Source organism: Strigops habroptila, chromosome Z, assembly GCF_004027225.2.
Source record: "Strigops habroptila isolate Jane chromosome Z, bStrHab1.2.pri, whole genome shotgun sequence".
NCBI lineage: Eukaryota > Metazoa > Chordata > Aves > Psittaciformes > Psittacidae > Strigops > Strigops habroptila.
Window position 1 is genome coordinate 101469683 of NC_044302.2, and position 67831 is coordinate 101537513.

Here is a 67831-nt window from a genome sequence, read left to right on the forward strand (position 1 = left end):
CAACCCCCTGGTGAAAAGCCCTTTTCCAGCCTTCTTTAGCCCCACTTTTCCTACCTCCATCTGGGAAGCAGGAAGCTCCAGGCCTTGTGGTGCACCACATTGAGCTCAGCAGCCTCGTTCCCTAAGGAAGAGGAAGGATGATCCCGCTTCCTTCCTAAAAAGGGAGGGAAAAAGAGGGAAAAGGTGCTTTCAAACACAAGCAAATGACAGGAAGCCCAGGAATGAGCAGCAGCATTGGAATAACAGGCTCCACCAAGGAGCCTTTTCCCCTCATTTCCTTGGGAAGCAGGGATTGGACTCCATTCACCCAGTCCCACCTGCAGGAAGCCCTGAGGCAGGGCTGTGCGCTGAGCTTGGAATTCTGCTCCCATCCAGGAGTTCCCTATGGGGCCCTAATGCAACCAAGAGCTGCAGCTGGAGCAGAGAGGCCAAAGGCTCGCTACAGCCCATAATAGTCCTCCCTCTTCTGCTTCAACGGCTGCCCTTACAGCTGGAGTAGCCATTGAGTAAGTTTACTCCATGGCCCCGTGAGCAGCGGTCTGGGTTTGCCCTGCCTGGAGGTGGCAGCTTGGAGGAGCTGTATGGCCCTTCATCAGTGCCCATGGAGCACCTCTTCCCAAAATCCCATTAGGGATTGCCTGGATCCTGCTTTTCCTGGAATTCCCTGGCTTGGAAAGGAGCTTTGAGCCCATCCAGTTCCACCTGGCCTTGACCACTGCCAGCGCTGGGGCAGCCCCAGCTTCTCCAGTCAGCCCTTCTTCTCCTCCTGGATTTCTCTGCCCTGCTGCTGAGGCTGGAGCTCTCTAACTGGGAATGCTGTTGGGATGGGAGCCTGGGAATTCCAGGCTGGAACATGAAGGGAAGAGAATTCCCCACGGATGAGGTTTGGCTTTCGTCAGCACGAGGAGAAGGCCTCCAGGATCAGCAGGAGGAAGCAAAGCCACCAATATGCCTCTTCAAATAGAGCTCAGCTCAGCAAGGAGGAAATATCCTCTTTATCCATAACATCCCTAGCGAAATCCAAGTGGGAATAACACCACTTCCAGGCGAAGTTTGAATCCCTTTTCCTACAGCACTTTTAAGGGCAGGGTTGGTCCTTCAGCTCCAAGAGACCCAAATAGAGTCCAATGGGATGGGGTTAGTTTCTGGTTTGTTGCATGGCAGGAGGTGGAATTAGGGAATGATCCTGGAAAATCATCCTATGGGTCTATGTTATTCCTAACACCGTGTTATGGGGAATATGGAATACTGGGATAATTTTGCTCCAAGCTCCATCCAAGCTGGCCTTGAACATTCCAAGGATGGGGCAGCCACAGCTCCTCTGGGCACATCCCAGCTGCAGGTGGTCACACTTCCAAAGGCATGGATTTTATCCCATCTCCCTATTAATTCATCCTTATTCCCTATTATTTGGTGAAGAGGAGGGAATAAAGCTCTGGACAGCTTTGGGAGGCCGCTTATTTCAGCTATTCCTGGTATGCAATTCCCAGGAGGTTCCACACATCTGCCAAAGCAGGCTCCCTCCTGCTTGTATTCCTAGAAGAGCTCTCTTCCCTCTTGGAAGCTGGAGGGAAACCGAATCGGGAATTACACAACACGAGGAGAGAGTGGCCTTTCCAAACGGCTCTTGGCATTCCAAAACCGTTCATCTTCTTAGGTCAGGAGGTGCTGATGTAACTCACCAAGGGGGAACAAGGAGCTCCAGCGGAGTCAGACTTGGGCTCTTCTCCTGTTTATCCCGTGCTCCAGCAGCATTCCCAAGGAGTTCTGACAACACACCCCTGGAAACAGCCTTTTCCGGCCTGGAAAGAGAGAAGTGACTCAGAGAAGGGATTGTCCTTCCCAGTTTGACACTTCATTCCGGAGGGAAAAGGAGGGAGAAGAGAAGGAGGGAGAAGAGAAGGAGCGTTCCAAGGCAAAGCATTCCATGTGGTTTGGGATGTTTTGGGAATCCGAGGGGATGAAGCATGCCTAATGCAATTGCACATCCACTTCTCGTGCTCTGGGAGCCCGTGAAGCATCACTAATCCCGAAGCAGATACCTGCAGGGAGCATGAGGAACAGCTGCTTGGACAACAAGGAGCGAAGGACACGACCTCCTGGTGCCGCAGGCAACACGCTCCAGAGCTGGAGCTCATCCTGGAAGTCCAGGATTTGCAGGGAATTAGCAGTATTCCAGAAGAAAGTGCACTAATTCCTTACACAAAGCACACTGTCAGCCCATTCAGCAGGGGAATAACCTGCAGCATTCCCACAGGGAACTTGCTGCCAGCGCTGGTTTGGCATTCCCAGTTTGGATGGCATGGAAGAAGACATGCCCAAAGAGTGCTGCCGCTGTGGTGGGTGAGTTGCATGGATATTTGGGAGTTAAGGAATAAGAGGGATAATAATTCCCATGCTTCCCTCTTGGCCTCCTCAGGATCTACTTGGAGGGGAGCCCATCTCATGCAGAGAACCTTTAAGGCCCTTCCCATTTGAAGACCCTCCCGTTGCTTCCCTCCTTGGGCCCAAGCTTAGCACATCCCAGAAGGAATTCTCTTGAGGCTATTGGCCAAGGTACATGTTGCCATGTGTGTCCTGCTTTCAGGAATTCAGGTCTTTGACTCCTAAAGCTGTTCATTAATGACATTCTGGTCACGTCTCCTGAGGGCAAGAGCTGGCTCCATGGCATGGAATGGGTTGGAAAGGACCTGAAGCCCAGTTCCAAGCCCCTGTCCCACATTCGGGAATGGCGAACATTCCATATGGCTTAGCCAGTTGAGCAATTGCTCTTCCTTACCCTTCCCAGCGCAGGGAATGCAGGGAGGTCACTTGTGCCTGCACCACAAGCGCCACCAGCACCTGAGGTAGGTTTAATGGATGCTCCTGACCAAGTTGCTCCAAGCGCCATCCAACCTGGCCTGGAACATCCCAGTGATCCCAAAGTGGGCTCCCATGATCCCAAATTATTCCTTCTGCTTAGTACCTTCCCTGGCATCAACCCCCCTCCTCCTACTTCACCCTTTGGAGAAGACTTCTGGTCTCCCAACTTCTCCTTCCCAGTAGCTTCCGTATGTTTCATTCCAAGGGTTTGTTTCTTGGAGCAGCTTCAAGCTGGGATGGGGGAAACAAGGAAAAAATTCCTTCTGGGATTTTCCTTGGCAGCACTCACACCTGGAATGATGGTCACTGAAGGTCCTAATGGCACCCATTCCCTCCTTCCCTGGTCTCCCAAGGATTACACTGGCACCCAAAGAGGGAAAAGGGGCTTTTCCCTCCTTACATGGCGGGAGGCGCCACATGGGAAGAGCAGAATCCAGGATGGATTTCAGCAGCTCCTGCTGCTTCCCTATGCCGGGAAGCAGGGAATGGGTGGCTGGAGGGTGCTCTGGAGCGCAGGCAGCACCCATGGGCTGCGCGTACGCAGGTGGAAGTGCTGGTGTCACCCCACACAAGGGTCCCACTGCTCCTCAGAGGTGGCTCCAAGGAGATGCTGGGAAGGATTTAAGGATCCTGGAATGGCTTGGAAGGGACCTTAAAGCTCATCCAGCTCCAACAGGGATACCTTCCACTAGAGCAGGTTGCTCCAACCTGCCAGGGATGGGGCAGCCCCAGCTCCTCCATTCAACCCATCCCCACGTCCCACCACCCTCATAGGGAAGAACTTCCCTGTATCCCACCTGAACCTGAAGCTTGAACCCATCCCTATTGTCCTATCCCTCCAGTCCCTGATGAAGAGGGATGCTTGGAATATGAGCTTAGGGAAATGAAGCATTTGGAGCTTTAGAGTAGAAAAAAGCATTCCTAAAAATGGGAAGGTGCAAAGTGCTTTCACTCCAAGTTGAATAAAGCACAATATTCCCAGTTTCATCCAAAGTAGGTTTTTCCAAGGAATAATCCCATTCAAATGCTTCCTTTCCTGCCAGTTTTAAGCTGGGAATTTTGTGGGAATCATGGTTTGAACCATCCAGCTTCAGCCATATCACAAGGTCTTTACGGAGAGGAGGATCTCTGCTCACAGGGTTGGAATTGGATGAGCTTTAAGGTCCTTTCCAATCCAAACCATTCCATGATTCATTGCTTTCTAGAAGCACCTCAACCTCCATTCCTGAATGCTGGAAGCAGAGTTTTCCTGCTTGGCCACAGCAAGGAACACCATCCCTTCTCCTATGCAGTCCCAGCAGCATCCCTTCACAGTCTCGGACACACCGGGAATCACTGCTGGAGCTGGGAAGCTGCTGGGATCAGCCAGAGCTTCTTCCCCACCCATCCCTGGCACCAGTGGGGCAAGATCCATACCTCCTGCTGCCATGGAGTGGGTGCTGAGCTGGGAATGGATGGAGGAGCACACAGGAGGGGGCTCAGGCTTGCAGGGCTCTAGGCAGACCCAAGATGCAGTGAAACAAAGGATAACAGCATCCATATGGAGATTCCCTCCGGCACCTATGGAGCTGAATGAGGAGGAAACACACAATGAGACGTGGATTAGAGCCACGCTGAGGGTGGGCTTTGGGCTGAAGGAGCCTTAAAGCTCATCCAGGTACCAGCACATGGGGGGGGCTGGGCTCAAGCACCCCCTGAAGCGGGCTCATGGGGGGCTCCCAACAGGCAATACCCCAAATCCCGCTCCTTGGGGCTCATAGATGTAAAGTACAGATGTAAATACAGCTGAAAATCAGGTGGATTAAGTGGAAACAACATGGGAAAACCATCCAAGAACCTTTAAACTGGGTATAGATTTCCCATCTCTGCATGGAGAGGGAATATCCAGGTCCAAATGTAGCTGGAATGTCACACAACAGAGCCAGAGCTGTCTGACATCCACCCCTGACACCAATTCTGGCTCTCGCTATGCTGTGTCATTGAGGACATCCATGGATTTACATCTCTCCCACTGTTTTCCCCCTCCACAAAGCACCTCAGCCACATCCCTCTCTTAAAGCAGGTCCTTTTGCTGTCAGAACAGGGATGTCAGCCCTGAAAGCCGGCAGATCCAAGCAAATCCTGGCTATCCATGTGTGCCATCCATGCTTACCACGCTCTGGAGCCAGGCTGCTTCAGGGACACCTTAGAGCCTGAAGGGGCTCCAAGGAAGCTGGAGGGGGGCTTTGGACAAGGGATGTAGGGACAGGACAAGGGGAATGGCTTCAGCGTGCCAGAGGGGAGATGGAGCTGGGGTACAGGGAGGCAGCTCCTCCCTGTGAGGGTGGCGGGACTCCGGCACAGAGGAGCTGGCGCTGCCCCAGCCCCGGCAGGGCCCGAGGCCGGGCCGGGCACCGTGACCCGGCGGGAGGTGTCGCTCCCACATCCCGATCCCGCGATCCCGCCGCATTCCCAGGGCTCCCCTCAGCACCCCCCCGCGCCCTTCCCGCCGCCGGGCCGGCAGCGCCACCTAGCGGCGGCGGGCGGGCCCGGCGCGGGGGGAGCGGAGCCCGCGGGGCGCGGCGGGGGCCGCCGCTGCCGGGGGCCGCCGCTGCTGGGGGCCGAGGCTCCGGGGCCTGCTCCGGCTCCTCCAGCTCCAGCCGCTGCCGGGGGTGGCGCCGCCCTGCACTGGCGCAGGGTGCCCCCAGCTGGCCCCGGGCACCGCCGGCGGTGGATGAGGCTGCCCCTTGGCACCGGGTTAACCCTTGCTGGAACAGCAGCAGCGGGAAGGGGATGAGGCGGCCAAGCTGTGCCAGGCCTTCCTTGTGCGCCAGCACACTGCACAAACGTCACTTACCCTAACAAGCAGTGCTTCCTAAGGCTCCTGAATGCTCCAGCAGCTTGTTTCGTCCCAGAGCAACGCCAGCCTTCAGGGATAGCAGCTCCACGTTGAGCAGGGAACGGGTTTAACCTAAGGACAGAGACTGGCCGTGAACAGGAGCCCAAACCAGCACCAAAGCGCACCCATCACAGCCTGGGGCTTACGGGACATCAGCTTGCTACTGAGCAAGATGTCCTTGACCAATGATTCCCATCCAAACTCAAGCCCCAGCCAGTGCAAGCATTCACCCTGCGGGATCCAGCTGTGGATCATGCCGCACCATCATCTTCACCTTCAGCTTTGTCTTTTAGCTCTTTGGGCACGGTTTTACCTCCATTGCCAGTGAGCAAACAGTGACCATTACCTCCATGTATCTCCATAACCTCCATCAGAGCTCTTCATAGCATCCTCCATCACATATGAGAGTCTCCAGATCACGTACCACCACCACAAAGCATTCAGGAAGCATAAGAGCAACCAACCCACCACCACCAGAGTGAAAAGTGCTTCCCAAAGTCCATTTCTCCATGTAATTCCTCAGTTTTGGAGCTGTTTGGAGACAGTATCAATGCTACCAACATGTTTTTACCAACCAAGGCAAGAGAGAACCACCTCAAGGATAGGACTGGGCTTTAAGCTTTAGTGGGATTAATGGGGATTAGGAATGGAAGCAGCCGAACGTCAAGAAATTGATGATGCCAATGAAAACATTCCCAAGTTTTCCTGGGAATTGCTGCAGTATTAAGATGTATATCAATGTTAACATTACTCAAGGCAACCTTCCAAGTAGAATCATTCCAGTTAAGATACAGAATTCCTACTTGCAATGAATATTTCCTTATCAAGCTCCAAAGAGAGGGAAAACACCCCCAGAATTCCATGTTTTACTTAGAGTTGGCATTTTAAACTCTCTGAATAATCATGGAATGGGTTGGAAGACCATCCAGTTGCAACACAGGGATACCTTCCGCTAGCCCCAGGTTGCTCCAAGTCATGGAATGGGGTGGAAGGGCCTTTGAAGACCATCTAGTTCCATGCAGGGATACCTTCCACTAGCCCAGGCTGCTCCAAGCTGGCCTCGGACACTATTCCAAGCATGGAGCATCCCAAAAAAAAAGCCCTGTTGAAACAGGATACAAGAGGAAGCAGAGTTCCAAGAGTAACAAACTTCACCTTGGCAAAAGTCATGGATTTTATTTACAAGTACACGGAAGGAAGGATTACACCAGGAACACGCTACAGGAATTCCAGCTGAACAAAAAAAGCAAGGATTTATTTGGGAATGGCAGTAACTGAACCCCAGTGACAGTCTCTGGTTCTGGTCAAGCAGTTCTCCAGGAGGTGGAGAGGAAAGTGAAGATCTCTTGGACTGCTGTAAGGCCTTTCCAGTGGCTTTGTGCAGCTTAGTGGCTCTCTCCTTTTTTGCCCACTACCTGAGGAGAGAGAAGAAGAAGGAGAAACCATGTTTAAAGGCAGCTCCTACCAAGGGCTTCCTCGAGTAAGTCTCCAAAGCAGCGAGTGAGTTACAACCACTTGAAGCATGCGGTGGTGCAGCACACGCCGAAGCTGAGATCCCTCTGGAAGGGCTCAAGATCCAGAAGGAACCTTCTTTTTAGTACTCGTGTGACAGCAAAGCATCGTCTCACTTGGAGGAGAGTTAGAAGACACTAAATGCACCAGACCAGACCACACTGGAAGATGTACGTGTTAGACACCAAGCATTCCACCTTCGTACACTGGGAAGCGGGAAGAGAACCACGGGGTGCTCATGTAGAAGCTTCAAACAATGGTTTGGGTTGGAAAGGACTTGAAGATCATCTAGATCCAACTTAGGACACCTTCTACCAGCCCAGGTTGCTCCAAGCCCTGTCCAACCAGGATGGGGCAGCCACAGCTTCTCTGGGCAACCCATGCCAGTGTCCCACCACCCTCACAGGGAAGAGCTTCTGCCTAAGGTCTCAGCTCGAGCTCCCCTGTTCAAGGTTGAATCCGTCCCTCCTTGTCCATCTACCACCCAAAATCCATAGTTAACAGTGAGATATGGAAGTAGGTGGAAAACCAAAGCACCATCCAGCTGCTTTTGGTCAGCTGAGTTATCACCATCACGGAGGAACTGAGATCTCCTGATGGAAAGGACCTGAAAAGCCCATTTTCGCCTCCAAGGAAGCCTTGAGCAGGATTTCACCTAGTTGTAAATCCAACCTACTGCTTAAAAAGCAAAGTAATGCCATTAAAATCCAAGTTAAGAAGAAGAAACTCAAAGCCCAAACCCAAGAAGAAGTAGTTAAACTCATCCCAAAGCACCATCTACTCGCTGTGTGTTTCCAAAGCACCAAACTGTGTTCACACCCGGATTAGGGAATAAAACCAGTTCAAAGCTTAAGGATTAGGTGTTAGGAAAGTGGGAATATCAAGGAAAAGCCGTGCTGTACCAGTCTGAGGCAGAGAGTGCCAACTCCCCCATGTGTATGATCTGTGGAAATCGATCACACCGAGACAGGAATTCGATCAACACACACAGAAATCCATGTCCTGAGCATCCCAGTCCACCTTCCCAAAGGAATTGGGCTGTTTCCAACTTCAACCAAGCAATTGGCATCACTTTCTCTCCCAACTAGATCCATTTGCCTTCCTTTTCCACACACAACTAGACTCTAAAGTGGAAGATCCAGCCTGTAACCCTCACCCACGCTGGGTTTGGAGATGCTTCTCCTCCAAGCACCAATCCAGAGCTTGACAGTGACCAACACCCATCCAGCTCCATGGCTCCTGGCCAAGGGAACCCTCCTGAGGCCACGTATGTGCAAAACACCAGCTCCTCACTGTGTATTCCCTGAGGAGATGCCTTACTAGAGGGTAAGGAGCAGTGCTCTGAAGCTCATTCTGGCTTGCCTACTACTTACTGCAGGGCCATAGCAAAATGGGATCATGGAATGGGCTGGAAGGGATCCACCTAGTTCCAACATAGGGACATCTTCCACCAGACCAGGTTGCTCCAAGCCCTGTCCAACCCGGCCTTGAACACAGCCCCAGCTTCTCCTTTCAACGCATTCCTTGTCCCACCACCCTCATGGTGAAGAGCTTCTTCCCAAAATCCCATCTAACTCTTCCCTTTTCCAGCTGGAAGCCCAAACTCCTCACCCCATCCCTCCATCCCTTGCCCAAAGCCCCTCTCCAGGTTTCTCAGAGCCCCTTTAGGCACTGGAAGCTGCTCTGAAGTGTCCCTGGAGCCTTCTCCAGCATCTCCATGGCCTCCTCTGCACTAAGCTCTACTCAGATACTAACTAAAGTCAAACCTTAGTAGAGCCTTTCCCACCCTGCATCTCCAACAGCTTTGCAAGAGTCAATAGAAGCTGCAAAATGAGTTGCACCAAGTCCTTTGGAGAAGGAGGAGCTGCAAATGTCAAGTTGAGGGGAAGAACTTGGGCAAGACAGAGCTCAGGAGAGCGCTGGAGGTGAGATCTGGAGCAGGGAGCGGGGGGGAAGGACGAGCTGAGGAGTCAGAAGGTGGAGAAGCTTCTCCTCCTGGCAGTAGGTGGCTCTGGCAGTAGCAGAAGGGGTGAAAGAGCTGCAGGGTGAGGAGGGGAAGGAGCAGAACAAGAGCACTTCAATGGCAGTATTACTTTGTAAGGGTCTTCTGCCTTTTTAGTTCTTTAGCAATGGTGAGTTAAGCTGAAAAACAAACAGATCGAGGGTTACCACACAGGAGCAGCACTTGTGGAGCAAAGAGGAGCAGAAAGAGGGCACCACGGGGACAACCTGGCACCAGCCATCTCTGTCCCGACCTCAACTGCATCTACTACCACTTGTATGCAGCCTCCTGTAGCAGTTGGCATCACGTAACGCCTTAAATCAGCAGGAATGGTTGTAGTGATGGGGGGGTTCCAAACAAATCAAGCTTTTCCCTATGGAATACGTGGAGGAGGGAATCCTCATCCCAGTCCTCTGCTGCTGAGGGCAAAGCCTGCCAACAGGGTCTGTCCACGCTACTCTGTGCTTAACTCACAGCGCCGGATGAGGAGGAATTCTGCCCTTGGTTTCCCCCTTTTTCCATCATTCCAAAGCCTTCCCACCTTCCCAAGGGGAAAAATCAAGTTGGGCAAAGAGGATACACCCAACATTACAACAAGTTGGAAAGCAGCTTTAAGAAGCTTACTCCATCCAGTAACTACACCCAAGGCAGTGAGGCCAAAGCATGGCTGGAACAACCTCTGTTGTGATCCACGACTGGAATCACATCCACGTCCCACTTCATTCCAGCCCTTAGGTAAGTTGTAAAACAGATTCCTACAAACACTTCCCAACTTGTAGTAAAAATAAGCACTTCCCATCTTGTAGTACTATTTCTATCCTCGTGAGAAGAGGAAGAGGAGGAGTAGAGGCAGACTGAGATGAAGGAGTGAGGTGTAAGCACTGAGGAGCAGTGTGGGAGCTCCTCAGGGAGCTGAGAAGCAAACTAAGGCTTCCCACTACATCCACTAACTCCACGTGTTAATACCCAACGTGAGATTAAGGTTTCCCACGTGATAAGAGCCCTGGAAGAGAGGAAATTAAGTGACTGTTCCTCAGGGAATGCTGCCACTCTGCCAGACTACACATGGCCTTTGTGAGGATGAAGTGCTTTAACAGCCTTAGAGTAAGACTACATGTTCAGGAAGCAAAGCAGGAGTACTACATGGAGTAGCTTCCTAACCCTGTAACACCCCCTCTTCTATCTAAGGCCACTCTGACCAGTTCCTTCCCATGCTGAGCTCACCAGCACAACACTAAATCCATGGATTTAGTGGCTCCAACAGCTTCCAAGCACCCCCACTGCACCAAATGCACCCTAACGAGAGCAGAGGGGTCATGGAATGGGATTCTGAATCCAAAGAGACATTAAATCACTACTTTAACACTGAGTAAGTCAAGGGGAAAGAGCAAAGCAGCTGGAAGTAAGCTCTGAGTACTTCTGAAAGCAAAACTTGAGAGAGCTCAAGTGCCAGGGCAGAGTCCCCCCCTCGTACCACCACCACAAAGTGGTGACGTACAACTCCTTGCAGAGGATGCTCTACCACCAAAGCACCACCCAAAAGCTCTATAAAACTCCATGTAAGGAGATTTTAAATCTATTAACATACTGTAGTACGGGGAGAGTTGGAAGTGATGTATTAGGAGGGTGTAAAATTGAGATCCAGCTCGTTTTAGTCCATTAGAACAACTTCACGTTTCCTCAAGAGGCACCAAAACGCGTTAAACTGACTTTTACAACAGGTATTAAGTGCTGAAGCAGTTTCTGTTAAGCCTTACTCCATTTCGAAGCAGTTGTAAGTGGCTTTCAGGTTTCCAACTCGTTGCACATCCTCCAAAGTCAAGACTTAAAGGGCTTTATGCACGTGTGCCCAGTGTCCCACCACCCTCATGGTGAAGAGCCTCCTAAGACCCCATCTCAGTGTCCCCTCTGGCAAGTTAAAGCCATTCCCCCTTGTCCTGGCCCCAGAGATCTCTAAAGCAAAGCTCCACATGGTCCTGAGGATGCCAAAACCACCTCACTGTAGTAACAACCGAGTGTGTTTGTCCCATCAGGCCATGTGTGAGTAGGTACAACCAGCCCAAAGTGCTTGAAGAAAGGGGACTCACTCGTTTGAAGTCGTTCATGTTTGTGGCTTGGACTGGAGTTCCAATGAACGTGAAGTAGGTGATTCTTGTTGTCTCCTCATCTCCATGATTGGATTGGACAAACAACTGCAGGAGAACACAAGATCATTAATACATCAAACTTGATGTGATCGACATTCCACACTGCCCAAACTTCAGGGAATCGTGGAATGGTTTGGATTGGAAGGCACCTTCAATCCAGTTCCAGCAGGGCCACCTTCCACTGCAGCAGGTCGCTCCAAGCTGGCCTTGACCACAGCCATTCAAGCTGCTCCATTCAACCCATCCCAGTGTCCCACCAGCCTCCTGGTGAGGAACTTCTTCCCAACAGCCCATCCCAATCTTTGTCAGGTTAAAGCCATTCCCCCATGTCCTATCCCTAAATCCCTTGTCCAAAGCCCTTCTCCAGGTTTCCTGGAGCCCCTTTAGGCACTGGAGCTGCTCTAAGGTCTCCTTGGAGCTTCTCTTCTCCAGGTTGAACCAGCCTGGCTGCAGAGCAGAGCTGCTCCAGCCTTCTTACAGCAGTAGAGGGCTTGGTGAGAGACAAAGGTGCTTTGATGGAGAACCACCACAGTTGAAAGCCATTGTGAGTACTTCACACTCAGAGATGTCCTTACTACAAGTAGATAAGTAAGAAACTGGCTTCCTTGCCTCCTTAAAGGCAGAGAAGATGCCTTCAAGAGCAGCAACTCAAGCTGCCTTAAGCAACACACCCATCAAGAGGCGAAAGGGAATGTTATGTCTGCTGCGAGGCCCAACGAGACACCGCAAACAGGTGGCTTTGGCTCACCACCAGCCCCAAGCGGCAGAAACCGACAAGCTCCAGCCTCAACCCAAACACTCTCGGTGCTTTCCAGCTGCGAGCCCCCAAAGCAGGAGCTTCACTTACAGTGACACTGTTGACATTCTGAAACTTGACATAGCGAAGCTGGATAATCCCATCTTCCTTGATGTCATCCGGGGTCAGCTCCAGGGCTTGGGTGGGTTCGCTTCGTTCCGCCTCCTCAAAATCCATGGAGCGAGGGAGGTTGATGAAGATTTTGATGTATTTTGGACCTTGCCCTGGGGTAAAAGAGAGGAATGGCAGTGGAAAAGCTGCTCTGAGGTCTGTGTCAATGATGAAGTGAAGCTCCTGGGGGGGTTCTCCCAAGGGAAAAGGTGCCAGGCAGGTCTGACATGGGCCTTTACTCACCGTTATCTGGCCCCTGCAGTTTCATAGAGTAGAGTTTGACAGGTTGACTAAAAGCTACAGTAATAAGCAGCTGGGGAGAGAAGAGAAGTTGCTGTTAAACACAGTTTCCCTCCTTCTTAAGCGCAAACACTGGAATCATGGAATGCTTTGGCTTGGAAGGGACCTTAAAGCTCATATGGTTCCACCGGAGCAGGTTGCTCCAAGCCCTTGAACACTGCCAGGGACGGGGCAGCCCCAACTTGAACCCATCCCAGTGTCCCACCAGCCTCAGAGGGAAGAACTTCCTCATATCCCACCTAACCCCCCCCCACAGGCAGCCGAAAGCAGCAGCAGCTCCTCCCGCGCGGGGAGCGCGCCGCAGCTCCCGCCGTACCTGCTCGTCGCAGTCCGACTCCAGGTAGGACGAGTCCTTGCGCAAGCAGCTCTCAAAGCCGTGCTCGTCGCTCTCGTTGAGACACTCGCAGCCGGCTTTGTTGATGAACGGCATCAAATCCATCTGGAAGGAGGGCAGGGAATGCTCAGGGTGGGGTGGGGACGCACCGCGACGAGGGCAATGGGGCACTCCACAGACACAGAACAAGACACGAAGGGAACCCCGCGGGGGTCTATCAGGAGGCATCGCAAAGCACCAGTGCTTTACTACTCGATGTATCCTGCTCGTAAGTGAAGGGGATTATCCCTCCAGCCAATACCCTGTGGAAGGAATCTGGATGTTGGGAGACATCATTTCTCTGATGACACCCTCCCAAAGGCAGCGCTAGAGGAGGAAGATGGAGGTGAACTGTTAGGAAGCCGACATACATATCCTTTGGGAATATCCGTGTCCTCGCTGTTCCCGGGATCGTTCTCCAGGTGCTGTTTAATCTTCTCTTCTAACCCAACAGCGTCTGCTCCTTGATACTGGTCAATCCTCACTTTGTTCCGGAAGAACAGGAACGTGGGGGTTGCAGAGATGTTGTTGGTAGCAGCTGTTCCCTGGAATCAGTCACAAGGGTTACATAAGGGAGTAGTAGCTACTACAGGGAAACAGTAGCTTGCTTCACCTGCGTAAAGGCAGCGCACACCAAGCTACAGCACCTCAAACGCTGTTTGTTACTTTATACAGTTCGATCCTTCAGATCCTCCTAATCCTTTCCTTATGGAATGGGATCAGGACCTTCCCGTTTCCCCTTCGCTACTGTTCCTCTTACAACTAAGAGTATGTTTATGGGAATACCCACCTGGCATTGGTGCACATCCACCTCCAGGAACGTTGCCTGGGGGTATTTGTTACTCAGAGCGTTGAAAGCTGGAGCTATCCTCAAGCAAGGGCCACATCTGGGAAGACAACAGAGTAACTTCAGTCCATGCTGATGGTGACAAACAGCTGCCCCAAAGCAGCAGCAGCACATTCCTGTTCCTACTGATAGCCTTCCTACCCGGCTGACATTCCCAAACACATCCTCAAGGGTTAATTCCCTGGATCTACAGCTAAAGCCGCACAGGACTTGAAGGATTTAACAGCAATAACGGAGCAAAGCTTTAGTAGGAATCAATTCTTGCTACAATTCGTTTCACCTACAGCTGTAACCAGGTCCTACTGCACTTAAGTGAGCCCGACAGGACGAGCCTAACTTGGACCAACTGAACTACACCACCTCAGCTGAGGTATTTGATTCATTCTTACACCTTTGTTAGCACATACAATGTGTAAGATACAACTACTCCTTCAAGGGACCATCCTCACAACCCAGCTTGTGGTGGAAGAAGCAATTAAAAAGCAAAACTAATAGAAGCAGGAACTCCATCTATTGGCTGTACCTAAAGCAGAGAGGTCGTCCTGCTTCGGCTCCCCTGTTCCCTCCTGCAGGAAGGGTGTGGATCCAGTGGAGCAAGGCAAACATACGTGTACTTCTACACCAAGACATAGAACTACCTGGAACCTAATGCACTGGGTTAACTGGGAGCTAATGTGTTCGGTTAAATGGAACTAAACCTTTAGACATAGACAGGAGGAGACCCCAACACCTCTTCAGGTCGGTGTAAAGCTCACCTACCTCAAACAAGAAGCCCCAAGCCTCTAAGTAAGACACCAAAATGCTTTTCTATCACCCCTCAGCACACAGCCACTGATTCTTGCTCCTTGTACCACGTATAACACCTCTCGCACCATTAAACCTGGAGCTTTGAGGCTCCAAAGAGCCACTGGTTAAACCAGACACGTAAATAAGGGGTTAAAACATGAAGCAAGAGGCTGTAGGCACTAACAGGTATGACTTTAACAGCGACAAAGTGCACTTTGAAACTTAAAACACTCGATATTGCTTTTGTTCTCCCTATTTCCCTACTTTACTGTGATTAATATACTTCATTTAGCGGCCAATTCAGCAGGATTATGCCACAGTTACACTCCAGATCGCTACTGAGCCGAGGGGGAAGGACATCTGTTTGCTCTGGGCAAACACACGAGGACCCAAAGGCGGCGGAAAACGCTTTTTAACCCGAACCAAGCACGTTTACAAGCTGGTTTGAACAGACATTAAGCAAAGCGCAGCTGCCTGCCCCCTTCCAGCTGCAGCCCTGCCCCGCTGAAGCGGACTAGAGCCCCCCCGAGCCCCCCCAGCAGGTTCAAAGGGCAAAGGCGGCGGCTAAAGGGTGCATTTAGCGCTCCAGGGGGGAAGCCCCACTCTCCAGCTCCCACCGCACCCACACGCTGCCGGCTGGAAGCGCCCCCAACGGCAGCCACGACCCGCGACAGCCCCTCAGGGCCGCCGCAGCGCCGGGACGCGCCGCGCCCCCCGCTCACCCGCGCATGGTGAACTTGACCACGGCCAGGCGGGAGCCGGCGGCGCTGAGCTCGGGCTGGAACTCGCCGTCGTTGGCGATCACCTTCACGCCCACCATGGCGGCGGCGCCGCGCTGCCGGGGCCGGGGCCGCACTGCCGGGGCCGGGGCCGGGCGGATCTGCAGCGTCACGGCGGGAAGCGGCGCCCGGCGTGCACCGCGCGGCGCAGGCGCGGCCGGCCGCGCCGCCGCCATCTTGGGGGAGGGCAGAGACGGGCGGCGGCCATTTTAGGTGAGGGCAGGCGAGGGGTGGGGTGCGCGCGGCCGCCATCTTGGGAGAGGGCAGAGACGGGCGGCGGCCATTTTAGGTGAGGGCAAGCGGGGGGCGTTGCGGCCGCCATCTTAGGGGAGGGCAGAGGCGGGCGGCGGCCATTTTAGGTGAGGGCAGGCGGGGGGGGTTGCGGCCGCCATCTTAGGGGAGGGCAGAGGCAGGCGGCGGGGCGGGGCGGCCGCCATCTTAGGGGAGGGCAGAGGCGGGCGGCGGCCATTTTAGGTGAGGGCAGGCGGGGGGCGTTGCGGCCGCCATCTTAGGGGAGGGCAGAGGCAGGCGGCCGGGCGGGGCGGCCGCCATCTTAGGGGAGGGCAGGGGCGGGCGGCGGCCATTTTAGGTGAGGGCAGTTGGCGGGGCGGGGCGGCCGCCATCTTGGGCTGAGGCGGGCCGGGGGCAGGGCCGCTCCTGAGGGAGCGGGAGCGGGAGCGGGAGGGGAACATTCCCGCTGTAGGGATCGCACCGGCGTTTTGGCCTGGATTAGCTCCATAAACGGGGGGTTAATCAGCCCCGAGTCGTGTGTGAAGGCGGAAGCGGAGGAGAGCCGGTGTCGCCCCGCTGCGGTTGCGAGGAGCCGCCGCCTGAGGCAGCGTTTGGGGCCGCCGGTGTTTAAAGCGAGCAGAGACTCGCTCCGCTGTTCCCGCCCCCCCGGCGGGAGGTGTTATTGTTGTGTCTGGAGCTCACCGGCGGCTTCACCCCCGCGGAGCCGCTGCAGCAGAAGGCACCCAGCCCGAGGATGGAGCCCGGCGCCAGCCCCTGAGCTCCCGCAAGGTAACGCTGGTCCCTTTCGCTTCCCGGTGGGGAAAGCCCGGCTTCTTCCTGAGGTGATGAGCTGCTGGGAAGGGGCAGAGCTGGGCGCTCCGGCCCGCGCGGAGCCGCGAGGCCGCCCTGAGCGGAGCCGCCGCTGCCGCTGCTCCCGCCGCGGCCCGCTGAGGGGCCGGGGCCCCTCCCGCCCTGTCGCCAAGGCGACGGCGCCTGCCGTCAGTGAGCCCGGCCGGCGCTTTACGACAGCGGCGGCAGCATCACGGCGGCGGCGGGTGAGGCGGGGCGTCCCGGGGCGGGTGAGCGGCGGCACCGGGGGGGGGGGGCGCTCCGGGGACCCTCACACGGTGCTACCGGACACCCCCCCGTGCGGTGGGACTGGGGGGGCCGGTCAGCCCCGGTGCCCGCGGCCGGGCTCGGCTGTGTGCCCGGTAACGGGAGGCGGTGAGAAGCGAGGGGCTGTGGGCCCGTCGGTCACGGGCTGGCAGCCGGGGAGGGCGCTGGTCCGCCGCAGGGAGCGGGATCGGCTCCGTGCCGAGGGGTTGGTGCCTCCTCACAGCCAGGGGAGCGGGGAGGAGCGGGGGCATGGCGGGGTTGGAGCTGCAGATGGCTGCATGTGACCGTGACAGCTCGAAACGGGAAGGAAGAGCTCGGTTTAACCCCTGAAGGTTGGGGGAGAGCTCGGTTTAACCCCTGAAGGTTGGGGGAGAGCTCGGTTTAACCCCTGAAGGTTGGGGGGGAGCTCGGTTTAACCCCTGAAGGTTGGGGGAGAGCTTGGTTTAACCCCTGAAGGTTGGGGGAGAGCTTGGTTTAACTCCTGAAGGCTAAGGAAGAGCTTGTTACTGCCTAAAGGTTAAGAGAGAGCTTGGCTTTACTCCCTAAAGGCTAAGGAAGAGCTTGGTTTTAGTCTCAAAAGGTTGAGGAAGATCTTGGTTTAATCCCTAAAGGTTAAGGGAGAGCTTGGCTTTAGTCTGTAAAGGTTAAGGAAGAGCTTATTAACCCGTAACATTAAGAAAGAGCTTGTTTTACCCCCTAATATTAAGGAAGAGCTTGTTGTTATCCCCTAAAGCTTAAGGAAGAGCTTGGTTTAACCCCTAAAGGCTAAGGAAGAGCTTGGTTTTAATCTCTAAAGGCTAAGGAAGAGCTTGTTGTTGTCTCCTAAATGTTAAAGAAGAGCTTGGTTTAACCCCTGAAGCTTAAGGAAGAGCTTGGTTTACCCCTACAGGGGTTAAAGGAAGGCCTCTGGGACCTTGCTCTGCATTTGGAGGTGAGGGAAAACATGGATAATCCTCATTTTCCTGGTGTTTAAAGGCTAAGGAAGAGCTGCTTGTTACCCCCTAAAGCTTAAGGAAGAGCTTATGTCTTAACCAGTTGCTTTTCCATTCCCGTTTGGAGCACAGCGGGAGCTGAGCTTGGATCTTGGCTGTGTTGGGAAGGGTTTGTAGCAACCCAATCTCTTTAGATTTCCGTCACTGTTGTATTTCGTGGCCAATTCCAGCCAGAAAACCCTCTGGCGAGCGCTTCAGGCTGTTGGAATTCCATGCTCTGATGTGGCGTGGCAGCCTGGAGGCAGCTAAATCCACCTGGGAATGCAGAGGCACAGTGGGATGGAGAAGCTCCTGGGGTAGGGAGGAAGCAAAGAAGCTTGAGGTGAGGAGCAGGGTTAAATGTGAGCCTGGAAAAGTGGGATCCTGTGGAGAGGCTGGAGGAAAACACCAATCCCAATGGAGACGGAGGGGTGCTGAGCAGGGAAATGAAGCCTTTCTGTATCCCTGTTCCCCTTCCCTGGGCTGCAACAGGAGGGGAATGTGGGATTGATCCGTGACGCGTCCCTGCCTGCGTTGGGCGTGAGCCCAGGGCTCGCGCTGCTGCAGTTCAGCAGCAGTGGGTAAAGCCAGGCCCCTGTTGACTGCTGCCGGGGCACATAGTGCTCCGCAGGGAGACAGCAGCATCATTCCTTGGGGCCGGAATTCTGCAGCTGCTCCCATGAGCTTCAGAATGAAGCTTTAGCTGAAGGCTTGCAGGTACCAAGCTAGGAGGCTAGAAGGCAAAAGGTACGTGGTCCTTTTGCTTTCCAGAGGCTTCACAGGAAACCTCCTTTGGGATATTTAACCTTTAAATAAGGTTCCTCTTGGATTAAAGCTTTGGAATGGGAGTATCTGTGTGCTTGTAGGAAGCCTTTTGCTGTTTCACTGCTTGCTTCCTATGGGAATAATGAGCTTAGAGGTGCTAATACGTGGAACAGCTTCTACTTGGGAAGGTTTCCAGCGGGCGGCGCTGGGTGAATCTGTATTTACAGCGCTGCTTTCAGGAGCAGCTTGGATCGTTATCCCATGGGATGCGAGCAGCGAGGCCGGCACCTCCTGGGAGCGTTGTGCTGCCTGCGCTGGGCGCGGTGGGAGGCCGGGCTCGAAGCCCCGCTCAGGGCATGGCTCTGCCCTTGCTGCCGTCCCTCCCCTTGCTCCGTGCCCCTGCGATTTCCCGGCGGCGGCATGGGCAGCGTTCCTGCAGGGAATGCGGCAGGAATGAAGGGATCAAAGCCGTGCCGTCGCTTTCTGCCCGGCTGGGAGAGGGAGGACGCCCGTTTGGGGTGAGCTCCACGGGGTAAATCCCCCTGTTTGGAAGGAGGAGGTGGTTTTAGGGTGGCCTGGCAGTGTTAATGGAAGAGCCACAGGTCGAGTGTGTGGTGCAAAGGGTTTGTAGTTGCTTTTCCTTATAGTCATATTCATGGAATCAGGGAATGGGCTGGGTTGGAAGGCACCTTCAGGCTCATCTAGATCCAATAGGGACATCCCTGCCTTGACCATTCCAGGGATGGGCAGCCCCTTTCGACCCATCCCAGTGTCCCACCACCCTCATGGGCGGAACTTCCCAATATCCCATGTCCCCTGGGGCAGGCTCAAGCCATTCCCAGTTGTCCCATCCCTCCATGTCCTTGCCCACACTGGCCCTGGGGGCTCTGTTCTCCTGCAGGAGCTCTGCTGTGGTGAATCCAGCCCATAACCCCCCAAAACGGGCCATGGGGAGCCTTTAACCCAAGCTTTTCGCTCACTCCTTTACCCCTAAATGCCCCAAGCACCAACTTTCCAGCAGCTTTGACCTCAGGAATGTGGGATAATCCTCTTGGAATCCCAAATAAGAGAGTGGGAAGAGCATATCCACCATTGTGGCTCTGTTTCCTCTACTTGGTAGCTTGTTCCGCTTGGTTCTCGGAGTAGTAGTAACCCAAGTGATCTTCCGTGTGTCTGGTGTAAGTGAACCATTGCTCTAATCACAGTAGCCCTTAAATCCCAGCGTTTGTAGCTGTTCTATCCCAAAAGGAGCTCAGGCTCAGCTCCGGGGATGCTGCTATAGAAGCACTGAAGTGCTCGGCAAGCTCCCGGTGTTGTTAACACAAGCAGCACCTTGTTGTGGGCTTTACAACTCGGAGTAATCCTCCCGACTGCCTTTGATTGCTACAACCCGTTGTTGCGAGATGGTTTCTTTCTCTCTGGAGTCCTCTTCAAACACAGCCTGTTTGTTACTGCACGTTGTTGCAGCTACAAACGGCGAGGAGTTGCACTATCAGGTGTAACCCTACAACTTCAAGCGGTAGTTACTTCCCAATTGGTGTAATCCATGTGGGAAGATGTGTTGGAACGGGCTGAGCAGGAATTGTTCCCTCCCGGGAAAGGTGAGCACGGGAGCGAGGAACCAAGCGCTCCCGCTTGGAGCTAGCGGTGAGCAGAAGGTATTCCTAGGAGCAGGAACGCCGCGGCCGCTCCCGCTCCCTGCGCTCTCTCTGCTCCCACAGGCGAGAGGGCAGGATGGCCGGGAACAGCCTGGTGCTGCCCATCGTGCTGTGGGGGCGCCGGGCCCCCACGCACTGCGTCTCCGCCCTGCTGCTCATGGAGGACGTGCCCATGGTGGTCACCGGCTGCCACGACGGGCAGATCTGCCTCTGGGACCTGGCGCCGGCCTTGCAGGTGAGGGCACCCCGGGGCGATCCCGCTTCTCCTGCGCTGCCCGGGCTTCCGTGCCGTTCGCTCCTGGATGCTCCACATCCCTTGGGGGCCTCGCTGCGTGTCGCTTCCTCCTCCTCCTGAGGCCTTGTGGACGCTCCATCCATCCCCGAGTGAACATTCCAGCTTAGAAAGAGGCTGGTTTACCCCTCAGCTTCAGTGCTGCTCCCCCAGTCCCTCTTTCCTGGAGCTACTTGCAGGTTTAGCTGCTTCCTCTGGTGTTGTGAAGAGATTGCAGCGATCCAAGACTGGATCCAGCTGGGGGTTGTGTTCTCCAAGCACTTCTTCCCAGCAAACCGAAAGGGAATGTTGGATTAAGGTTGATAACCTGCAAGTAGCTGCTTGGGAAACAGCCTCTTGCTACAACCTGCTGGGATGCGTGAGCAAAACAACCCATGTTTATGGAAAACTCGGTCCTCACTGAAGGAATTCTTTAGCCTGGACACCCAAAAAGCTCAATGTCAGTGAGTTACCCCCCAAATTACGGGTGGTGGCTTATCCAAAGCAACTGGGTCTTTGTCTAAAGGGCAGGTTTGGGTTGTAACCTTAAGCTAATGTCTAGGTTTAGCTATGAATACATATAGATGATGGTACATCTGTGTTATAGACACATATATACGGTTGTACAGCCCATAATAGCATTGTGGACAAGCTCTGTTAAGGGGATATACCCTCTTTGCTAATGAAATGGGTACATACCTGTATAAATACATATAAAGAGATCCAGAGGGGATCTGGAATCTGTCTCTCTGGCTCAGCACTAGCGCCTCTGTCGTATTTACTCCTCGTGGGGCTCCTCCTGTTGCAGATCAACCCCAGAGCCCTGCTCTTCGGCCACACGGCCTCCATCACCTGCTTGGCAAAGGCCTCTGCTTCCGGTGACAAGCAGCACATCGTGAGTGCGTCGGAGAGCGGGTGAGTTCCCGAGGGATTCGCTCAGATCCGTGTCTGCTAAATCCTGGATAGCAAGGGAGGGCTCCAGCTGCTCCCAGCACGGTGCTGGTCTTCCTCAGCGTCTCCTGCCCGCAGCACAGGCTCTTGAGTCACCAGCTCTCCTCTGCCACGAGAGCACTTGCTCTTCTCATAGAGGCATTCCAGAAGGCAGGAGTTCTGTCCCCAGCGTATGAGCCTGGCTTTGGTGCAGGGAGTTAGAGTACGTCCTCCAAGAGCCTGGAGTAGCTTCTAAGTAGAGGGACAAGCATTGGAAAGGACCTTAAAGGGCCTGCTCTGGTGGGAGGGGTTGGAACTGGATGACCTTAAGCTCCTTCCCAACCCAAACCACTCTTATCCCATGATTACAAAGTGAGGAACACCGGGATTTAGACCCCAAACACGGTTTCTGTCCTGCTTTTCCTCCTCCTCCATGTTTTATCCTGCCTTTTCTCTTGCAGGGAGATGTGCCTGTGGGATGTGAACGATGGGAGGTGCATTGAGTTTACTAAGTTAGCCTGTACCCATACGGGCATCCAGGTTAGTGCTTGGAGGTGCCAGAGGTGCTCCTCTGCGTTGGAAAGCTCCAGTTATCCAAACCAGGCTGGTTTGGGCCTTCTGATGGGGAGTTAGGACACATTCCTGCTGAAGCATCACAGAAAGAGCATGTTCTGTGTTGGGTGGCGCCCAAAGGGAATGGAAAGCTATGGAATGGTTAAAGGTGGAGTAACCAGTGTCTCACCTGTAGTGTAATCCCTGTGTTTTGTTGTTGTCCTGTAGTTCTATCAGTTCACGGTTGGATCCCAACGGGAAGGACGGCTCTTATGCCATGGCCACTATCCCGAAATCCTGGTCGTGGATGCTACCAGCCTGGAAGTCCTTTATTCCTTATTATCCAAGATCTCTCCTGACTGGATCAGCTCCATGACTATCATTAGATCCGACAGAACTCAAGGTAAGGAGCTGCTGTTGCTTTCATCAGCCTTTTGGGAAGAGAAACTTTGCTTTCAACTTGTTGTAAGGACGGAGAATGGTTCCTGTGCTCATAAAGCCAAGTCTCCACTTGATTCTACTCCTAGTTTAGTGTCTATGGAGTTAGGGCTGAGGATGGCCCTGCCCATGGCATGGGTGAGCGGGAAGGTCCCTTCCAGCCCCTTCCATGGTTCCAGGAAGGGATGGTTTGTGCTCAGCTCCTGTTTGCTCTTCCCCAGAGGACACTGTGGTGGCAGTTTCCGTCACTGGCATCCTCAAAGTCTGGATAATAAGCTCCGAAGTGGGTCGCATGCAGGTAAGGGACATTCCTGCCGTGGGGAAGGGAGAGCCTCTGTTCCTGCGGGTTCCTCTTCTTCCAGCCCCCTCACGGTGGGGCTCTAGTCCCTCTTTGCCCTGATTCCTTCATTTTCCTTCCCTGATTCATCAAGTTAGCAGCAGAATTCCCAACTTTTCTCATGTTTAATTGGGAGAACTCGATTTCCTTCTTTGTTCCGTGTAATAGTTGGTGTTAATACACAGATATGGGTGCCCCCACTGAGATATGGGTGCTCCCGCTCACATATTCCCCCTCTTTCCAAGGCCTGTTCCTTCCTTACGTCATCTTGCACTACATCCCTCAGGAATTTGGACTTCCAAAGGGAATTTACTTACAAAGAGGGTTACACTAAGCTTAACTTGAACTGTCCAGCTGGGTGCAAATGCTTTACTACATGTGTAATTCACGGAGTAGGGGCAAAACTCTTCTGTGCATTGTATTCTCATTGTAATCTGATGTCCTGTTGCTCTACTCCGTGTTGTATTCTCATTGTAAGCTGATGTCCTCTTGCTCTACTACATGTTGTATTCTCATTGTAAGCTAATGTGTCCTGTGCAGGACACAACCCCAGTGTTTGAAGAGGAATCCAAACCTATCTACTGCCAGAACTGTCAGAGCGTCTCCTTCTGTGCATTTACTCAGAGGTCCCTCTTGGTGGTGTGCTCCAAGTACTGGAGGGTAAGTTCAGCTCCACTACCTGCTTTGTGCTCCACAACCCCAGTTAGTTCACTCCCCACTAAGACACTGAGATCAAGATGCTCCAAGTCCTCTTAATGGGTCTCTAGGGAAGCCATTCCCAATGTCCTGTCCCTCCATCCCGTGTCCAAAGCCCCTCTTGGAGCCACTTTCAGGCTGAGTTTCAACCTGTAGTAGCTTGTTGACACCCAACTGTGCTTCCTTGCAGGTGTTTGATGCTGGAGACTATTCCCTCCTCTGCTCAGTCCCTAGTGAGAACCACCAGACCTGGACTGGAGGTGACTTTGTAGCAGCTGATAAAGTGATTGTCTGGACAGAAGATGGCCAAAGCTTCATCTACAAGTTACCAGCCAGGTAGGCAACCAGGCAACGTTCCTTTTGGGCCTTGTTTCCAGCTCAAACCAGGAGGCACTTCGAAGGAATACTGAGTATTCCTGGTGTGACAAAGTCACCTTGATGGTGGAGGAACAAGAGGGTCCCTAAAGGTATCACACTGAAGTAACTTCCATTGCTTCTCTTCAGTGTTACACTGGCTCTTCCACACTTCCCAGTGGAGCTGTGGGATGGGAAGAGTTGCTTTGTTGGGATTGGCTTGAAAGGACCTTAAAGCTCATCCAGTTCCAACACCTTCCACTAGGCCAAACCTTTCTTCTGCCATCTCCTGACGTACAAACATCAGGTTCCTCTTGGAGAGCCTCAATGTTCCCACATAACTCAGGTGGGAACTCCTTTTACACCCTGTTGTGTGCTCAGAGCACACGGACAGGAGCAGATCTATGTGGGGATCTACTGGAGGCATCTTTGGTGTGCTTTGTCTGGGCTTTGAGGCCTGATTGCAACGTGGGGTGGTGGAAGGGGGCCCTCTCCATGGCATGAGGTGAGCCTTAAGGTCCCTTCCAACCCAAACCACTCCATGAGGCGATGGTGGAGTTTCCCTCCCTCTTCCTTGCTTCATTCTGGAATTAGCTGAAGGAACTGCTGCACCAGGTGAACTATGGGATGTTTAAGGCCTCATCCAAGAGACCTTCAGCCTTTCTCCTTGTCCCCTCTCCCAGTTGCCTCCCAGCCAGTGATTCCTTCCGCCGCGACGTGGGCAAAGCAGTGGAGAACTTAATCCCCCCGTTGTTGTCCAGCGTGGTGGACAGAGCAGAGAAAGAGGTAAAACACGTGGATATGGAGCTTCTCGGGTGGCTTCCGCCTGGTTTGGAGAGCTACAACTTACTTACATCGTGATTACTCCTTTCTTTCAAAGCAGAGCTTTTGGATGGCTTCTATTGCTAGTAGAGCTTTAGGATGGCTTCTATTCCTGGCAGACTTTTAGGATACTTCCTATTCCTAGTAGACCTTTAGGATACTTCCTATTCCTAGTAGACCTCCAGGTTATCTTCTATCCCTAGTAAACCTTTAGGATTTCTTTTCCTTTCCCTGCTCTTCACATAACCACAGAGATTTACTCTCTGCTTAAGTGCGTCTTTACTTCCTATTTGCTAAGAGCTTCTCCTTCCTCCCTTAGCATTGCCTGGAGAAGGCAGAGTCAAGCCATGAGAAGGCAAGAAGTGAACAAGAGCTTTTAGAGCCCACAATTTGGAAGCTTAAACCCTTACCAAGTGAAGTAAACCCAGCGTTGTAGCCCCAAATCCTCTTTCCAACTCGCTACGCTTAGTCGTGTCACTGTAGTTACTCTTCCTCCCCTGAGATAAAGGCCTTTTTGCCCTGCTTTTCTATGGGCAGAGTAAATGTTGAGCTTAGAACATGCTTTTCGTGCCCTCAGGTTGTTAATTCAGTGTGATTTTGCCTTCAACAGCTCCTGATCTGTCCTCCAGTTACTCGGTTCTTCTGTGGCCAGAAGGACTTTGCCTACAAGCTCTTAATCCAAGGAGACTCTTCAGGAAGACTCTCAATTTGGAGCATCCCTGATACTCTCGAGCAACAAAGTGGTGCAAAAGGTACCTAAACCTTACTAAACACCTCTCTTTCTGCCTTAAATATGGTGGTTAAAGCACGGGGAGGGGTGGGCATGAACCTCGTGGCCAGGTGGCCAAGAAGCCACCAGCATCCTGGCCTGTGGCAGCAGGACCAGGGCAGGGATTGTCCCCCTGTGGTGGGCAGTGGTGGTGCTGGGCCTCAAATCCTGGGCCCTCCGCTCCAAGAAGGACATTGAGGTGCTGGAGAAGGCCAAGAGGACAATGGAGCTGGAGGACGAGTGTGATGAGGAACATCTGAGCAGGGTTTAGTGTGCAGCAGACTCATTGTTATTAACGCCTCCTCTCCGTCTTCCTTCTTTCCTCTGCTCCAGGCCTACAGACGACGACTTCCATATCCCTCCAGGAAGCGTTCGATAAGCTCACTCCTCACCCTGCTGGCATCATAGATCAGCTGAGCCTGATCCCAAACCTCGAGGAGCCCCTGAAGGTCACAGCCAGCGTGTACATCCCAGCCCACGGGAGGCTGGTTTGTGGCCGGGAGGACGGAAGCATCGTCATTGTGCCGGCCACCCAGACTGCCATCGTTCAGCTCCTGCAGGGAGAGCACATGCTCAGGAGAGGTACGGGAGCGAGCTGGGAGCGCTGCGCTTGCGCCAGCCGCAGGAGGCAGTCACCAGGTCATTTCAAAGCCAGGGTGGGGTGGGCTTGGGGCTACCTGCGCTGGGAGAAGGTGGCCCTACCCATGGCACAGGCTTGGAAGTGGGTGAGCTTTGAGGTCTTGCCCAATCCAAAGCATTCCATGCTTTTCCTGAAGTCGTTTTACAGGTGGGAGGATGCTCTGAGAGCTGGAGAACCTCTTCTCTGAGAGAGCTGGGCTGCTTCAGCCTGGAGAAGGCTCCAAAGAGACCTTAGAGCAGCTCCCAGTGCCTAAAGGGGCTCCAGGAAACCTGGAGAGGGGCTTTGGACAAGGGAATGTCAGGATGGGACAACAGGGAACGGCTTTAACCTGCCCAGGGGACATGGAGATGGGATCTCGGGCAGAAGCTCTGTGCCTGCAAAGCCAAAGCCCTTTAGATGTGGCTCCAGGAAGCAGAAGGGGCCATTTCAAACAGCTCCATCACACCTCACTGGGGAGCTGCTGCACACACTCAGCCCTCTCCTTGGCCTCCTTGTGACCGTTTGGGAATGCTCTGGGACAAGGCAGGATTGGGGGGGTTCATTCCAGGAGGGGTTCCATGAGTAGGTGGGGCTTGGAGCACCATGGGCTAGTGGAAGGTGGCCTGAGTTGGAGCTAGATGAGCTCGAAGGTCCCTTCCAACCCAACCCACCCTATTTGTGTCCGTTATGGATGTGTTCCAGCACGTTTTCCCATCAGGAGCAGCGGTTTGGGCTGTGAAGGAGTGCTCTGGGCTCATGCCCTGTCTCTTTTCCCCCTTGTCCTTCCCTCTTCTCGCAGGTTGGCCACCTCACCGGACCCTGCGGGGCCACCGCAACAAGATCACCTGCCTGCTGTACCCCCACCAGGTGTCTCCTCGCTATGACCAGAGGTTCCTGATCTCGGGGGCTGTGGACTTCTCGGTCATCGTGTGGGACATCTTCTCGGGGGAGATGAAGCACCTCTTCTGTGTGCACGGCGGGGAGATCACCCAGCTGCTCGTTCCACCTGAGAACTGCAGTGTAAGTGGCCTCCGAGACCTCTCCTCGCTTCCCAGGGGATGGAGCTCCTCCAGTCCTTCGGGAATGGTGGAAGGATTGGTCTTGCAGGCACCTCAGAGCTTTGAGGGAGGAAGCTCCTCCCTATGGAGGCCCTGGGTGAGGGGTGGCTGCCCCATCCGGGGGGCTTGGAGCCCCGTGGGCTAGTGGGAGGTGTCCCAATTGGAACTACATGAGCTTGAAGGTCCCTTCCACCCCAGCCCATGCTCTTCATGGTGACCAAGAGGTTGGATTCAAGAGAACTGAAGTGACCTCTTGAGTTTAGCCATAGATTTACATGGGTTTGGCTTCTAAAGTAGGTTCTTCAGCACCACCCTTGGTCCAGTGAAGAAGACGAGGTGAAACACCAGCTCCCTGCATTGTACTTCAGGCTGCTTCTTCCTTCTCCTAGGCAAGAGTCCAGCACTGCGTCTGCTCGGTGGCCAGTGACCACTCCGTTGGGCTTCTGAGCCTGAGGGAGAAGAAGTGCATCATGTTGGCATCCAGGCACCTTTTCCCGATCCAGGTCATCAAGTGGAGGCCTTCTGATGACTACCTGGTGGTGGGATGTTCAGATGGGTCCGTGTACGTCTGGCAGATGGACACAGGTAAGGAGAAGCTGGAGGATGTCGATGGAACAGCTTCTTGGGTGTAGGTTGGGGTGTGGAACTAGAGATATTCCCATTGTAAGGATGTGGAGCTGGTGGAGCAGGTCCAGAGGAGGCCATGGAGATGCTGGAGAAGGTTCCAGGGAGACCTCAGAGCAGCTCCAGTGCCTAAAGAGGCTCCAGGAATCCTGGAGAGGGGCTTTGGGCAAGGGATGGAGGGATGTGATGAGGAGTTTGGGCTTCCAGCTGGAAAAGGGAAGAGTTAGATGGGATTTTGGGAAGAAGCTCTTCACCATGAGGGTGGTGGGACAAGGAATGGGTTGAAGCTTTGGCTGCCCCATCCAAGGCCAGGTTGGACGGAGCATGGAGCAGCCTGGTCTAGTGGCAGGTGTCCACCAGAGCAGGGACACCTCTCACTACTCTTGCATTAGGAATTAGCTTTTCCATGATTATTGTGGGCATTCTCAATGGCTTCTCCTCACACTCTCTGACCCCATGTCAGGTGCTCTGGACAGATGTGTGATGGGAATAACAGCAGTGGAGATCCTGAACGCCTGTGACGAGGCTGTCCCAGCGGCTGTGGACGCCCTGAGCCATCCTGCTGTCAACCTGAAGCAGGCCATGACCAGGAGGAGCTTGGCTGCTCTCAAGAACGTGGCCCATCAGAAGCTGCAGACTCTGGCCACCAACCTCCTCGCTTCTGAGGCATCTGATAAGGTGAGTTGGGTTTCAGCTGTGGAGTCCTCAAGGTTCTTAGCCAAAGCTGAAGTGACAAGAGGAGGATCTAAACCAGCTTGGGAGCGCTCCTAGGATCAGCCGTCAGCAGCATCAGCCACTTCCAACGTGGTGGTGGCAGCTGGAGTCACATCTGCAGACCACGTTTCACTCACGTCCTCTCTGCTTGGTGCTTCCATGGAGTCAGGGAATGGTTGGGTTGGGGTGGACCTTAAAGCTCAGCCTGAAGCTCATGTTCTTCAGCCTGAAGCTCATGTTCTTCAGCCTGAAGCTCATGTTCTTCACCTTAAGGCTCATCTCAGCTCCTCCCTGTGAGGGTGGTGGGACACTGGGATGGGTTGAAGGGAGAAGCTGGGGCTGCCCCATCCCTGGAATGTCCAAGGCCAGGTTGGAGCAACCTGCTCTAGTGGCAGGTGGCCCTGTTGGAACTAGAGGAGCTTTAAAGTCCCTTCCACGATGTGTTTGTGAGGAGCACGAGGAGCAGGTTCCGATGGACATTCCAAATGGGTTTTCCTTCTTTTTTTCCAGGGGAATTTACCCAAATACTCCCACAACTCCCTGATGGTCCAGGCCATAAAGACCAACGTGACAGATCCAGACATCCACGTGCTCTTCTTCGATGTGGAAGCCCTCATCATCCAGCTCCTGACCGAGGAGGCCTCCAGGCCCAACACCACGTTGGTTTCTCCAGAGAACCTCCAGAAGGCCTCTGGTGGCTCTGACAAAGGAGGTTCCTTCCTGGCTGGGAAAAGAGCTGCTGTCCTCTTCCAGCAGGTGAAGGAAACCATCAAGGAGAACATCAAGGAGCATCTTCTCGATGATGAAGATGACGATGAAGACTACATGAGGCAAAGGCGAGAAGATGGTGACCCAGAGTATCGCTCGAGCAAGTCCAAGCCCTTAACTCTCTTAGAGTATAACCTGACCATGGACACAGCAAAGCTCTTCATGTCCTGTCTTCATGCTTGGGGCCTCAACTCGGTCCTGGATGAGCTTTGCCTGGATCGTCTTGGCATGCTGAAGCCGCACTGCTCGGTGTCCTTTGGCCTCCTCTCCAGAGGTGGCCACATGTCCCTCATGCTGCCGGGCTACAACCAGCCCGTTGGCAAAGGCTCCCGTGAGAGCGTGGAGGTGGGCAGGAAGATGTCCCTTACAGAAGGACTTGGCAAGGGCACCTATGGGGTGTCCAGGGCCGTGACCACTCAACATCTCCTCTCTGTCATCTCCTTGGCCAACACCCTCATGAGTATGACCAACGCCACCTTCATCGGGGAGCACATGAAGAAAGGGCCCAGCAGGTAGGGCAAGAATCCCCCTGAACCCGGAGTAACTCGCTTGAAGAGCCAACGTGGAGTAGTGTTAACGCGTGAGCTGGGTCGTCAGAGAGACCCTTTGTGGCCTCGTTTTAGTGCTTTTAAGAGGTCTTGGAGTCCTGGAATGCTTGGGGTTGGAAAGGCCCTTAAGATCATCTAATTCCCACCCCGTGCCATGGGTGAAGGCCTCCTCTAAGGAGCAGCTTAAAGATGGGCTTTTCTCACCCCAAAGGAAGCGAGATTCCCGTTCCTGGGAATTGTACCTGACGTAGAACCTTTTATCTGCTTTTTGCCCTGTGCTTTTCCTTCCTTATCCTCTTTCCCTTCTCCTTTTCCATGTGGATTTGCTGTTCAGGCCACCCAGACCAGGCACTCCTGAGACCTCGAGAGCCAAAGCTCCCTCTGCAATTGCAGCTCATGCAGCCCAAGGACAAATCAAACAAGGTAAAACACTGGCATGGAATCGTTTGATATCACGTTTGATATCAAATAGCATTTCAGCTCTTCCTACTCAACTTAGCCCTCGTAGTATCAAGAGAGAAAAAGGGGAGGAAGAAGCTCAGTGGTGCTCAGAGAAGAGGGATTTTCACCTCTTTGAAGCGTAGGAAGAGGTTTGGAGGCTGTAACTACACAGGTTAATAGCTACGTGTTGGTGTATGTTCTAAAGTTAAGCTTAAAGTTCAACATATCTTGGTAGTAGTGGGCATTTCCTCTCCTTTTTAGGAAGGAGGCTCATTTTACTACTGCTGTTCTCATCACAAGATGGCAGTGGGTGATCCCAAAGGCTCATGGTCTGGGTTGTATCTTGCCTAAGAGTAAAGCTTAAGTACAGGAAGCAGAACAACATGTGATGGATAAGAAGGATGCACACAGGAATTGGGGCTGGAGTAGAGTGGAGCTTCCTCCAGGTAGTAGGAGCACACGGAAAGAGTCCTGCTGGGAACAGAGAGATGTAGGAGGAGGAAGGATTTACCCACTTGGTAAATGGTAGGAGCAGGTCTATGCCATAAGGTCCATACATGTGACAATATTAACTCCTAAAGCATTAGTAGCTTTAATGTTCAGAGCTGCTTTAACATCACCTTTGCACCAAGAAGTAAACGTTGTGGAGGGTGTTTGAGCTTGGCCATGAACTTCTGTAGTTGCCTGCTGGCTTTACACCATGTAGTTTGTGTGCTTCCCCTTCAGGTTTTTACTCCTTCCTGTAGTAGAAGCTTAAAGTTACTCAATGGAGACAGGTTTAAGAGGAAAACTACAGGTTGTGGGGCACTTTGGAGTGACACATGGAGCAGACCAGGTGTAAAAGGTTTCAATGAGTAGAGCATGTTCCAAACCCTCACCGTGAGGAGAAGCACAAAAGCAGCAGCACAACTCCTAAAATCCAGAGTTAAGCCAAGCGTAAGGATCTAAAGCCCTTTGGGATGGCTTTATTCCCAGAGCCTGTGATGTTCTCCAAGCAGACGGGTCTCATCCATGGTTCTCCCCCTCCTCCTTGTACCCCAAGCCTTGTTTGAAGTTGAAGACACCACACTTGGGGGTTTCATTCTCCAGTGCTGCTACTCTGCTGGTTCCGAAGCTGCTCTCCTCACTTTCCTCTTTGTTTTTCTTCTCTTCCTTTCTCCTTCTCTCCTCTGCAAGTTGCTCCTGCTGTTTCTCCTAGCCCTGAAGCTGCTCGCTCTGGCTCTGACACTGCTCCTCCTTTACATACCTGTTTCTTAGTCAATGAAGGTATTCTTTCCTCACTTTGCTACTTGTCTTTGGCTTTCAACTCATGGCCTTTGTCAGTGCCGTGGCTCGATGGAGGTAGGTGGAAAAGAGGGGTTGGTGTAGACTCGGTGGGAGAGGATGAGTAGATGCAAGTGGTGGCAACTCGCTTCTGGTGTAGCATGGGTGGAAGAGACCTTGAAGCTCATCCACTTCCAACAGGGCCACGTTCCATAGACCAGGTTACTCCAACCTGGCCTTGAAATGATGTTCTCCTTGGTGTCTGTCTACCCTTAATCCTTACCTAAACTGCTTGGGGTTTGTGGTGGGGATGAGTTTAGGCTAATGTGTGTTTAATAACATCATGAGCAATGTTCTTCTGCCCCAAAGTGACACAAAACCCACTAAACATCACCCCTTTGTAGCCCTGGAGGTAAGTTCTTTAAGTCAGAACTGTGATGCTAACATTAGTAAGCTCTCACTAGAAGTATCTATAGAGATTACTAGAAGTAAATCCTTCTTTGAAGCATCTAAAATAGAAGCAGCTCTGTCTTGGCTGGTTGTACCCACACAGCACTGAGGGTTGTAGTATGAAGAGAGTAAGCACATCAAAGGCAGATTTGGGGGAAAATAAGGATAACACATGTACAAACCCTTTACAACAGCACATAAAACCCTCTTTAATGTGTCTAGTAGTAGCTCAGACACTACATTTGCTTGAATCATGTCCCACAGACACTAAATACCAGGAGGAGTTATGCTACTATGGGTTGCTCTTGATCTTGGAACCAGACTTTAGGCTTTTGGAAGCAATTGGCCATAATATTTAGGGCCTTTTAGAGTGTATCATTCCCAAGGTTATATCCTTAAGGGGTAGGCTAAGAATGGGATGGAAGACCAGGCTAGAACAAGAATCCCTCTCTCTCCCACCTTCTCAAGTCCTGCTCCCCAGGCTGGTGGCCAACGTGCTTGCTGGCATGTGAGTTTGCCCTGCTTCCATGGTTATTGCATTGCTGTTCCTTTGGGCTCTGTTGGCAGGATGGAGCCAGCTGGCTGCCATGCACTGCGTGATGCTTCCCGACCTCCTGGGCCTGGATAAATTCCGACCTCCTCTACTGGAGATGCTGGCACGGAGGTGGCAGGATCGCTGCTTGGAGGTGATGCCCCAGCTTCTCCTTCCAACCCATTCCCGTGTCCCACCACTCTCCCCTGGAAGAACTTCCTGATACCCCATTACCTCTTCCTTCTTCCAATTGGAAGGCCACGCTCCTCCCATCCCTCCTTGAGGTCCCTTCCAAGCTGGTATTCCATGATTCTGTGCCATCTTTGCTGTGTCCTTTGGAGGGTCTTCGTGCTGTTGGAGTTGATGGGATGTTCCTCTTGGCTTCGCAGGTGAGAGAAGCTGCCCAGGCCCTGCTGCTTGCAGAGCTGAGGAGGATTGAGCAAGCAGGGAGGAAGGAGACCATCGACGCCTGGGCTCCCTACCTGCCCCAGTACATGGACAGTGTTATATCACGTGAGTAATCCTCTGGGAAGCAGGGAGATACCTTAGGAAAAGCACCCCAGGGCATTCCGTGTGGAAACATGGAATGGTTTGGCTTGGAAAGGGCCTTAAGCTCCCCCAGTTCCAACCCCTTGGCCACCTTCCCCATGACCATGTTGCTCAACGTGGCCTTGGCCACTGCCAGGGATGGAGTAGCCATAAGTTAGGAACAGAGTTTGAGCAGTGAGTAGGTGGGGCTTGGAGCAACCTGGTCTAATGAAGGTGGCTCATAGATGAGCTTTAAGATCCCTTCCAACCAACCCATTCCATGAAGCCAAATGCCATGGAATGACTCAGCTGAACCAATACACTGAGGATCACCTGGAAAACGGGAATTTTGGGGGAACAAAGGGGGTTTTCCACTGATTTAAGGCTGTTCTCAACAAACCCATTGATTTCGGGGGTGTCTGGTTGGTTTTTGCAGCTGGGGTAACCACAGAAGCCATCCAGACAGGCAGTGCCAGCCCGGATTCCTTGGGAACAGAAGCCAAGGTGCAGGAGGAGGAGCATGACCTGGTTGATGATGACATTACAGCAGGTGAGCATCATCCAGGAGGAACACGTTGGGCTTTGACACAGAGGAGATGGGCCACCTTCTGCCCAGGAGGGTGAGGAAACAGCTCTAAAGCTGCTGACGAAGCGTGTGGTGTTAGAAATGGGCTTACTCAATAGTAAAAACTACACTTAATTTACTCTGACTACTCCAATACTACTCTTACTTCTTAGTTACTATCTACACTTAAGAGATGTGCTTTGTCTGCTCCACCCAACATATTTAGCTTGTTCTTGAAGAGTAAATGCTTTCTAGTCACCCCTTAAGCTCTTCTCCATGGTGAAACATCTGCTGTGAGGCTGCTACTATCAGTTTGCTTCAACAAGTAAGTCCTGGGCTCTGTTGTTACGTAGAACTCGGGCGTATTTAGCTTCTACAACACTTGTAAGTGCTGCTTGAGTGGGTTGGAGCTGGGATCAAGAGCATACACACATCATACACTGCGGTGCCTCTGAACTCCTGCCTTTATGGCTTTCAGTGCTGCTTTAGGCCCTAAAGTAGGTGGAGGGAAGGTAGTTCCAGGTCCCTTTTAGCTCTGTTAGAGTGGAGATTGCTCCACAGGGTTGAGGTGGGCCTCCACCTCTTGCTCCTTCCTTTGAGGAGATGCTCTTCCATCCATACCCTTCCTGTCTCAGATGCCAGTGACTCAGAAATGGCCATTGAGGAGAAGGACTTGGGGTGGTGGGTGAGGAGAAGGCTCTGTGGGGACCTTAGAGCAGCTCCCAGAGCCTCAAGGGGCTCCAGGAAACCTGGAAGAGGGGCTTTGGGCAAGGGCTTTAGGGATAGGACAAGGGGAATGCTGTGTCCCCGCTCAGCATCACTGTGCCCATCCCGAGGCAGCGCATCCTGACTCCTTTCCCTCTGGACCACAAGAGGGAGCCGCGTGTGTGGGAATGAGCCCTCAACGCACCTTCAAGCAGGTTATAAGCAACAGCACATCTCCAGTGAGATGAGATCGGCCTGCCTTGGAGTTTGGTCCTGGTTTAGTGGCTTCATGAGCCAAAAGGCCTGGAATCAACCTTCTGTGGTTGATCCTACGAACTGCAGGTGGAGCCAAACCCAGAACGTGGCTTTGGTTTGGGAAGCTGAGCCCTTAAAGGTACCGTAAGCAGCTCCATAGGCACATTCCCCAGCGAATTCCTTAAATCCTGTTGCTGTTCCCCTTTTTAGATCACAAGAACAACATTATTTCAATGGATTTACTATCAGGAAGCAAGAAACTGGTATTGAAATAGGTGAATATGAGCAAAATTCTATCCCATCCCTCTGATTTCTTCCATAACATCCCATCCCATGGAAACGCTTGCAGATGGGAATGGATTTGGTGGTTGGTGCCATGGAGTTTGGGGTCTTTCCCATGTTTTGGGGGCTGTTGGACTGTGAGGATTCACTGGATTTTGCTCTATATCCCTTCAGGCTTGGAACAGAGGGAGGAGATGGATGAATGGAGGGATGAATCCCTGGCAGTGTCCAAGGAATCATCATGGAATGGTTTGGCTTGGCAGGGTCCTTCAAGCTCATCTAGTTCCAATAGGGCCACTGGATCAGGTTGGACTTGAGATCCAACCTGGCCTTGAACATTCCAGGGATGAGGCAGCCCCAGCTTCTCCTTTCACCCCATTCCAGTGTCCCAGCACTTCCCAGTATCCCATCTCCATGTCCCCTCTGGCATTTTAAAGCCATTCCCTTTATCCTGTCCTTACATCCCTTCTCCAAAGCCCTTTCCAGCTTTCTTGTGGCCCCTTTAGGAAGCAGCTCAAAGGTCTTTGGATCAAGCCCATTTTAGTGCCTGGATTTGGAACTGTCCTCTTTTCCCACCCAAATCCGCAATGCTTTTGTCCTTCCCCTTCTCTTTGCCACCTCCAGCTCTTGGAGGTTATTAATTTTCCAGTGGGAATGGGGGTGAGGAACCATCCTGTCAGGAAAACGGATCCATGTATCAGCCCCACGCGTGAGGAGACACCAAACCTCCTGGAGACAAATGATCCAGCAGGAAAAGCTCCTTCCACAGAGCTTATCCCAGCCTTAAAAGCTCCCAAAAGCTGGCAGTTTGTGTGGAGGAAATCCTTATGGTTAATGATGGCATTCCAGGAGTAATTAAAAGCAGGAAAAATAGGGAAAGGTTGAGTTTTCCCTCTCATTTGGAGGGTTTAAGGTGGGATATTGTAAGGGGAGAGTTGGGATTTTGTTGTATTTGGGGGATTTTGGGGTTGGATTTGGGTTTAGTTTCTTGGTTGTGGAGGTTTTTGGGGATAGAGGTGCTTTTTTGGGATTTGAGGTGGGAAATCCCACACTGCAGCAGCAGAAAGACCATCATGGACCAGATTCCTAATGAGACACTGGGAGTATTTCCCACCCTGTTGTAGCTGGTTAACAAAGAGTTAACTGCTGGAAATCTGGGTGCTGGAATCCATGGGATCAGCACCTCCGCACATCCTGCTGCAGGCCTGGCGTCTTCCTGCTGCATTCCATAGTAATTCCAGCTAAAAGGTGCCGTGGGATGATGGAGAGTGAGGTGGGTTCAGGGACGGGACGTGGAGCGACCTGGGCTGGTGGAAGGTGTCCTAAGTTGGGACTGGATGAGCTTCAGGTCTTTCCCAGTCCAAACCATTCCATGAGGCAGCACTTCCCGCTGATTCCCAGCGTGCTGTTTGGAGTCAGACCGCGGGGCAGGGCTCTACTGGCAGGATGCATCCTTTGGGATGTAATGAAGGGTTAACTTCCAAGGCAGGGCAGGAGGGGGGGACGCCTGCTCCCATGCTTTCATTTCCTCCTGGAAGCAGCACATGTGTTCCCTCTGCTTTCTGCCTCAGCCAGCGGGGTCAGTGCCTCTCCTATTGATCCATGTCCCACCATTCCCTGCTCCAGCATCTGCTCCCTGCACCTTAGGATCCAAATCCATAAGGCAGGGCTGTGCTCAGCCGAGCAGGAGCAGGGATAAAACAAGCTCAGGGCAGGATTTGGCACCGATTTGCCTTCATCTCTCATCTCATCCCATAACAACTGGGATGCACTGGGAGCATTAACACATAGAGCCCATCTGTAGGTGTTCAGCCGGTTCCTGCAGACAGGAATCATGAAGCAGCTCAGTCTGGTCCCTCTTTGCTTTGTTCCAGCCCATTTTCCATCCTTCTTCCTCAGCAGGCAGCTCCTATTGATTTTTCCTCCCCCTCTTCTCTTTGTTAACACTTCCCAGCTCTTTCCTCACCCTTTTGGCAGCCTGAATACGGCTCAGCCTCTACTACAGGTAGTAAAATGGAAGCAGCTTACTCCGGGGGAGCCATTAGTAGGGAGAGATGTGTGTTAATCCACCCCTCATTTAGCTACAAGGCTGATGAGTCTTACTCAGGGCCATGTGGTGCCTCCTCACACGCTTCAAACTCCCTTGTTTCTATGGAATATATATGGATCTATATATGGATAACATATATGGATCTCCATTATATATGGATAATATACATTGATAGCTCCTCCTAGGCTGGGAATTAGGGTGTTGGAGTAGGAGATGTCCCTGTGTGTGGCACAGGGTTGGAACTGGATGAGCTTTAAGGTCCCTTCAACCCAAACCATTCCATGGGTCTAAATGAACAAGCAGCATTGGGCCAGCACAGAATTCCATGGATTTTCTATCAAGTGAACAACTCCAGCTGGAGTGACACAGTGTTCTGGTGGCTCTTTCTCCCCTCCATGAGTTGCAGGGTGTGTTTTGTAGCAGTCACTTTGCAATAGGTGGTATTTGGACTTCTCCTATGGCTTGAGAAGGAACATGAACTCATCTCCACCACAGACAGGCCTGAAGATGGGCTTTCAGGCCAACTGAACCCTCTTGTGTCCTCTCTGAGGAGCACTGTGTCGGAGTACTCAGCCACAGCCTTCCTCCGAGGTTCCTCACATCTCTTCCTGCCCATTGCAGGTTGTCTCTCTGGTCTGCCCCAGCTGAAGAAGGTCTCCACCTCCTACGAGGAGAGGAGGAAACAAGCCACAGCCATTGTCCTGCTGGGGGTCATCGGGGCAGAGTTTGGAGCTGAGATAGAACCTCCCAAGCTTCTCACTCGGCCACGCAGCTCCAGTCAGATTCCTGAAGGATTTGGCTTGACCAGCGGGGGATCCAACTATTCCTTGGCGAGGCATACGTGTGAGTATCCCAAATGATCTTAGCAAGGAGAAGGCTCCAGGGAGGCCTTAGAGCAGCTTCCAGGGCCTAAAGGGGCTCCAGGAAAGCTGGAAGAGGGGCTTTGGACAAGGGATTTAGGGATAGGAAAAGAGGGAATGGCTTTAACCTGCCAGAGTGGAGATTGGGATGGGATATTGGGAAGGAGTTCTTCCCTGGGAGGGTGGTGGGACACCTGGATGGGTTGAAAGGAGAAGCTGGGGCTGCCCCATCCCTGGCAACCTGCTCTAGAGGAAGGTGTCCCTGAGGGTTGGAACGGGATGAGCTTGAAGCTCCCTCCCAATCCAAACCATTCCAGGATGCAGGTGCTGAAATCCGTGGTAACAATTGACTGCCTGGAAGCAGGAGGGGATGAAGGGAGGTGGATCTAGCCCAGGTTGCTCCAAGCCCCATCCAGCCTCGCCTTGGGATGCGTTTCTGCACCACAGCCACAACGTGGTCCTTTTACTGGACACTTGCCCTTTAGAGGGACGTTCCCCCTGTGTTACCTATGGAAACTCTGGGAATTTCACTGTGGTTTCACAGGTAGGAAGGGAGAAAAGGAGGGACAACATGGTTCAGAGCTGTCCCTAAGCCCAGCTTAGTTAAACTGGCCTAAACCCCTCATGTTTCTTCCTCTCCCCACCTGCAGTGAATCACGATCCATTCTGTTCCAAGCCAGTAAATAAGGTTTAGATCCAACTTATCCCAATTTAAGGAGAGAGCCCAACTAAGCTGACTTAAATCCATCCTTCTCCTACCTCTGGAATTGTATTAGAGTGCCATAGCAAGCCATATTTAATCCCAAATCTGTTTATAATGGAGCAGGAAGGAGAAAGCCAATAGGAGTCTGGTCATCAGAGGGCATTAAACTGTCCTTTATTCCTATTAAATGCATAATTCCATTAAATCCTGCTATTTGTTTCCATCTAAGTGATGGAATGCTTTCTAAATGGGGCTACTTCCATACAAATCATCATCATTCCATCCCAAGGAGCTGACTTTTCCATCACACTCCCCAAACTCTAGGTTAACCCCAAGTTTTCCCCTGTTCCACATGAATTCCATAAGGAATTTGGGCAAGCCAGGAGCTGCATGACAGTGGGAGAGGCACGATATCCGTGACGTGGTTTTAAACTAGGAAAAGGGAGGTTTGGGTGGGATATTGGGAAGTTGTTCTTAAACCATGGAGCCAAGTGTTGTATCAGCCGCGGGTGGGAGCAGGGACCTGCCGTGGGTCCTGGGGCCTCACGTTCCCAGCTCCTGCTCCACATGGTGGGCTTGGAAGTTGAAGGCAAGGATCTGCACATCCCAAAGCAGCTTTTCCAGGCTGATGACCTCTCCTCTGCCTCTCATGTGACAGCTTTAGTGCTTAACTAACAGCTCCTGAGCTCAAGTTGGTGGCTTTGCCACTATCAAGTCCTTCTGTGGAGCCAACAGAGGTGTCCAAGGCTGAGGAAGGAGCAGGGAATGACATGGGTTGAGCTCCTCTTACTCCTTAGCGTAGTTTACACCAGGTAGGGAGTAGTGCTGGGAGGATTCCTGTGGAGAAGAAGGTGGGGGGGGAGATGTTGGAGCTTGGAGCTCAACCTGACCTTGACCATGCCTGGAGGTGCTCGAGGCCAACCAGCTCTGGTAGAAGGTGGCCCTGCCGCATGGGAACTCAATGAGCTTGGAGCTCCCTCCCAACCCAACCGCTTCCATGAATCCCGTGGGAGCCCAAATCCATTGATGATCTTCTCCCCTTCTCCACGCAGGCAAAGCGCTGACCTTCCTGCTGCTGCAGCCGCCCAGCGCCAAGCTGCCGGCGCACAGCACCATCCGCAGGACCGCCATCGACCTCATCGGCCGCGGCTTCACCGTCTGGGAGCCCTACATGGACGTGTCTGCCGTGCTCATGGGCCTGCTGGAGCTCTGTGCTGATGCTGAGAAGCAGTTGGCCAAGTAGGTACCTCCTGGGGTCACTTAGCTCCAGAGCATGGATCGTGCTCGTGCCCTTCACCAGCTCCCTTGTCCTCTTGAGCTGCTCCAGCATCTCGGTGTGCAGGGGGACAAGCACTGCCCTGCTCCTGCTGCCACTCTGCTGCTGGTCCAGGCCTTCTTGGCTACCAGCCATCTCCCATCGTGTCCCAGTGAGGACCAGGTTGCTCCAACCTGGACTCAAAGGATGAGGCAGCCCCAGCTTCTCCTTTCAACCCATTCCAATGTCCCACCACCCTCCTGGTGAAGAACTTCCTAAGATCCCATCTCAATGTCCCTTCTGGCAGGTTAAAGCCATTCCCAGTTGTCCTGACCTTGCCCAAAGCCCCTCCCCAGGTTTCTTCTCTATTCAACCCATTGCAGTGTCCCACCACCCTCATCTCAATGTTAAAGCCATTCCCCCTTGGCCTGGCTCGTTGTTGGAGCTCCATTGTAGTGCTGGAATGCTCCTCTTGACCTTGACCTAAGCTTCTCACTCTCTAATGCTCCTCCTCTTTGTCCTCTCTTCATCTGGGGCCTCTTCAGCATCACCATGGGCCTGCCCCTGAGCCCAGCTGCGGACTCTGCCCGCTCAGCACGACACGCTCTGTCCCTCATTGCCACCGCCAGGCCCCCCGCCTTCATCACCACCATCGCCAAGGAGGTGAGTGGGGCCAAGCAGCACCTTTTCCTCTGGGATTCAGGCTTAGGAACAGGGCTAGAGGGTCCAACATCCCTCCTTTCCTTCCCAGAGTGCGCTGGTGTGGGTCAGAGAGTGGGCTGGGTTGGAAGGGACCATGAAGCTCATCCCTCCTCTAACGTGTGTCGTGGTGGAACCTCTCGGTAGGTGCACAGACACACGGCCCTCGCAGCCAACACTCAGTCCCAGCAGAACATCCACACCACCGCCCTGGCCCGGGCCAAAGGGGAGATCCTGAGGGTCATTGAGATCCTCATTGAGAAGATGCCGACCGACGTTGTGGACCTTCTCGTGGAGGTGAGGTTCTTCTGCTCTGTCTGCCTGGGGCTTTGGTTCAACCGTGCTAATGTGCAAACAGGAGAACTAGCAAACAGAAAGCACGTGAATGAGGTGAACTTTTTCTCCCCAAGGTTATGGACATCATCATGTACTGCCTTGAAGGATCTTTAGTCAAGAAGAAGGGGCTTCAGGAATGCTTTCCAGCCATCTGCAGGTGAGTTCTTCCTCCAGGAATGCTCTCAAGTCCGTTGGAGGGTCACCAGCAAGTTTATACCTTACTTAAGAGTGAATCAACCTCCATCAACCTCCTGCCATGGCGGCTGGAATTGGATGAGCTTTAAGGTCTCTTCCAACCCAAACCAGTCCTGGGTTCTGGAAGTCTCTGGAAGACTTCTCCCATCATTCAGGCGGGGTGGATCTCAGCAGCTTCCTTGTGTCCTGCTGTTCCTTCCAGGTTCTACATGGTGAGCTATTACGAGCGGAGCCACAGGATAGCGGTGGGAGCGCGCCATGGGTCCGTGGCCCTCTACGACATCCGCACTGGGAAGTGCCAGGTAAGGGAGCCGTGCAATTCCATACCCTTATCCCTGGAAGTTATCCGAAGGGAAGAGCAGCGAGCTCGTGCTGAGCTGTTACGGAGTCTCCGTGTAGGAACTAGGGGCTGCTCTATCTCTTAGCTTGGCGTTTGGATCGTCATGGAATACGCTCATGGAATGCTTCGGCTTGGAAGGGACCTTCAAGCTCATGCGGTTCCAATAGGGACCCCTTCCACTCATCCAGCTTGCTCCAGGCCCCATCCAGCCCGGCCTGGAGCGTTCCAGGGATGGGGCAGCCCCAGCTAAGGCAGCCCAAGGCGAGGCCGTGCTGCCCTGAGGCCTGGCCACCACATCTACAGGTGATAGAGGGTGCGCAGGGCAGGAGTTGTATCATCTACGTGAAGAAAAGGGACACGTTGTATCTTTACTAATAGGAAACAAACCCATTTACTCTGGGTTTGCTTCATTACTCCTTCCAAGCCGTCTTTCTTACGAAGAGAGGTGGTTGGAGGTGCCGAGGGATGATGAATCCAGTGGTGGAGGTCAAGGATCCCCCTTTGGAACAAATGAATCACTCTTTAGGTAGGATATGGGGGGGTTATATAGTGGAATTTACTATGTTAGTAGCACTTCCTGCACAAGGTGGTAATTCTTGGTGCTGCTGCTCAAAGCCTGTGTATGGCAGTGTCAGCCTTTGCTCCCTGTTGCAGATACACACAGTAACACCTACATTCCACCTCCCATTGAAACAGTGCTAGTCCTAATGCTTTCAAATAGAAAACAGTTCCCTTTTCAGCTTATTCCAAGGAAAAGCTTCATTTCAGGGTGGATTTGACTTGGAAAACATGGAATTGGGATGGAAATCACAGCCTCTCTGTATCATATCATGAGTACCTCAAAATGGATCTCTTTTATAGCTCATTTTCCAAATAGATCTAGTTTTTAGGTCTCCTTTTCCAAATAGATCTCCTTTTTGTAGCTCATATTCCAAATATATTTCCCAAATATCCTCATTTTTAGCCCAGGCTTCCCAAATCCCTCTCTTCCACCTCCCGTTTCCCACTGTTCCAATAGCGCTTCGGTCCTTCCTCTCCCCCCTGTTAAACAATGCAGCACTTCCACTCAGTGCTCGGCATTCCCAGCACCTGGCATCCCCCACAGAGCTGGGATTCGCTGCTTTTCCAGCTGCTTTTCCCCAGCAGCATTCCCAGGAAAACACTCCCAGTGCTGCACGGCCCTGGAAGCCCTTGGATTGGGATGGGGAGAACAATGGTGGTGGGTGGGTGCCATATAGAGGTACCCGTTGCCATCCTGCATAGGGCTGGAGAGGTGCTGGAAAGGGGCCTTACACATTGTGTTTGCTACTCCACACCTCACCCAAGGGCTATGGGTATGATATATAGGGTTATAGATGAGATATAGTATTATATAGATGAGATATAGTATTATATAGATGAGATATAGTATTATATAGATGAGATACAGTGTTATATAGATGAGATATAGGGTTATAGATGAGATACAGTGTTATATAGATGAGATATAGTGTTATATCTAATATATTTCATATGTTATGATGTATTTTGTATTATGATAGGGCTTGGAGCAACCTGCTCTAGTGGAAGGTGGCCCTCATGGCGTGGGGCTGGAATTAAATGAGCTTTAAGGTCCCTTCCATTCCATGATATTCCATAGTATATATTGTATTTGATGACATCTGTGCTGTCTAATAGCACAGAATGAGCCATATCTTGGAGGAGGAGATGCAGAGAACCTGCACTAAGCGCTCCGTTCCGAAGCTGGGATGGGAATGGTTTCACCTACAAGCGTGAGGGATGTAGCCAAGTCCCACCATCATCCTTGGGAGACCCAGAGGAGGCTCCACAGGGCTGGAGGGAGGCTCTTGTCCAGGCCTGGCTCCAGAGCAGAGCTTGGAGCAGCTCCGTGGCCTCCTCTTGGAGGACTTTCTCCACATCCCTCTTGTGGTGTGGCCCCAGAGCTGGCGGCTCCATGTCCTCCGATTCGCTTGGTCCCACATGGATGTTTGGTGGCAGGAAGATGCTCTCCACTTCCATAAGGGATTCCAGTGGGATTTTGAGCAAGCAAAGCCCTGAGCACAAGGCAGCTCTGCCTGGACTGAGATGTAGTGATGGGGTCTTGCAAAGCTTAAGCTTTGGATGAGGCTCCATCTCGGCGATGGACAGCAGGAGCTGTGTCCTTAAACCACCTGGTCACAGTGGGGCTCCATAACCAGAACCAGAGGAGCATGGAATGGCTTGGAAGGACCCTAAAGCTCATCCAGTTCCAACTGGGACACCTTCCACTAGGGCTCCAAGCCCCTGTGTCCAACCTGGCCTTGGACACTGCCGGGGATGGAGCATTCCCAGCTTCCTTGGGCAGCCTGTTCAGTGTCCCAGCACCCTCACCATAAGGAATTCCTTCCTTAGATCCAGCCTGAACTCCTCCTGTTGCGGTTTGAAGCCATCACTCCTTGTCCCATCACTGCAGTCCCTGCTGAAGCTCCATCTCCAGCACCCTTGTAGGCCCCTTCAGAAGGCTGTTTACCACAGAAGGTCCATGTACACGTGTCTGAAGTCTCTGCTGGCCTTTAAACCTCCCCCATTCCTGTTCTTTTCCTCTCTTCCCAGACCATCCATGGCCACAAAGGACCCATAACTGCCGTGGCTTTTGCTCCTGATGGCCGGTACCTGGCCACCTACTCCAACTCCGACAGCCACCTCTGCTTCTGGCAGGTAAGGATGGGCTTCCACCCATGTGTCTCCATGGCCATCAGTGACGGACATCTGCAGCTGGTTTGGGTTGGAAGGGACCTTAAGATCATCTAGTTCCAATAGGGATACCTTCCACTAGAGCAGGTTGCTCCAATCCCCATCCAACTTGATGGGGCATTCCCACCTTCCTTGGACCACTTTTCCCTCGCCCTCACAGTAAGGAATTCCTTCCTTCTATCCAGCCTAAATCTCCCCGGTTCCAGTGTAAACCCATTCCCTTTGTCCCATCACTCCATCCCTGATGAAGGTCCCTCTCCAGCATCCTTGTAGCCCCCTTCAGACACTGGAAGCTGCTGTGAGGTGGGAGGAGCTCCAGAGGCCATGGACCCGCTGGCTCACCCCTGGCTGTCCTTGCAGATGAACACGTCCCTGCTGGGGAGCATTGGCATGTTGAACTCAGCCCCCCAACTGCGCTGCATCAAAACCTACCAGGTCCCCCCCGTCCAGCCAGCTTCACCAGGCTCCCACAACGCCCTCAGGCTGGCCAGGCTCATCTGGACCTCCAACCGGAACGTCATCCTCATGGCGCACGATGGCAAGGAGCATCGCTTCATGGTCTGAGGTAAAGGCATCTCCCAGGCTTCCTCCTTGTTCCCCATCCTTCTGCTGGTCTCAGCCACCTTCTGCTTTCCTCTTCGCAGCCAGAAGGAGAAGGCGACATTGGCGCTGGAGAACGTGCTCTTGGAATGGGGCAGGGGGACCACACCACCACCGTGCTGGTCAGGAGGAGCCCGTTCCAGGCAGGATGGTTCACTCATCCAACATGGTTTTCCTTTGGAGCCTCTTCCCAAAAGCTCAGTGTTTACCAAAAGGACTCGTGTTTACATGGACTTTCTCCTCGTGACCATGGAACGATGGTGGGTGCTGGCTCTTGGAGCGTGGGTCTTCCATGAGGAGCTCCTCGCCTTGGGGTGGGAAGAGCTGGAGTTGGGGTGGATGGTCCATGTGTGATCCAGAGGGGATGTTCCCTCTACAAAGAGACTTGGAAGTGCTGCTGATCCCAGAGCCTGGAAGCGTGACTGTGTAAATAATCCCTACAAATCCCTGGAAGGTGGAAAAAATAAGGCCTATTTATATCTAAGGTGTTTTTCCAGGTATTTCTTGGACAAAAAGCTGCTGCTTCCCAAAGGTGCTCCCATTCGTGCCGGGACGTTGCGGTCCCTGGCCTGGCCATGGCTCCCACCGTGGCTTCCCTTGGGAAAGACACAGGCTCCAGAGGCACAAATGGGGCTGGAGAGGTGGTAAGTGATTGGAATGGCTCCAGGGGAGGCATTTCCTTCCATAGGGATGTTCCTGGTTAACTTCAGCTGTGGCTGGGCTCTTCTTCTCACATATCTCATGTAGCAGCATGGACATCTCCAGGTTTATGCTGTGGAAGACTCTTCCTTAAACCACCTTGAGGGAGATGTTTGGAAGCTTTTCCTTGCTGCTTTGCTGGGAAAACTCCTGGAATTAAGGCACTATCTACATAATCAAGGCAAAAAGGTACTTGGAAGACTCTTCCCTTCCCCATAAAGGAATCAATGAGCTTCCAAAGTAGCTCCTAACTATGAAAACCATTGGTTTTGGGGAGGTTTAGGTGGCCTCTGGAGGTTCTCCAGATGCTACATATCTGTTTGGTGTTGGGAAGTTACTCCTGAGTTCCAAAGGGAAGAAACTAAGACCATTGGGAATGTTTCACCACCAACTGCCATCAAGTTGGATCCTTCCTCTGGCAGGAATGTAGATGGAGGACCCTGTAGGAGAACCTCAGGGTCTTCTCTATGTCAACTAATGCATGCCCATGGTGTTGTGGCAGGTCTATGTGTAACCTCACTAAAGGAGAGGGAATGGGGGCTTTGTATCCATAAAAAAGCTGGAATTTTTGGTAGGAAAGAGCTGAGGTTCCATGTAAGTGTCCTCCAGCCAGTGTCCTATCCATTCACTCATGGTAGATCCCCCATTGCCCATTCCAGGGCAAGGATCTGGTGTGGTCCCTGCTGGAGACACGAGGCCTGCAGCACACTGTGTGTTGTCACCCCGGTGTAAACTCGTAGTAGTGCTTTCTTGAGCTCTTAGTCCTGTGTTTGACTTGTCCTTGTGGCTCTAGAGACGTCCGTGGCTTCGGTGGCACTTTACAAGCAGCAGGTGACATGAGGAGACGCCACCGTGGTGATGCTCCATGTCACCACGTCCAAGCTGTCTCCTCCTCCAAGTACTTCGTGGTGCATCCACTCCTCACCCTGTGTATGTAGTGAACTTCCTGGTGTAAATATGCTTGTGAAATAAAACTGGCTGCAAGAACGTTGGCTTTGTGGCATCAACCTTGCAAGGGACCTTCTAGTTCCAACAGGGCCACCTTCCACTAGCCCAGCGTGCTCCAAGCCCCATCCAACCTGGGCCACGTCTCACCACCCTCAGAGTAAAGATCTTCACCCTCCAGACCTTCTACATTCCGGGACATTCCTTGGGTTTAGTTGCTTTTGGTGGCCCCCAAATCACTGTTCTTCTCATCTAGGCAGCAGCAGTTGAGGATGAGGAAGTATCTCAGGTGCTACAGGATGGTCACAAGCTCCACGGCCCTTCTCCTCCTCCTTCACCAAGGTTTTGGTGGCAGCAAGCACTTGGCAGCTCAGATGGTGAGGTAGGAGAGACCCAGCACTGGAGGTGCCTCCACCTGCACTGGGTTGAGTGGGGAGGTCGGGTGGTCACCAGCGCAGCCCCTGAGCTACGGGCAAGAGGCATCATGGAGGAGGTTGTCCTCTTTGGACATCCCCATCCTGGTGCTGGACATGAAACCAGGCCTTGGGCCAAGAGGAATCCCATCGTGGCTATTCCAGATCTTCCTCACATCCCACCCAAGTCCATCCTCTGGCAGGTGAAAGCCATTCCCGTTGTCCTGTCCCAACAGTCCTTGTCCAAAGCCCCTCTCCAGGTTTCTTTAGGGACTGGAATGCAAGGGATTCATGCAAGTCATGAAACCACCTTGAGGTGTCACCTGAAGCCAAGCAGGGTCCTCCACACCCTGGGGGTGAAGATGCAGGACATGACACCCACACCCCAGCTGGACACATGGAGAACCAGCCAGGATCTTCATGGCATGAGGAGCTCATGGACAAAGGTAAGGAGGGGCAGAAGCCACCACGTTACACATGGGGGGTTCCCCATGTTCCCACACCCCATTGGGGGCTACCAAGGGACGTGCTGGGCTTGTGGTGGTCCCTCTGGTCCAGAGGAGCCTCATCCCATAGGGTTTGGAGCAACCAAGTGGAAGGTTAGGGGAGGCACCTTGCTGGAGCATCTCCCACCTCTGTGGCCAGCCCACTGCAGTGTCCTACCACCCTCATGGTGAAGAACTTCTGCCCTAAGGTCCCACCTCAACCTCCCCTCAATCCCTGAGCTGGCCTTTGGCTCATGTTCCCCCCAGTGGGACACTTCCAGCAGGAAATGCCACTTCACCATCCATTATGGATCCCTGCCCAACTACAGGCCTCGGGGGAGGAAGAACTTCCAGGAAGGGCAGCACTGGAGCCCTGGCGAGGGGTGGGGTGGGAGGACCTGAACCAGGAGCTGCGGGAGCTGGGAAAAGCTGCTCCTCTGCCAGGTCAGCTCCACAGCAAGCTGGTGGGATCCGCTCTTCAGCTCCTTCCGAACCATCCTATGACCTTCAAGCTCATCTAGTTCCACCAGGGCCACCTTCCATGAGAGCAGGTTGCTCCAAGGCCTTGGACACTGCCAGGGGTGGGGCAGCCCCAGCTTCTTTGCCAGTAGGAAAGAGGGGAAGAACCCAAATGCAGAGGGACCTGCTCGGTGCTTCCCTCTCTGAAGAGCTAATGCCACCCGTGGCTTTGTTTCCCATGGGCAAGAGGAGAAGACACGCTGCGGGTGAGGACAGGTGAGCACCAAGGTGCCCCCCAGTGCAAGTCAGAACATAGCTCAGGAGCTCCTGGGGACCACTCGCTGGCACGTTCCACTTGGTCCCCATGTTCTTGAGATGAATCCCTCAAGTCCTCAGCTTGGTGTCCCACCACCACAGCCTGTAGCATGTCAGCCACTCGCTACCTGCTCATTGGGGGAGGCCAGGAGGTGGTGGCAGCCATGTGTGGATGAGGGTGCCATGGGTTAGTGGTGGGACATCACCTGGACTTGATCTTGAAGGTCTTTCCCAACCCCATTGATTCCATGATCTGTTCTCTGCCCTATAGATGCTCTGCAAGACTCCAACCTCAGGTAATCCCACCAAACACCCTCTGGAGGTCTGTCCATGTCCATCTCCTGGAGGTACCCCCTTGGCCATGGGGTCCTGGATGCCCTCATTCCTGGCGCTGGGAAGAGCTCTGAGGCTGCTGCAGGAGCTTGTGCTTGTTTCCAAGCGAGAGGAATCTCTCGGTGATGTTTTTAGGACAAAGCTATTTTTGCCTTAGGAGTGGGCTGGAGAAGCTCTCAAGAGCTGAAAGCACCTGATTTAGCCTAGAAAAGAGCTCTTCCTGATGAACTTCCAGCTTTTCCATCATGTTCCTCCTGGAGAACTCTTAATCCCACCCTTTAAGGCCAGGCTTAAAGGCCAAGGTTCATCCAACCTCTCCTTGAACACAGGGATGGGGCAGTTCCAATATCCCACCAGCCTCACAGGGAAGAACTTCCTTAGGTCCCACCTCAATCTCCCCTCTGCCAAAGCCATTCCCAGTGGTCCTATCATGTCCTCAGGACCTGCTTGGAAGATCCTGCTCCCATTTCTCCTCCTCTTCCCACCCTATCCCTGCTTAGCAGCTCCTTTCTCCATGCTGTAGACGTAGGGATCGATCCTGTCTCTCTTCCAAGCCAGCAGTGAGCACAAGGGGAACATGAATAAGTGATGACCTCTGGCTGAGGAGCTTTGGAGCTGCCACATCCCCTTTGGGTTCCATCCTTCAGCCGTCCCCTTCTGCTTGTGCAGCTTATTCTGCTGGGGAGGTGATTGCTGCCAGGAAGCCTCTCCGAGGCATTCCCGAGGGAGGTGAACTTGGACAACTGACACCGTGCTCTGAAGAGCTCCAGGACCTGCTGCTTCATCTCCGTTTGCTTTGGTGCACGTGGAGATCCGTGGTTTGGGCTGGAGGGACCTGAAAGCTCAGCCAGTTCCAACCCTCATCCCACAAGGAGCATCCCCTCCAGAGGGTAAGAATGGGGATGGACTTCCTAAGCACCTCCATTAGGAACACACTTCCCTGTTTCCCGTGGGGGAAAAGGGAATTCTTATGGGCAAGAGAAGGGAAAAGTGAAGGGTGTCACCATTTGGGAATGTTGTCTGGCCATGGATTATGGAGGTTGCACAGGAACCTCCATTAGCAGAGCCCTTTCATCCCATCCTCAGGTCCTTCCATGAGGGGCTTCCCTGTAGACCCCCTTACTGATGGATGGGGAGCTCCCACCATCAGCTGGGAGCTCCAGACCCTTGTCCAAAGCCATGTAGTGATACATATCCCATTCCTGGAAGTGTCCAAGGCCAGGTTGGAGCAACCCGATCCAGTGGGAGGTGGCCCTGGTTGGAACTAGATGGTCTTCAAGGTCCCTTCCAACCCAAAGCATTCCATGGTGCTATGATGAAGAGCTTCATCCCACCCCAGCCCCATCATGCAGCCCTGGAATGGCTTGGCTAGAGGGGAGTGTGGAGCAGCAGTGCAGGGTCATCCCATGGGATAAGAGGGAAAGGGGATGGTGGGAAGCAGAGCCAAGCCCTGGCTCTTCACCATAGCGTGGTTACTCTAAGCTTAAGCTCTAACATATCACTGTAGTAACCTGCACCACACCTACCACCAGCTATGATTCCAGGTGTCACGCAGCAGGGATTTCAGCCCTGGAGCCATGGGATGGATGGTGGTGGTGTCACAGCAATGAGCAGGACCCAAACCTGCTCCTCAGCTCCCAGCAATGGGTGAGTGACTCAGATGCAAACCATGGGTTGTTCCAGCAAGAATCCCAAAGAAACCACGTCAAAACTCCTGGAAAGCTGTGGACTGTCAGGATAATGGGAATAGCAAAGACAAATGCCCACCTTGGCCTCTGTTTTCGCTTGAAGCCTTTGCTTCTCATGCTGGGGAGGGGATTCAAAGGCCCCTGGCGCAGTTGCTAAAGAGATTAAAGGCAATGAATTCATTTGCTGCCTCTAATGAAGACAAACCTGCTGGGTAATGAGATAGAAGCTGCTGAACTCCAGCAACAGGCCTTTGGATAGAGCGGAATTTCAGCTGGAAAACTCGCCAGCATCATCTGTTGCCCCTTGGAAGTAAAAGCAACGTCGTGCCTGAAGTCCTGCGTGATTCATTAGGCCAAAAGCTCATTAAAGCCAGGCCTAGGAAATAGGATTAGAGTCAGTGAAGCTGTAATGCCTTGATGAATTTCCTAGAGGAAAAGGGGAGGACAAGAGGAAGGAGGTGGTGTCCGCATAAAAGCCAGGCTGGGAATCACCTGGGGACTAACTGGAGCGGCCTCAAGGCCAAAGTCCTCCCAAGTGTGATGCTGAAGCCCTAAACATCTCCTTTGCTTCCCCATTGCTAGAAACCACCATCAGTCATAGAATCCCTGCCTGGTTTGGGTTGGAAGGGACCTTGGAGACCATCTAGCTCCAACCAGGAGCTTCCACTAGCCCAGGTTGCTCCAAGTTGTTGGTTTCGAGTTGGGGACACTAAAAGGTGATGTTTTCATTGCACAGACACGTCTCAAGTGGTTGAAGTTCAGACTCTTGGCCATGAATGCAACCAAAAAGGTGAGGAGCCACCAGAACATCCCATGGTTGCTCCATGAAGGTCCACGCAGCATATTCAGTGCTGGTAAGTTCAGCACCCCCTTGTTCTACACGTGTAGAACTTGCTTGGCCCCATCCAGCTGCCTGGACCGCCAAGGTGAGGACCAAACTGGAGCGAGATGCTCAGATGAAGCCCTGCCCAGGGTTCTCCCACTAGCTAGTCCTCCCTTGTGGCTTTCCTCAAGCTGGGAATGAACCAGCTGGAGGCCCAAAGGGTTCTAAAGCAGCCGAGGCCACCCATGGCCACCACAACGGGTGACCCACCAGCTTGTCCTTCTCCTGCTCCTCACTGCTGGCAGCAAAAGGGCTTAGCTCAGGCTCTTCCTCCTTTGCTTGCATTTCCTGACAGCCGCAGCCATCCATGGAGGAGGCTGCCGTAAGTGAATCCCATGTAATATTCATGGATCACTTGGGAATAGCTCCAGATCCATCACTCTTGGCAGCAGCTCCTAATGCTGCCTTTAAGCACCTTTTTGAACCAGAGCCCTGAGGATGACCACACAGCTCAGCCTTGGAGAGAGGCCAAAGGGCTGGTGATGCCCACGGTGGGACATCAGCAGACAGAGGCTCCTCTGGTGGGGCCACTGAAGCTGGAGGCCCCACGGAGGTGTTTCCACTAAGGAAAGGCCATGGAGATGCTCCAAGGGGTGGAGAACCTCTGCTATGGAGACCTCAGAGCAGCTCCCACTGCCTAAAGGGGTGGCAAGAAAGCTGGAGGGACACGGGATGGAGGGACAGGACAACTGGGAACGGCTTGAACCTGCCAGAGATGGGATCTTGGGAAGTTCTTCCCTGTGAGGATGGTGGGACGTTGGAATGGGTTGGGTGGAGAAGCTGGGGCTGCCCCATCCCTGGAATGTGCAAGGCCAGGTTGGACGGGGCTTGGAGCAACCTGGCCTAGTGGAATGTGTCCCTGTTGGAACTGGATGAGCTTTAAGGTCCCTTCCAGCTCATTCCATGATAACCCACCTCACCTGTATCCCCATCACTGCTGTGTCCATGGCTCTTCCCATCAAATCCCCCCTCTCCTCTATTGCAGCCTTTGGGAAAGCCCTTTGGAGACCTGGGCCCATTGGACACCCGCCCCATGGAACCACTGCTTGTGCACCCCTTGAAGCCATCAGATGAGCTCCCCCAGCTCAGGAAAACCAAAGAGCTGAAGTCCTCCTCCTTGGGAAAGGTTTGTTCACCAGCTTCCTACCAGCATCCGTGCAGTGCCATGTATCCCTGTGGTCCCTGCATCCCTGTGGTGCCCGCATCCCTGGGATCATCCCAGTTAGCTTTGGGAAGAGGGATGCAGTAATGAGCGTGGGGAACATCAAAGCAGTGTGGTGGCACCTTCCTAAAGGGCCCTCACCTCGTGGACCATTGCAGGAGATCATTCCCTGCAATCCTAAAGCCTTTAGTGAATTCCTGATGGATTAGCTAAGTAAAGCATGGATAATCCAGGAGCTGGAGATTCCCCACACCTGCAGCAGTGTCTCCATGTTCCCCTGGGAATAGGTTCAAAGCCTGGAATGTTCAAGGCCAGGTTGGGGCTTGGAGCATCCTGCTCCAGTGGAAGGTGTCCCTGTTGGAACTAGATGAGCTTTAGGTCCCTTCCAAGCCAAACCATTCCCTGGTTCCCTGATTTCCAGCAGCAGCAAGTGCAGGATGGGGCTGAGTGCAGGTCTGTGGCTGCAGGGCCAGATCTTTAACCCAAAGCACTTAGAAGAAGGACTCCAGGAGACTTTGGGGACCTCTCTTCACTCTAATTGTCCCAGCTCAGCAGCCACCCAGGCTGAAAGCACTTGGGCAGGAGTTCAACAAAGCATTTAGCAACCTGGAGCTGCATCAGCAGGAACCTCAGGGCCTTCAGTCAAAGCAGTGACTCAGGGAATGAGGTGGACACGTCTGGCTGGAGGCCCACCAAGGCCCTCAGCACCCACCGCGGTGCTGCCATGGATTCATCCTAGCGTCAGGGAATGGTTTAGGATGGAAGGAAGCTTGAAGAACATCTAGATCCAACCCCCTTGGACACCTTCCACTAACCCAGGTTGCCCAAACCCATCCAACCTGTCCCTGGCAACCACTGTAGGCCATGGGGATTGCTGGTTCCTTGGCCCAACAGCGTGATGGAGCTGCTGGTGCCTTGTTCCTCAGCACCTTCCTTGAGGAACACAGGGAGAGGCTGCTAAATGGACCTTCTGGAGATATGAAGGTATGGACCTTCACACACCAGCACCTGCTTTAAAGAGGGGGGCAAACCAAACCTCCTTGTGCTTGGAGACCTTCACCACCAGCTTCAAAGGAGGGAGGGGAGCCACAAAGGTAGGTCTGAAAGGGTTGATTTCAATGGGGACATGTCTCCAAAGCACCACTTTAGGAAGCCCATGTCCCAAGTCCATGAAGAAGCCAAAAAGTGGGAACCTTTCCTACACCCAACCCAACGTGTGTTCCCACCATGGGGCTTCGAGGTGAATCCATGCTCCTGGTTCCTTGTATGTGGTTGTCCTCTCTAAAACCCCATCTTTCCCAGCTGGAAGTGGGAAGTGTTCCCTTCTGGAAGCCTGGAAGTGCTCAAGGCCAGGCTGGAGCAACATGGGCTGGTGGAAGGTGTCCCTGTTCCTTAGTTGGAATTGGATGAGCTTGAAGGTCCTTCCAACCCCCCCATTCCATGTTTCTCTGCAGCAGGTTGCAGAACACCCATGGGAAGCATTGAAATCCCAATTTCTCACCTTCTCCTTCATAGCTTCCCCTAAAACCAAGCCATTTAACCCAGGAGAAACATTCCAAGGCTCTGGAGCAGCTCCACATGTGGGCTTCCCCCCCTCCCCTATGGCTATTAGAGGGAAATCAATGGAGATGCTGCTCAGCTCTCCTGTCAGCATCCAGCCGGGATGAGATCCTTCACTTCCAGCCCTGCTTCATTTACTTCCCAGCTCTCCGGGGGCTCCTGATGGATTGCTGAAGCTCTGGAGAAGCTGGAGCGAGAACTGCCTTTGTTTCCACTCCAACTGCTGGGATGGGGCTAAAGGAGAGCACCAGGGTTGAATCCTCACCAAAGCATCATTCCAATGTCCTGCAGGACCCTATTTGCATGGGAATTGGGCAGAATAAGGGAGAAAAGGGGTCCAAAAGGTAGAGTTGGTGGGATATCGAGCTCATTCCACCACTTTCAGGCTGTTGGGGCTGTCATGGAATCATGGAATGGTTTGGGTTGGAAGGGAGCTTGAAGAACATCCCCTTCCAATAGGGCAGGCTGCTCCAAGCTGCCTTTGACCACTGCCAGGGCTGGGGCAGCCCCAGCTTCCCCTTCCAATGTCCCAGCAACCTCCCAGGGAAGAAGATCCCATCTCTGGCAGCTTAAAGCCATTCCCCCTTGTCCCAAGCCTCCAGCCCTTGCCCAAAGCCCCTCTCCAGGTTTCTTGGAGCCCCTTTAAGCTCTAAGGTCCCCCCGAGCACCTCAATGTCTCCCTCGGAGTGAGGGATCTGAGGTGCAACCCCAGCAGTGCCCAGCACAGGGGCACAGTCACTGGGCCCCCTGCCCACAGCAGTAGGGTCCTTTGAGGTGGGGCAGCCCATAGGGTCATCTATAGGGGACCTACCAGGGACCACCAGCCCTGCGTTGGGTCGCAGGGGGGCACTGCACCCCCTAATGATGGTCCCTATGAAGACACCGTGTCCTCAGGCTCCCTATGGATCACCAGCTCCAGGCTGGAAGCTCACTCCTATATGTACCCACAGGCTTGGGGGGCACTGGGCTTATTAGGGGGGGTCTTGGGGGGGCAATAGGTTTATTGGAGGGAGTTTGGGGGGACACTGAGTTTATGGGGGGGCAATGGGGCTGCTGGGGGGCACTGGGGCTGTTGGGGTGCACTGGGCTTATTAGAGGGGCTTATTGGGGGGGCACTGGGGCTGCTGTGGGGCACTTAGGGCTGTTAGAGGGGTATTGGGGCTTATTGGGGTATTGGGGGACTCATGGCTGCTGGGGGGGCACTGGGCTTAATGGGAGGGACTCACTGGGGCTGTTGGGGGGCACTGAGATCTAATGGGGGGGTATTGGTCTTCTTGGGGAGGGCACCGGGGCTATTGGGGGTGGCCGCGGGGGTGTCGCGGCCGCTCCGCCGTTACCGGGGGGTCCGTCCGGGGGTGTCACAGCGGCATTCCCGGTATTCCCGGGGCCGCTCCCGGCTGCCATTTCCTCTCTCCGCCGCTCGTTCCCTCCCTCCCTCCTTCCCTCCCTCCCTCCATTTTCTGCGCGGCTGCCGGTGGAAGCGGCCCCGTTGCCGGCTCCGCCGCCGCCCCCCCCCATGTAACCCCCCCGCCCCGTACCCCGCAGCCGCGGGGCCGCCTCCCGGTATGAGGAGCTGCAAGATGGTGCGGGTGGCCAGCGTGCTGGGGCTGGTGATGCTCAGCATCGCGCTCCTCATCCTCTCCCTCATCAGCTACGTGTCCCTCAAGAAGGACAACATCTTCGGTACCCCCCGCGCCGCCGGGCCGGGGGGGCCCCGCATGTACATGTTCCATGCGGGATTCAGGTAAGGATGCGGCCCTTTTCCCTTCGCGGCAAGGCCCCGGTACCCACCGTGCTCCGGGGCCTGCGGGGATGGAGAGGGGTTTGGGGGGGGGAACCGGGACCGCGGCACCGGGGAGGGCCAGGGCCGGGAGCCGCACTGCCCCGGGGGTGATGGAAGGTGGGAGGCAGCCGGCACGGCACGGTGCGGCATGGAGCAGCCCCGTGCACCCAGGCCCGGTGCAGCCCGGCCCTGCCTGGCCTGGTACAGCCTATAACAGCCTCGTGCAGCCCGGTTCAGCCTGTTACAGCCCCGTATATCCCGGTGCATCCCGGTACATCCCGGCCCATGCCGGTGCCTCCCGGCGCGGCGGCGGCGGCCGCTGTCCGTGGTGCTGAAGGCGGCCGAGGCGTGGGGCGGGTCGGGCAGGGCCGCTGCGGGGCTGCGGGCACTCTGTGTGTACGGGGCTCTGCGGCTGGTTTCCAGGTCCCAGTTCGCGCTGAAGTTCCTGGACCCATCCTTTGTCCCCATCACCAACTCCCTGAGCCAGGAGCTGCAGGAGAAGCCCTCCAAGTGGGTCTTCAACCGGACTGCCTTCGCCCATCAGAGGTGAGCCATGGCTGGGTGTCCCCTTCCACCCTCCCTGAGGGGCCCCCTTCCCTCCAGGACACCCCCAGGGTGAGGTACATGGGTTTGTGGTGGCCTTGGTAGTGCTGGTTGGACTTGGTGCTCTTGAAGGTCTTTTCCAACCTGGTTGGTGCTATGAGACAAAGCTGAACTGGAGCATTTCCCCAGATGGTTGCAGCTCTCCTGGAGGAGTTGATTATTCCAGAGCAGGCTGCAAGACACATTCTCGAACAGAATGTGACCCAGTTTCCCAGCATGCAAGTGAAACTGTCACTGCTGCAAGAGAAATGCTTGGGTTTCAAAGCTTGGATCCTATGGGATTGCAACAGCCATGACACGCCGTGTTCATGGAGGCCCCCAGCAGAACTTCTTCACTGGTGCTATGGGGCCTTCAAGCCCAATCCACTGGAGACACCTGCTTCATCATCACCTTCTGACCCCATGTCTTTGCTGCTGTGGTGGTGGAAAGAGGTTCTGGGTTCCTTCATGTTCCTCATGTACTTAATGGGAAGGGAAACGTGATTTAGATCTTCTCACTGTGGGGTGAACTTGGTGGTGCCTGGTCAACACCTTCTATTGATTGGCTTTACGTATATATATATTAAAGGTCTATAAAGGAGCTTTATAGAGCTTTTTACCCATCTAAGCTACCTACCACCATCTGGGACTGGAATTGTGTCCTCACAAATGTCTTGTGACCTGGTGCCCATGTCCCACCTGAGGAGCTGGACCTCAGGCCCCCACAATGCTGATGGGAAGAGCTTGGGAGAAGAGAAATGGAAGTTTAACTGGAAAGGGAATCTCTCCAGCATGGGAAGAGGGGAATTTACTTCTTATTTTCCTCTTCTCCCTTATTTCAGGCAGGAAATCCTCCAACATGTGGACGTCATCAAGAACTTCTCCTTGACCAAGAGCAGCGTTCGCATTGGCCAACTGATGCATTACGACTACTCCAGCCACAAGTACGTCTTCTCCATCAGCAACAACTTCAGGTCCCTGCTTCCAGATGTCTCTCCCATCCTGAACAAGCACTACAACATCTGTGCCGTGGTTGGGAACAGCGGGATCCTCACCGGGAGCCAATGTGGCCAAGAAATAGATAAGTCGGATTTTGTCTTTCGGTGCAACTTTGCTCCGACAGAAGCTTTCCAGAAGGATGTGGGAAGGAAAACCAACCTCACCACCTTCAACCCCAGCATCCTGGAGAAGTATTACAACAACCTCTTGACCATTCAGGATCGCAACAACTTCTTCTTAAGCTTGAAAAAGCTCGATGGGGCCATACTGTGGATCCCAGCTTTCTTCTTCCACACGTCGGCCACGGTGACGAGAACACTGGTTGACTTCTTTGTGGAGCATCGAGGGCAACTGAAGGTCCAGTTGGCTTGGCCAGGCAATATCATGCAGCATGTGAACAGGTACGTGGCTTTGTGTTGGGTTTAACTGGTCTCACTGTGTCTCTCGCTGTACAAATACAACTCTTGGCTCTTTTACTGCTCATGACTACTCTGGTGGGCACTGTCTAGCAAGTCAAGACCCAGTGCTGCGTGGTTCTACATGGTATTGCTTCAGGAAGTCCTTCAGGTCAGCTTTGACATGGGTCAGTGGTGGTCTTGGTAGGGAATGGTTGGACTTGATGATCTTCAAGGTCTTTTCCAACCTGGCTGAATCTATGACTCCCTTGGTTGGAACTGGATGAGCTTGAAGGTCCCTTCCAACCCAAACCATGAGTCTATGAATTGAGGTTACCAACTACCAGCACTGAAGGTCTCCAGGCTTTGCTTGCACCCAAAGTAACGTGCCTTTCTTCTGTCCACAGGTACTGGAAGAACAAGCACTTGTCACCCAAGAGGCTGAGCACAGGTATTCTCATGTACACCCTTGCTTCTGCCATCTGTGAAGAGATCCACCTCTATGGCTTCTGGCCCTTTGGCTTCGACCCCAACACGAGGGAGGACCTCCCCTACCACTACTATGATAAGAAGGGAACAAAGTTCACCACCAAGTGGCAGGAGTCCCACCAGCTCCCTGCAGAGTTCCAGCTGCTCTACAGGATGCACGGTGAAGGACTGGCCAAGCTCACCTTGTCGCATTGTGCCTAAAGAACCCAAAGCTTGAAGTGCCAAATGATTGTCTAAAAAGTGCCCAAAACCCCACTTAAACCTTCTTCAGATTGAATCCCAACCAACAAATCCCACCCTCAAATGTTTTCCAGACTCAAAAGATGCTTTTTAGCCACCCCTGTCCCTGCTCTTCCAAGGGTTTAAGTATACGGAGCAGTGCTGAAGCACTTCTCCACTTCCATGAATGCTCTTCAAGCAGCTCAAAGCTGAACTCTTTTTGCACTTCTAGATGTGCCACTAAGTAGGTTTGGAGATCTCCTCCTCTTTTAGCATTCCATAAATGCCCTAAATCTCTTCCTTTTCTCCAGTAGAGCTAGAAATGCTCATTTTGGGAGGTTTGGCTTCTTCTCTCTCTGTTGCTATTGTGTGGCCCAGTGAGAAGGTCACTCTGAATTCCAGTTCCTCTTCACTTGCAGGTTCTTCAAGGTGGATCCTCATTCCCACCTCATATTCCTGAATTCGACATGTTTTAAGAGCAACTTGAAGCTCCCAACATGGCTCAGACCTTAGGGACGTGTTTATATCCCTCTTGGAATACTTCATTCCTGCCCCATCCTAGTCCAAATTAGGCTGCGACATGTTCATTCCCATCCATGTGACACATGGAATCACGGAATGGGTTGGAAGGGACCTTAAGATCATCTAGTTCCAACTAGGGACGCCTTCCACTAGAGCAGGTTGCTCCAAGCCCCATCCAACCCGGCCCTGAACACTGCCAGGGATGGAACATTCCCAACTTCCTCAGACAACCTGTTCCAGTGCCTCAGCACCCTCCCAGTAAGGAATTCCTTCCTTATATCCTGCCTAAATCTCCCCTGTTTCAATTTGAACCCATTTCCTTGTCCTATCACCCCGGTCCCTGATGAAGACCCATCTCCATCACCCTTGTAGGCCCCTTCAGACACTGGAAGCTGCTCTGATGTCTCCATGGAGCTGCTTAGCAGAATTCCCCCATTTACATCTCCAAATCCATGGTCAGGCAACTCGAGTAGTGGCCCCATTTGCTGGGCACCAACAGCCAAGCAAAAGAGGACCCAGGTTCCTCAGTCCCACCCGAATCAGGCTGTTGGTGGAGAGGACAAACCTTAGGGTTGGGAAATGTTGGCCATTGTGCCTCAGGATCAAGGAGCCGGTCCCATCACTGGGTTTCTTCTTACCAGGAGCATGCTTACACGTGTTTGAAGCTTTTTCTACTCTTCTGAGGACTGCACATTGAAAGAAGATGCTCCTTCCAACCTAAATCCCCACTTTCAGATGGCACATTTGGATTTGCCTCCTCCAAGTAGGAGATGAGGAAGATCTTGAGTCCAACAGCAAACCCAAGCGGCCTGGAGCATCTCCCAGCACCTCTTCTCCACCAAAGCCAGGTGGAGAAGGAGCTGGTGGCTTTCTTCCCTATTTTGATTCCCCCATCTTCTGGCTTTTGCTTTTCCAAAGGCTCTTTAGGAATTGGGTGCACTGGGATGGCACCAACCTGCTCCCACCGGGAGCCACCACGCTTCCCAGCCCATATTCCAAGCCTGGCGCAGCGTTCCGGCTCTCCGTGCTGTCCTCACTGTTCCTACAGCTGCCTACAACCTCTAGCAACTGTTGTATGAAGACATAGTTGTGCAGTGGTGGTGGTGTCTCATGCCATGTGGTGCCATAGGAGTTGTTCTTGCTATTCTCACCTCTTAGTTGTGTTGTAGTAGCACGTGCTGGCCCGGGCCAGGTTGTCCCCATCGCTCTTGGCCACCCAGGAGAAGGACTGAGCACCCCAAATCCCTGCAGGTCCTGTTGGTAGGGATGCAGGATCACACCTTTTGGATGCTTGGAGCATGTCCAAGTGGGAAACTGGCACCCAGGAGCCCAAATCCCAACCAAACCCTGCACGAACCCTTCTCTAAGTGCTGGAGCACATGGATTGGTTTTGTTCCAACCAGGAATGGAGAGCTGGACATGGAAAGAAGAGTTCTCCACTGGTTGTTAATGGAGTCCAGTAATAAATCACTTCTGGAATCCCTTCCTCTGGAGCTCTACAGCAGATGCATGTCTCTAAGGTGGGCAGGTCACTGAGCTGCATGGTGAAGGTTGGAAGGTGCAACCAGGCTCAACCTGGCCATGGATGCAGGGTGAGATGCTGGGAAGCCACTACGGGATGGGCCACCAGTGTGGTCCAACCCTCACAGGGAAGAACTTCCTAAGGTCTCATCTCAATCCACCTTCTGGCAGTTTAAAGCCATTCCCAGTTGCCCTGTCCCTACATTCCCCTGTTTCCCGTGGTTGTTCTCAGGAAGTTGGTGATATCCCTCTCATCTCCAGCCTGGAGAACACCAGGAACACTGTAGGCATAGAACCTACAAGCAACAAGCTTCTCCCCTCTAGCAAACATGGTTCCCCATGGCTCAGGACAGCAAGTGGCACCCCTTGATGGGATGTCACCTTGGTTGGACTCTTCCTTCTCCTCTGTTTGGTCCTGCCTGTCTCCCTAGCCCAATTCCTGATGGATCAATTCCCATCCGTACTGAATGTCCAGACAAGCTCAAGGAATGTCATGTAATGCAGCATGGTCAATACTTGGAAGTCCTTCTGACTAGCTCCAAGGGAAGGGTCTGGGGGGATGCAGACCCCTTTGGGTGCCAGGACAGCACCCTTTGCCAACGGGATGGGTGCTGTGTGACGTTGGGTGCTGCGGTTGGGGCGCTGGGGCCACCAGGCAGGAGCCATGAAGAAGGGATGTACATAAGAGTGGAAATGGTTGTGTTCCCTTCAATTCTTTTGTCCATTTTGGGTTTATACCTTCATTGCTTGCATCTTCCAGTGGACGGTGGTGAGATACATGGAGCCCAAGACCTTTAGTGGTGGAGGACACCAAGCTGAGCTGGAACTGCCTGCGCATGGGGGCCTAGCAAGGAAGTATGGAGAAGAAAAGCAGCTTTTCCAGCCAGGAATGGGTCTTTTTTCACTTGGATACCCAGTTCCAGGCCTGATGGAGATGGTTTTGAGAAGAAAAGGAGGAAAAAAAGGCCATAATTGTACTAAAAGCTCATCCTTTCTCAGCCATATCAAAGCATCATCCATTTAGCAACGGCTAAAGCTCAGCGAGGGCCAGGGCACAGCCCCAGCTCAATGGACAAGCTCTGCCGGGGGGTGAGAGCCAAGCTGGTGTCGAGCCTGGCTGCCATGGAATTCCTTCTGGAATCGATGGGCCCCGGGAATGGGGAGCATCCGCTGCGGAGAGCAGCGGGATCAGGTGGGATCTCTGAGCAATGTGGTTCTTTGGTGTGACTGTGCCTGCAGCATCATGTGCCAAAACCTGATCTGGAATGCTCTGTTTTTAAATAAACTGGTTTCTTGTGCTTTGGAAGTCTCTCCGGCTTGGTTGTGTCCCTTCTTCCATCGTATTCCATGAACCAGTATCACTGGGAATCATGGAATGGGTTGGGCTGGAAGGGACCTTAAAGCTCATCTAGTTTCCTGCAGCCCCTTTAGCTGCTCTCCCCAGAGCTGGACACAGGATGGAGGGGGGCTCAGAGTGGGACAATCCCTCCCCCATTCCCGATCCCATTGTGGGAAAGAAGAAAGCAAGGGGGAAGCAGCAGGATCCCGGCAGGAGGAGCCTTTGTTCGGGGCAGGTTATGCGTGAAATCCTTGTGTGATTCCTGAGGGAAGGCCAAAGTTGCAGCTGAGGTGGGAAGAGGCGAGTGCAGCGGGATCGGAAGCGGAGGAGCCAGGGACCCAGGTGGGGAAGGGAAGGGGGGTGATCCCAATGGGAGCAAGGAGCCATGGATGTGCTGGCCTCCTTCTCCTATGCCTTTTCCTATGCCTTTGCTTCTCCCTTTTTCCCCCTTTTTTCCCCCTTCCCCCCCCTTCCCCCCCTTTTTTCCCCCTTTTCCCCCCTATTTTTCCCCCTTTTCCCCCTATTTTTCCCCCTTTTTCCTCCCCTTTTTCCACCCTTTTCCTCCTTTTTTTCCCCCTTTTTTCCCCTTTTTTCCCCCCTTTTCTCTTTCCTTAATTTCCTTCCTTCCTCCTTCTCCTTTGGGAATGACCGTGAGCTCAGGGGTGACTGTGAGCGCAGGGGGCGAGCGCGGGTTCACGTTTCTCTGCCCCGTTTGACGCCGCCAACCCCGCACCGGGACCGCGGTTACCGGACGCTCCGCGGCTCCTTTAAGCGCCGGCGGGTCCCTCCCGCGCGGCCGGGCCCCGCCCCTCCGGCTGCCGCGCTGCCATTGGCTGTGGCGGCGGCGCTGGCCACGCCCCCCCGCGCGGGGCGCAGGCCCGGCCCCGCGGGCGCGGCGGGGCGGGGGCGCGCTCCTGGACAGCTCCCGGCGCCGGCGATGGCGCGGGGCTGAGCGCGCGCGGGCGCGGGGCGGGCGCGCGGCCCCCGGCCCGGTGCCGGTGCCGCTGCCGGTGCCGGTGCGCCCTGGCCATGAACCCGGAGCTGGCGCTGGAGCCGCTGGGCAGCCTGCACGAGCCCGAGCTGATGGGCAGCCCCAGCCCGCACCACGGCGGGCGCAGCGCCGGGACGCTCCGGGTGCCCCCCCCGCCGCCGCCGCCGCCGCAGGAGCTGCCCCCCGCCGCCGCGCGGCCGGCCATGGTGTCCAGCATGGCCTCGCTGCTGGACGGCGCTGCCGAGTACCGGCCCGAGCTGTCCATCCCGCTGCACCACGCCATGAGCATGCCCTGCGAGTCCTCGCCGCCCGGCATGGGCATGAGCAGCACCTACACCACCCTGACGCCGCTCCAGCCCCTGCCGCCCATCTCCACCGTCTCCGACAAGTTCCACCACCCGCACGCCCATCACCACCACCACCACCACCACCAGCGCCTCTCGGGCAGCGTCAGCGGCAGCTTCGCCCTCATGCGGGACGAGCGCGGTTTGCCAGCGGTCAACAACCTCTACGGGCCCTACAAGGAGGTGGCGGGCATGGGGCAGAGCCTCTCGCCGCTGGGCAACGGGCTGGCGCCGCTCCACGGCACCCAGCAGAGCCTCCACGGCTACGGGCCGCCGGGCCCCGAGAAGATGCTGAGCCCCAACTTCGAGCCGCACCCGGGCATGCTGCGGGGGGAGCAGCACCTCTCCCGGGGCTTGGGGACCCCCCCGGCCATGATGCCGCCGCACCTGAACGGCATGCACCACCCGGGCCCCCCGCCGCCCCACGGGGCCGCCGCCGCTCGGGACCGCCCGCCCGCCGGGGCCGGGGCGCAGGTCGGGAGCTCGGGGCAGCTGGAGGAGATCAACACCAAGGAGGTGGCACAAAGGATCACGGCGGAGCTGAAGCGCTACAGCATCCCTCAGGCCATCTTCGCCCAGCGGGTGCTGTGCCGCTCTCAGGGCACCCTCTCGGACTTGCTGCGGAACCCCAAGCCCTGGAGTAAACTCAAATCCGGCCGGGAAACCTTCCGCAGGATGTGGAAGTGGCTGCAGGAGCCGGAGTTCCAGAGGATGTCAGCCCTTCGCTTGGCAGGTACGTGCGGGCCCGCACCGCAGCGCGACCCGCGGGACCCCAGCGCCGCTTCCCGGCGCTACCGGGGATGAGGAGCCCGGGGCCGGCCCGGATCCCTCCTCCCCCGGCGCAGCACCTGCGCTGCCCCCCGCACCGCTCCGCGCTGCGCCGCGCCCTCCTCCCGCAGCGCTGGCGCCGCTCCGGGGGCACCGCGACCACGGTCCCGCGTACCGGGGGGTGCGGAGGGGGGTCATGGGGGGGTCGGCCCCGCGCAGCCCCGCGCCCGCCGCATTGTCCCGCGGGGGTGCGCGGGCGCCCCCTGGCGCGGGCGCGGGGCGCCGCAGCCCCCATTGTTCTGCGGGGGACGAGGGGGGGGAGAGCGGTGACCCCCCCCCTCGGTGCCCCCCCCGCACCGGGGCACCCGGCGGGGGGGGGGGTCTGTGCGGCCCCGCGGCCCCGAAGCACCGCGGGAGGGAGCTGCGGTGCAGCCCCGTTGTCAACGCGTCTGTCCCGTTCCCCCCCCCGGCACCGGCGGACCTGGGGTGTGGGTACGCGGGAAACGGGCCGTTGGCTCCGTGCGGTGACAGCGGAGTGCCCCCATGTCACAAACCCGGTGATGTTTGGCCCATGAGTCCTTTGATATTCCTACCCCGTCAGGCTGATCCCACATGTGGCGCTTCCCAAAGCTGCCACTTCCCACCACGGAGCCCATGGGACACACAGTGGGGACATGGGGGACATAGAGTCCCAGTGGGATGAAGCGGAGCAGGGGATGAGGAGCCACCCGCTACAGATGGAGATGCTGGTGGCTTTGGGGCTCCAAAGTCCTCTCAGAGGATGCTGAGGTGAAGGGCACTTGCTTGGGTCACCTCTGCTTGGATGGGGTGAGGGAAGGAGGACCCAAAGCTCCTGCTTGGCTCTAACAGTGACTGCAAACTCTTCCCATCATTCCAACACCTCCAGGGTGTCCGGTTCCTCTGTATTTGGAGCCAGATGAAGGTCTCAAGGTGTGTTTGCAACAGGAGCATCAGAGGAACAGGAAGGGCTTGGGGTGGTTTTGGTGCCACCTTCTCCATTGATACCTAAAGGGAAATCAATGCAGATCATGGGGAGAAGATTAAAAGAGCTTTAATGCTCCAACGCATGGACCTGGTTTGCATTGATCTGGAACATGAGCTGCCTCATTTCCAGTCATGCTGCTGGTGCTTTTCCTTCCCAGCTTGGGGTTTCCCTATGGAGCTGTATTTATAAGGCAGAAAATGGGGAATCCCGGTCCTTTGCCCAGAGAAGCTGGGGCTGCCCCATCCCTGGAATGTTGGACAGGGCTTGGAGCAACCTGGGCTAGTAGAAGGTGTCCCTGTTGGAACTGGATGAGCTTTAAGATCCCTTCCTTAAACCATTCCATGATTGTATGGCTAAAGCTTGGAGTGGGCAGAGGTTCCCTCTGGAGCTGGAGCCGGAGCGGGAAAGCCCTTTGCAACTCACCATTCCCTTTGGGAAAATCAATATATTTCTTCTTTCATTACCACGTGTGAATATGCAGCCTCATTGCCTCCTGCTTCCTCCTGCCCCTTTCCTCACTGCTTGAATCCCTCTGAGCAAAGGGAATAAGCCAGAAGGCAGTCAGATGTTGGGAAAATCCAGCTGTTTGCTACGTGTTCCTGGAAGTTTATCTCAAATGGGATGGGAATCTGCTGTCCTGTGAGGGAAATCCCCCCATGGGAGCTGTAGCAGTGGGGTTGCTTCTTGTTTCTTCTGGTTATAGAAGAGAGAACGATGTTCTGTTTATTCCTTTATATGCTATTCCTTTATAGTCTATATTCTATTCTCTCTTCTATATTCTCCATTTTCTCTTCTATTTCTCCCTCCTTCTCCCTCCTTCTCCCTCCTTCTCCCATTTTCCCTTCCCTTTCCCTTCCCTCTCATCGTTTCTGTTCCTATTCTCTCTCCCGGGACTCTTCACCCCTCTCGGGGCCGGTGCTCGGGTCCCGGCCGTTCGGGCGCTCAGCACGGGCAGGGCCGGGGGCAGCGTGTGGCAGCTCCTGGGACTCGGTGCCTCGGGGGCAAAGCACGGTTCCGGTGTCACCGTGCGAGTCTTTCGCCGCGGCTGCAGCCGGGGGAAGCGGCTCCCGCTCGGCATCACCCCGGAGCCGCTGCCGGTGCCCGGTGCCTCCCCCCCGCCGCTCCCCGGCCCCGTCCGCAAACCGCTTGTTGCCGTTCCCCGGCTGCTGAATCACGTTATTGATGATTAAACACTTTGATATCAAAACACCATCAATGATTCATCGGGGGGAAGCCGCCGGCGGTGGCGGCTGGACCCGAGCGCGGCCGGAGCCGGGTCCCGCCTGGGGCAGGCTCTGCCCCCCCCTCCCGGAGCCGCGGGTGGACCAGGGAGCGGCGTCAGCACCACGGGGAGCGGCGGGAGCGGGGCGGGGGGGAGATAAGGGGGGTGAAGGGGATTGGGGGGATGTTGGGAAGCAGGGGAATAAAGGGATAAGGGGATGATAAGGAGCGGGAGAGGGATGGGAAGAGCGGGGGGATGTTGGGGAATGGGGGATGTTGAGAAGTGGGGGGGATGAAGGAGAGCAGGGGAGATGGAAGGGATCAGTGGGATGTTGGGAAGCAGGGGTGGATGTTGGGGAATGGGGGGGATGTTGGGAAGCAGGAGGGGGTGAAGGAGAGCACGGGATGGAAGGGATCAGGGGGATGTTGGGGAGTGAGAGAGGGATGAAGGGAGCAGGGGGATGCTTGGGATCAATGGGATGGTTGGGAACAGGGGGATATTGGAGAGGGCAAAGGGGGAGAGAGGGCTGCAGGCATAGGGTGAGCCCCCCCGATGGACAGTGACCCAGACTTGGGGTGTCCATAGCAAAGGATGGGGGGTCACAGCTCCCCACCCCACCATGGCTGGTGCTGCTGAGCCCAGAGCATCCCTGACCCCCAGCTCCAGGCCTTGTGCTGTAGCCAGTGCGAGGGGTGGGCTGTGGACAGGCTGTTGTCCATCTGTCCATCCATCCGTCCGTCCATCCATCCATCCATCCTCTGCCTCCTTGTGCCGCACCCAACGCTTCTTGCTCTGCCTTTCAAGAGGCTTTTGCTGTCTGTAGCCACAGCTTAAAACTAAGGCATGAGAACATCTGTATCAAGTATATTACTCATAGATAAAGCCTATTTCTTTGTCTTTATAGATAAAACCAGGTCCAGAAAGGCCCTTTGAAAGGTGTTTAATGCCTTGAACTCCCCTCAGCTATAGATTAGTGCTTCTGTTGGAACAATCCATGTGGTAAATTGTGGTGCTGGGGCAGAAATGCTCTTTCTCCTGTACCAGCAACATCCTGCCCTATCTTTTTGTTCCATATGAGCTCAGCAGATGTTTCTGCCCTGCAGAACAGCACTTTTGGTAAGGAATTAGGGCTTTATCCCTTTCTTGACGGGGTGATACAGAGAAATCTGACCGTGTTGGTCATATTCTTCCCTCTTCTGTTTTAAAGACACAATCTCAACCCGTGTCAGTCATTCCCAACCTGTTTCTCACTGTTTTTCCAGCATCTCCTTTTTCCCTCCTACCCATTTGAACCAAAACATCCCAAACTCCTGTCCTTCACTGTTCCTTGTTTCCTGTTGGAAGCGGCTTTTTCCTCCCTTCCAATTAGACATGACTCAGGCGAGGAGCTTCCAACATGTTCCAACACTCCTGGCATCAGAGGATCAGAGTGGAAACAGGGCTCTGCAGGCACAGGGAGGATTAATCCAACAGGAAAAGGGCTTGAGACATCCCTTGTCCTGACTTTTCTCCAGCGATTGGGATGTCTCAGCCTACCCAGGGAATCTCTTGCAGGTACATCAAGTCCTAACGACCAGCCTTAATCTCCCTTCTTGTCTTTTAGATCCTCTGCTTCTCATCTTATCCCCTCTAGACACAGCCAAAGGAATGGCTCCCTTCCTCCTGGTACCAATCTGGCTGTATTTAAGGCTCTTATCTTGCCTCCTGTCTGCTCTAGAGAAAGCCCCATCCTACTTCAGAGGTGAATACGCAGAGAAAGCATGGGATAGATGGATAATCCAGCTCTTTTCCCAAGGGAAAAGGGGTTTGTGCCCAGCTCTGCATAAAAACCTCTTGATTTATGGAGAAATCATCGGGAATAGGCTCATCTTAAATGGGTTTGGTGAGAAGCTCAACCACTGATGGCAGCAAGGGATGCGATTGGAAAGCAATGGGAGTGATTTGGGGTTTTGGGGGTGTTTTTAAGCTCGAAAATGCATCTGGGACTCAAACCACTGGTAAATGCTGCACAAAGGAATTAGCAGCCAAGTGAGAGGGGCTGGCACTTGCCCAAGACACAAATTGTCTTGGAGACCAAAATATCTCTAAGTAAGCAGGGACCGTATTGATGAGCAGCGGTGATGTTCCAGCACGTCTCATCTGCCCATAATGGGCCCGCACTGAGGCATTAAGCTTTGGCAAGCAGTGCACAGCAGATGAAGGAAGAGATGAGGAAGTGGCCTCAAAGAGCTTCCCACACACTTTCTCCTCTGTTTTCCTACTCCTTGGTCCTGTATCGGGTGA

The 67831-nt window shown here is 54.0% G+C and overlaps 4 protein-coding genes and 1 long non-coding RNA gene across 10 annotated transcripts in view; 4 read left to right on the forward strand and 1 right to left on the reverse strand.

Annotated features, from left to right (window-relative positions):
- Nucleotides 1-6890: 6890 nt before the first annotated feature.
- TXNL1 (thioredoxin like 1) lies at nucleotides 6891-15564 on the reverse strand. Its single transcript, XM_030474933.1, has 8 exons — nucleotides 15337-15564; nucleotides 13772-13868; nucleotides 13353-13526; nucleotides 12925-13047; nucleotides 12552-12621; nucleotides 12249-12421; nucleotides 11342-11446; nucleotides 6891-7155 (listed from the first exon to the last, which is right to left on the reverse strand). The coding sequence occupies exons 1-8, from the start codon at nucleotides 15432-15434 to the stop codon at nucleotides 7126-7128; spliced, it is 870 nt and encodes a 289-aa protein (XP_030330793.1). The 5' UTR covers nucleotides 15435-15564; the 3' UTR covers nucleotides 6891-7125.
- A 438-nt stretch (nucleotides 15565-16002) lies between these two features.
- On the forward strand, nucleotides 16003-46112 carry WDR7 (WD repeat domain 7). 6 transcript variants are annotated; one of them, XR_003989824.1, is made up of 30 exons: nucleotides 16003-16413; nucleotides 20198-20369; nucleotides 21214-21320; nucleotides 21797-21875; nucleotides 22116-22290; nucleotides 22547-22623; nucleotides 23203-23322; nucleotides 23549-23694; nucleotides 24396-24498; nucleotides 25145-25286; nucleotides 25637-25885; nucleotides 26722-26942; nucleotides 27370-27565; nucleotides 28068-28282; nucleotides 28829-29598; nucleotides 29969-30057; nucleotides 31252-31341; nucleotides 32356-32474; nucleotides 32710-32833; nucleotides 33285-33398; nucleotides 37327-37548; nucleotides 39321-39507; nucleotides 40069-40186; nucleotides 40370-40519; nucleotides 40633-40715; nucleotides 40956-41055; nucleotides 43686-43790; nucleotides 44187-44391; nucleotides 44471-45314; nucleotides 45919-46112. XR_003989824.1 is itself a non-coding variant. In XM_030474930.1 (29 exons), the coding sequence occupies exons 2-28, from the start codon at nucleotides 20211-20213 to the stop codon at nucleotides 44388-44390; spliced, it is 4464 nt and encodes a 1487-aa protein (XP_030330790.1). In that variant the 5' UTR covers nucleotides 16003-16413; nucleotides 20198-20210; the 3' UTR covers nucleotide 44391; nucleotides 44471-46112. The 6 variants fall into 6 exon arrangements, 4 of the variants coding, with proteins under 4 accessions (XP_030330790.1, XP_030330788.1, XP_030330791.1 ...); XR_003989823.1 differs by having other exon boundaries at nucleotides 44471-44686; nucleotides 44924-46112; XM_030474930.1 differs by having other exon boundaries at nucleotides 32356-32479; nucleotides 32715-32833; nucleotides 44471-46112.
- A 3517-nt stretch (nucleotides 46113-49629) lies between these two features.
- Nucleotides 49630-52896, forward strand: LOC115603191. The gene is made up of 4 exons (XR_003989825.1): nucleotides 49630-49722; nucleotides 50500-50617; nucleotides 51632-51772; nucleotides 52735-52896. It is a non-coding gene; the product is annotated as an uncharacterized LOC115603191 (long non-coding RNA).
- Nucleotides 52897-54609: 1713 nt separating this feature from the next.
- On the forward strand, nucleotides 54610-61189 carry ST8SIA3 (ST8 alpha-N-acetyl-neuraminide alpha-2,8-sialyltransferase 3). Its single transcript, XM_030474932.1, has 4 exons — nucleotides 54610-55112; nucleotides 55575-55697; nucleotides 56576-57133; nucleotides 57535-61189. The coding sequence occupies exons 1-4, from the start codon at nucleotides 54934-54936 to the stop codon at nucleotides 57815-57817; spliced, it is 1143 nt and encodes a 380-aa protein (XP_030330792.1). The 5' UTR covers nucleotides 54610-54933; the 3' UTR covers nucleotides 57818-61189.
- Nucleotides 61190-62285: 1096 nt separating this feature from the next.
- Nucleotides 62286-67831, forward strand: part of ONECUT2 (one cut homeobox 2) — a 14516-nt gene continuing 8970 nt past the window's right edge. Inside the window, exon 1 of the mRNA XM_030474935.2 lies at nucleotides 62286-63285. Coding sequence (XP_030330795.1) covers nucleotides 62301-63285 — 985 coding nt within the window. The 5' untranslated portion in view covers nucleotides 62286-62300. The remainder of the gene's footprint in view (nucleotides 63286-67831) is intronic.

What these genes read in the sequence shown, in the direction of transcription:
- ST8SIA3 (XM_030474932.1), top strand. Translation starts at nt 54,934, where the DNA reads ATGAGGAGCTGCAAGATGGTGCGGGTGGCCAGCGTGCTGGGGCTGGTG. An exon ending in ATGTTCCATGCGGGATTCAG is followed by an intron (nt 55,113 to 55,574) that starts GTAAGGATGCGG and finishes GCTGGTTTCCAG; the next exon opens with GTCCCAGTTCGCGCTGAAGT. An exon ending in ATCATGCAGCATGTGAACAG is followed by an intron (nt 57,134 to 57,534) that starts GTACGTGGCTTT and finishes TTCTGTCCACAG; the next exon opens with GTACTGGAAGAACAAGCACT.
- TXNL1 (XM_030474933.1), bottom strand. Translation starts at nt 15,434, where the DNA reads ATGGTGGGCGTGAAGGTGATCGCCAACGACGGCGAGTTCCAGCCCGAG. An exon ending in TGGATGTGCACCAATGCCAG is followed by an intron (nt 13,527 to 13,771) that starts GTGGGTATTCCC and finishes GACTGATTCCAG; the next exon opens with GGAACAGCTGCTACCAACAA. An exon ending in CGGATATTCCCAAAGGATAT is followed by an intron (nt 13,048 to 13,352) that starts GTATGTCGGCTT and finishes CCCTCCTTCCAG; the next exon opens with ATGGATTTGATGCCGTTCAT.
- WDR7 (XM_030474930.1), top strand. Translation starts at nt 20,211, where the DNA reads ATGGCCGGGAACAGCCTGGTGCTGCCCATCGTGCTGTGGGGGCGCCGG. An exon ending in GCAACAAAGTGGTGCAAAAG is followed by an intron (nt 25,287 to 25,636) that starts GTACCTAAACCT and finishes CCTCTGCTCCAG; the next exon opens with GCCTACAGACGACGACTTCC. An exon ending in CCAAGGACAAATCAAACAAG is followed by an intron (nt 30,058 to 31,251) that starts GTAAAACACTGG and finishes CTCCTCTGCAAG; the next exon opens with TTGCTCCTGCTGTTTCTCCT.